General features: G+C 47.3%; 1 protein-coding gene across 1 annotated transcript; it reads left to right on the plus strand.

Moving 5' to 3' along the window:
* The first annotated feature begins 15,847 nt into the window (after window positions 1–15,847).
* On the plus strand, window positions 15,848–34,541 carry C20H16orf78 (chromosome 20 C16orf78 homolog). Its single transcript, XM_068991683.1, has 5 exons — window positions 15,848–15,997; window positions 19,972–20,085; window positions 20,631–20,766; window positions 29,717–29,969; window positions 34,394–34,541. Exons 1-5 carry the CDS (start codon window positions 15,848–15,850, stop codon window positions 34,539–34,541), a joined length of 801 nt encoding a protein of 266 aa, XP_068847784.1.
* Window positions 34,542–71,854: the final 37,313 nt, after the last annotated feature.

Consider the following 71,854-nt stretch of genomic DNA (forward strand, 5'->3'; position numbering starts at 1 on the left):
GTCACAGCTACTTGCAGTCCTGTGGGGTCACCCTGATGGGCAGGGTCAGAATCGGGAGCTGGGGAACTCGGCCCAGGAGCATGACAGAGGTGGTAAGGTGCAGCCTCGGGAGCAGCAGCCCAGGGCCCTCGGGGAAATGCAGCTTCTGGAGGGGCTCCCCCAGTTCCACTTACTGAGACCGCAGCCTGCCTTTCTCTCTTTTTTTGACTGCACCAGGTCTTAGTTGCGGCACGCTGAATCTTTCTAGTTGCGGCAATTACTACTATTAGTTACGGCAACGTGGGGTCTAGTTCCCTGACCAGGGATCTACCTGGGGCCCCCTGCATTGGGAGTGCAGAATCTTAGCCGCTGGACCACCAGGGAAGCCCCACCCCTGCCCTCCCAGCCCCAAGGCCTCCGGGCTTCCAAAGTCCCCAGGCTTCTCCTAGGGGAGGTCGGGGAGGGGGTTGCCTGGTACACTGGAGCCAAAGCCACTTCACTTTCAAGGCCTTCATTTCCTCACCGTGAGGAAGTGGCCCTCTGCTGCTAAGAGGGCCTGTTGATATTTCCCATGTGCTTATTGTGTTAGAAACCTTTCACACGAATTAATCCTCGCCACAACTCTGGGAAGCAGGTATGGTTATTAACCCCAGATTTTACAGGTAAGGAAACTGAGGCAGAAAGGTTGAAAACAACGTCCAGTCACACAGGCAGTAAATGACAGCCATTCCTGAACCATTGTGCCACACTGCCCTGAAATGGACAGGGGCGTCCATTTCCCCCTTCCCTGAGCTAGCCCAGGACTCTGCCCGACCCCTGTGACCGACCCCCTCCCCGACATCCCACCTCACTGGTTCCAAGATCCTGACAGCACCCCCTACCGCTTCTCCAGCCCCACCCGCACCCCATCCCTTGCAGTGATGTTTCCATCTTCACTCTCCCGCCCAGGCTCCCTTTGCCACTTTCTCCTGGGAGCTTTAAGCAGGAGAGACAACTGGGAATCTGCTCTTCAGATTCCTTGGGACTTCTACACTGGGGCCACCCAAGCCTCCTGCCGCCTCGCCGCCCTAGGCCAGACATTTGGAGCTTCAGTTGATTCCCGCAGAGAAGTCACCACATCATCGCCAGCTGCCACCATGCTGTGATTAGTTAATCACTAAGTGCATGGGGCTTTTAATTAACTGCCAGCCCTGCACGGGCAGCTGTTCCACAAACCACATCTGATCATGGCTCCCTGCCTCCCGCCCCCATCTGGGCTGGTGGAACACTTCAATCACGCAATTGCTGCTTGGATATTTTGATGCTGCAGGCATGGCAGCTGCCAGTACTTCAGCCCTGATGGAAGCATCAGCCACAAGAAAGAGAAAAGAAAGCAGCTATTAGTTGGGGGGCCACTGGGTGTGTAAGGCTGAGCGGAAGTCTGCACAAGATCTGTGAGTGTACAGACAGGGCTGGGACGTTTATCTACAGAGTAGAAGTCATTCAACTCGTACAAATGTAAGGAAGAAAGAAATCTGTAGGTGCCACATAACCAGAGTGTACTTCAGGCATGGCTGGATCCAGGAGCTGTTGTTCAGTCGCTAAATTGTGTCCTACTGTTTGTGAGCCCATGGATGGCACCATGCCAGGCTTCCCCAACTCCCAGAGTTTGCTCAAACTCATGTCCATTGAGTCAGTGATGCCATCCAACCATCTCATCCTCTGTCGTCCCCTTCTCCTCCTACCGTCAATCTTACCCAGGGAATCCAGGAATACAAATGAAATTACCAGAGCAGATGGGGGCTGAACCATCAGAGGAACAGTACTTGGATCCTAGATGGGTCAGTTGAGCACAGGGAGTTCATATGAGACAACTTTTCCAGATAAGGACTTCCCTTGCTTCTTGCTGATTCATTTATCTTCTCCCATCTCTGGACCTCAAGATAACTCTGGGCAGACATCTATTATAGCCTTATCACATTTGATTTTAACTATTTGGTCACATATCTGTGTTGTCCAAGAGACTAAGATTTCCCTATTACAGTGCTATTGATTTGGGGACAGAAAGTTTTTGTTGTGGGGGTATTCTGCACCTTCCCTGGTGGCTCAGACAGTAAGGCGTCTGCCTGCAATGCACGAGACCTGGGTTAGATCCCTGGGTCAGGAAGATCCCCTGGAGAAGGAAATGGCAACCCACTCCAGTATTCTTGCCTGGAAAATTCCATGGACGGAGGAGCCTGGTGGGCTACAGTCCATGGGGTGGCAAAGATTCGGACCTACCTGAGCGACTTCACTTTCACTTTCTGTGCCTTACAGGACGTTTAGCAGCAGCACTTCTGGCCTCCAGCCACTAGATGCAGTAGCACCCCTTCCCCCAGTTGTCACAACCAAAACAACGTCTCCAGACATGGCTGAACGTCTGTTGCAGGGGCAGGAGCCGCCCCTCTGAAAGTCCCTGGGATCGAAGATGAGACAAAGGAAGTGTCCAGTGCAGGGTCTGAGACCTCATGGGATTCCCACGATACTTGGAGGGCAGAAGCAAGGGTAGGGGGAAGAAGAAAGTGATCGCGCACAGAACAGCTGGTGTGGGCTCCACACGTGACAGAGGGCAGTCATGTGCTAGTGTGGGCACCACTGCATGCAAGGGCTGAATGTCTGTGCAGGGTGATGAAGGAACCCTTGGGGCACACCAAAACCCCACACTCGGAATCAGATGTAAGTGGGAACTAAGAAACTGAGCAGAAGGCAAGAAAACTCAGACCCCGAGAGGGAGGGGCCCAGGTGGGGACCAGCCCAATGTTCACCCTGTGCCCCCACATAGCTGCTTATGTGCAGCAAAATACCAGCAGACGGCCCTTTTCTGTCCAGGCACTGCTGTAAGGCCTGACCTAGTAATTCCTCAGGGAAACCTATGAAACACATCACACCATTTTATCCCGTTTCACAGGTGAGGAAAGAGGCACTGAGGGTTTTGTGGAGGTGGTGGTGGTTTGTTTACTTGCTGAAGATGCCAAGTGGCAGAGGCAGGATTCGAATCCCACTAGTCTGGCCTCTGAGTCCACTCTCCTGCCTGGAATGTTCCACTGACCTTACCAGAGGGCAGAACAGCCGTCCAGGCTGTCCTCAGCATTTGTGGGGCTGCAGTGGAGGAGACAGCTCTGGGAGTGACATGGAGAAAACACTTGCAGAAAGCTCTTCAAAGAGGGACCAGGGTTTGCACCCTGAGAACCTCCCCAAGCTCGGCTACCTGGAGAGGGTGTTGTATTCCAAGGCTGAGGGCTTGTTTAAATTCTTGACCCTCCAGTGCCCAGCAGTGGGACCACTGGGTCCCTCCATTAACCCCAGGTTCCTCATCTACCCAATGAGAGTCACACCCACCTCCCTGGAAAACAGGAGGGACCCAGGCTTCCCTGCCCACCAATGGTGGGACCTTCACAAGAGACTTCAACTCTTCGATCATGGGGATGGTGGGAGGACCTCATGGACCCTCAAAACAATCAAGGGTTTTGAAAAGTTGCAGAAACTTGGGGCATAAGATAGTGTCATAGTTATAGCCTCATAATTAAGAGTACAGACCCTACAGGGGAGTCCACCATGTGCCAGCTGTGTATCCTTGGGCAACTTGCTGAACCTCTCTGGTCTATGTTTTCTCTTCTGTAAAATACAGCCCATCGTCGTTCCTATTCCTGTCTCCGGTATCATGAGGGGATAATAATACCTCTGTGGCTGGTTTAGTGGGAGAGTGAAATGAAAAACTACCTGTGAACCTGGAGATAGTGCCTGGCACATGAGATAACAGTGCTCAGGAACCCATGTCAGCCCTAGGATCACATCTGAGCTGTTCCCCTGGGGCTAGTGGGCCCTCATCCTACCCCCAGCACATGTATCAGAGAGTTAAGTGGCCAAATAGCTGTTTCTCAGAGCAGGTGTCAGCCTAGCCTCCCTTCCCACCCCTGGGCATGCACACTCCACATCCAGGGCTCTTTGAAGATCTGGCTGCTGCAGGATTGCTTCCTGAACAGCGGAGGGGAATGCAGCTAGCTCTCATAGCATGCTCCACCTTCCTGAAGCCCCACAGGCTCCTGCCACTCCCCTGGGAGTACAGGAGTCATTCTTCTCTGTATTATGATAATAATAGCTGAGCTGGGACAGCAGAGGGAGGTTGGAACTCACCACAGACAGGCCCGGGGTAGGGAGCAGGACCAGTTTATCCTAACCAGGCTGAAACTGTCCCCATCTGGAATAAGCTGCCCATCATCTGGAATCAGCTGCCTCCTGCCCACCCGCTGGGCCAGGCCTCCAGGCTGGCTTTCCTTGAGAGGTGGGGGGTAGAGAGGAATGAGCCCTGAGCTGTCCTTCTGGGCAGCAGGACAAGCTCCCAGAGCCCAGGCCAAGCCCCTCTTCCTTGCTGATTCTTGCCTCGGTGCCCCCGTGGAGGAGGAAGGTAGGGAGACCAAGGCCTGGCTATTTCCCTTGCATTGGGCCCCTTTGTCTTGCCCTTAAGGGTCTTGCCCATTGTTCTTGGGATCAGTGTTCCTACACCACTCCCTCCTTTGGCTATCATAGGCCCATGTATTTGTCCACTGCATATATGTGGCTATCACCTATTAAGCACCTACTGTATGCCTGGAAGTAAGCACTTTACTCAGATAGTTCATCGAATGCTCACAGTTGCTGGAGTAGGAATTATAATTGGCTTTATTTATAGAAGAGAAAACTTAGACCAGAGAGGTTAAGCTATTCACCGAAGTATATACAGCTTGCACATGATGGATTCTCCTACAGAGTCTATACTCTTAATTATGATGCTATAATATGCCACTAGCTTATGACCAAACTTTCTGCAAATTTTCAAAACCCTTGATTGTGCCATGAGCTCCTCCCAACATCCCCATGATCAAAGTGAGGTTGAGGTTAATGCCATTTTATAGATAAGGAAACCAGGGTCTATGGAGAATCAGCCTTCCTGTGGCCATGCACTCAGGAAGCCTCAGAAAAGAGAAGGGACATAGTCAACCCCCTGACAGCCAGCCCAGCCTCTCTGGGAATCCCTTGCCACAGGGGTCTCCTGTGCCCTCCTAGTCCCCTGGGGGAACACAAGACCTGAGTCTCAGAGAATATGCTACTTGTTCCCAGCCCCTCAACCCTTCCCCTCTCTTCTCCCAGACAGAGCAGCGGAATTTGGAGGTGTCATTACCAATAAGATCTGGAAGAACCCTTAGCCTTGGTCAGCCCAGGAAGCCCTTGGGGATCAACCTGTTACTTAATACAGACCTGGAAGGAGGGTGGGCTTGAGAGTGTGATCAGACAGGTGTGACCCCAGCCCTACCACACAACAGTCAGACAGCCTAGGGCCCAGGCCACTTCAAATCTTGGGCTCTACACCTATGGAATCAGATAAGAATCCTTACTTATCCAGATCAAGGATGTGTGTGTGCATGTGTGCTAAGTTGCTTCAGTCATGTCCAACTTTGTGACCCCTACAGACCATAGCCCACAGGCTCCTCTGTCCACGCAGGATTCTCCAGGCAAGAATACTGGAGTGGGTTGCCATGCCCTCCTCCAGGGGAACTTCCTGACTCAGGGATCAAACCTGCATCGCCAGTGCCTGCTGCATTACAGGCAGATTCTTCACCACTGAGCCAATAGGAGGAAACACATTTGTTTTTTGTGACTTTGTAAAATGTTTATTTAGAATTACTGCATAGGGGGTCTGGGGTCACAAACTCATGTGTCATCAGGAGACAAATGGATCAGGTAGGTGGGTGAAGTTGGCCAGGTAGAAGCTGTGGCAATAGATGGCACATACCTCCATCTCAAGGGGAAAAGATGCCAGCCCAGTTGTACCAGATCACCATTTATTAAACAAATCAGAAATCTGATTTTTTTTTAATGAAATGCCCTGATTTCTAAAACACTTTGCAGACTGAATAACATACCTCTGTGGACCAAATGTCACTTGCACCGGTTTGTAACTCCTAATGGGAGTTCTAGTTGCTAGAAAAGCATAGAGGCCAAACAGCAAGCCCAAGGTCACATAGTCAACCAGGCAGAGCCAGGCAAGCCTCAGCCCAGCCCTCTGGCTCCCCAACCAGTCCGCTCTCCCCAGTTCCATGCTGCGTGGCGGTTTCCAGCACCCTCCGAGCCATCCAGCCCGAAGTCTGTGCCCCTGGGAAGCAGTGAACTCCTGGGAGCCCTGCAGAGCAAAGGAAGGACACTCTCAGGACAAAGGACACTGCAGGGTTCTGAGTATGTACATCATAGCACATCCATCCTGAGGCCTAATTGAGACATTTGCTTGGAGTGTCCTCAAAAACTAGGGCAGATGCGGCGCTCTGAGAGTCAGAGCCACCCGCCGCGGACACCCCGCCGAGACCGGGGACTGATGGCTGTTCTCTGGAACTTGGACCAACCAGGGAAGCCGGTTCTCACTAACAAGATTATATATTTTTTAAGTGGCCCTTGTGTATTGCAAGGAGCTGCTGCTGCTGCTGCTAAGTCGCTTCAGTCGTGTCCGTCCTAAAATGCCAGAAAGGAAGACACAGTATTAAAAAAAAAAAAAAAAAAAAAAGACCATCAGCTCATTTCTGCAGGAATCGTTCAGCACCAGGTTAAAAACTCCCTGTGGATTTCACCCCCAGGCATCCCCTAGTCTCCTTGACTCTTGCGGTAGGTATGGGGGTGGGGGGCTACGTGAGCCCTGTTCTCAGACTCCTTTCTCCTGGAACTCCACAGTGCTCTCACAGTGCTGGGGGTCAGACGAACTGGGTTCCGGTCCTGGATGGACATATTCCCAGCTCAGCAGATGTGAGCAAGTTGCCCTCCCACCCCCCTCAATTTCATCCTCTGTCCTCTGCGCTGACACCGCACCCAGCTGTGGTGAAGCTCCAGTGAAGCAGAGGCTACAAACGGGTATCCATCCCCAGGCGTGAGCGAGGCCACGTGGGTTTTGCCCAATCAGCATTTCTTTTTAAGTTTGTCTCCGACTAATTTCACATAAACATCTGGATTTCTGGCTTCTCTTGAAAAATCAGAAGATCTGGCCACACAGGGTTGACCTTCCCATGTGGTCACAACGGGCTACAGCTGAGTGACAGCTTGCCTGTTCCCCTGACGCCACCCACTCCTGACTTCCGGTACCCCTGACGCCACCCACTCCTGACTTCCGGTACCCAGCCAGCTTCACTCCTTTATGTTACCTCCTTCACACTTGAATTTGAGACCTCTGATTTAATGCAACAGATATGAAAAGTCTTTGGGGGAAGTCTACGGATTCTGGGCTTCATTATTATTAATGGAATTTTTGGATCCCACTGTTTGGCTTTGACCTTGGGCAGGTCTCTCGGGCTCTCTGGGCTCTGGTCGGCTCCAAATCTGTGAAACGAGAGCGAGCACTAGAAGGCTCCAGGAGCGTTTCCAGCTTTGACCCTCGGACTGCCTCCAGGAGCTGGTCTTGCAAACTTTTCTCTTCAACAGCAGTCCAAGAGCCTCTTGACTACTTAGGTTCTGCCATTATATTTGTTAAAGGGAAGGAGACAGGGAAAGAGGGGAGAAGCTGTTCGAGCTTCCCGGGGTACCAGTCACTGAGTCTCTGTCTCTCTTAACCCACCCACCGCCTACTGTTCATAAGACAGAGCCAGGCTCTGAAGCCAGCAGGAGTGAGCTTAGAGGCTGGCCAGCCCAGGGGCAGGACTGGATGACAGAAAACATATAAAAACACTGTCTCCCCCTGACTATACTTTCTCTCTCTCTTTTTTTTTTTTTTTTTTCACCACTGTTCCTAACATCTTTTATTAAAGATGAACATCATGCCAATGGTTGGGGGTGGAGGTGCAATGGCAGGGCATTATTCTCCACTTCACCCCCAAATTCCCAAGTTTCACTTCTTTCTGCCAACCCTCAACTCAATCCCAGGTCCAATCTAGGCTTGGCACTTGGGCTTGCCAGCAACAGTGCTCTATTGGATGCTATCTCCACATATGCAAGGTGTCTTCCTGGCTTTCTCCAGCTCAGCCTGCCCACTCTCCTCCCTACCTGCTCCTATTTCTGTTCATATCACCTGGCCCATCGGAAGCAGTCCAGAGTGGTTGGTTGAATGAAACAAAAGCAGCACATCCTGGTGCCTTCATTCCCTTATTGTTCAGTTGCTCAGTCACGTCTGACTCTTTGCAACCCCATGGACTGCAGCACGCCAGGCTTCCCTGTCCTTCGCTATCTCCCGGAGTTTGCTCAAATTCATGAGCATTGAATTAGTGATGCCATCCAACCATCTCATCCTCTGTCCGTCCCTTCTCCTCCTGCCCTCAATCCTTCCCAGCATCAGGGTCTTTTTCAATGAGTCAGCTCGTCATATCAGATGGCAAAGTATTGGAACTTCAGCTTCAGCATTAGTCTTTTCAGTGAATATTCAGGGTTGATTTCCATTAGGATTGACTGGTTTGATCTCCTTTCTGTCCAAGGGCCTCTCAGGAGTCTTCGCCAGCACCACAGTTCAAAAGCATCAATTTTTCAGCACTCAGCCTTCTTTGTGGTCCAATTCTCACATCCATGTACGACTACTGGAAAAACCATCATTTCGACAATATAGACCTTTGTTGGCAAAATGATGTCTCTGCTTTTTAATACACTGTCTAGATTTGTCATAACTTTTCTTCCAAGGAGCAAGAGTCTTTTAATTTCATGGCTGCAGTCACCATCCGCAGTGATTTTGGAGCCCAATAAGATAAAGGTCTGTCACTGTTTCCATTTTTTCCCCATCTAGTTTTCATGAAGTGATGGGACTAGATGCCATGATCTTAGTTTTTTGAATGTTGAGTTTTAAACCAGCTTTTTCACTCTCCTCTTTCACCTTCATCAAGAGGCTCTTTAGTTCCTCTTCGCTTTCGGCCATTAGGGTGGTGTCATCTGCATATCTGACGTTATTGATATTTCTCCCCGCAATCTTGATTCTAACTTGAGCCTCATCCAGCCCCAGCATTTCGTATGATGTACTCTGCATATAAGTTAAACAAGCAGGGTGAAAATATACAGACTTGACGTATTCCTTTCCCAGTTGCTCCAAACTAATTCTCCACTTGCTTCCCCAGGCCTTCGTTCTTTAGACACACAGATTAATTTTCTCCCTGTACACCTCTATGCTTTGGTGGGTGCAGTTCCCTCCAGCTGGAGTGTGTAATCCTTGTTGTCAAAGTCCTCTGCCCCCTTCAAGACCTACTTACCTCCAATACTACTTTGGTGGTTTCTTCTCTGATCCCCTCAACAGACTTTACCATGCCCTCTCTTGGACACCCACAACACTATTAACCATCTCCTCTGCTTTAGCTATTTGTATCACATAAAAGATTTTGATAACAAGTAACAAAAGACACAACTCAGGCTGAGTTACACTATGAAAAGCTTAAAATACTGGTTTAATTTTTCAGTGAGTCTCGTGGCTCTGCCCTGCTCTTTGAATGAGGTTCATTTCAATGGTAGCGTCCCTCCCTCATCAGCCCAACATGACCACCGCCATTGCAGGCTTCACGGTCGAAATCTCCCACGATTCACCGGAAGTAGGCTTCCTCACATGTCTGTCCCTATTCCATGCTGATTGGGCCTCTCTTGTGCCAGTCACTGTAGGCTGGGGAATGCTGCATGTTGATTGGCTTAGACCAACCTGGTTCCCTCCCTCAAGTTGGAGCAATGTTTACTCACCCAAACCACAATGGGGAACAATGAAGGAAGCTTGGGGAGACACAACAGTGCCCACAGGGCTTTGTAAATGTCTCCCCAAGGAAACAATAATCTCTGTGAGCGCAGGGGCTGACTCTGCTTCATCTGGGGGTCCCTCCTTACTCAGAGCCCAGCATGGTGCTTGGCGCCAGAGACACAAGGTTAAATATTCCTTGATTTGAACACCCTTCTGACCCATAAGATGATACTCTGGGGACTGGGGCCTGTCCCCTGGCCTCCAAAAACGACAGTGATGGCTGTCAGATGACTGACAGCACTAATATTTAGGTTCACAAGAGTAGAGTTCTGCGACCCCAATTTCAGCCTCAGAATTGGGCTTCTAGAAACATGTGGCCACCGACCTCTACTGAAGATTTGAGGAAGAGAAACCTGGGATAAAGAGGCTTGAGATTAGTCCCCAGGTATTGTCCATTCACTTGCTCACTCACCTGCTCACTGTATTGTTGCCTATTTATCATTGCCTCCTCAGCCCATAGCCCCTGCTGAAAGGGGACAGGCGGCGTGACTGTAGTGTGGGTGCAGTTCCCTCCAGGTGGAGTGTATAATCCTTGTTGTAAAGTCCTCTGCATCCTTCAAGACCTACTTAGCTCCAATACGACTTTGGTGGTGTCTTCTACGATCCCACTCCTGCCTGTCTCCACCCATCATGACCATTCTTGATCGATTGCAATTAATTATTTCATTGGTTTTCAGCGGAGTTGTACTATTCCTTAAGAGGTATTTGGAAAATTGGGGGGTTGTCTTCTCTTTTAGTTGTGAAAGTGAAAGTCGCTCAGTCATGTCCGACTCTTTGCCATCCCATGGACTACATAGTCCATGGAATTCTCCAGGGCCAGGATATGGAGTGGGTAGCCTTTCCCTTCTCCAGGGGATCTTCCCAACCCAGGGATCGAACCCAGGTCTCCCACATTGCAGGCAGATTCTTTACCAGCTTTTAGTTGTGAGAATGCATTAAAATACTGAAATACATCCAAAGAAGAATTATATCTTTTAAATTTTTCTCTTTTTTTGGTTTGGAAGATCTTAGTAATTTTTAGCAGTGTGTATCTGCAAATAGGTTAAGTTGTATATGAATTTTATTGCAAGATAGCAAAGCCCTTACAAAATGTGTGACATAAGGGTGCATTGGCAGAGCACTTCTGCCTCTGGCTGAGTGAGGAGATGGTAAAGCCTCTCCCCAAAAAGCAATTATATAAAGTTGGGCAAAATTGATTAAAACAACCATGTAGTACTCTGGATATCAACCAAAGGCACATAACAATTGGAGCAACATCTGTGCTTGGAAACTGGAAATTTGGGCAGCAACAGTGAGGGTCTATATCATTTTAGCCTGAGTCTTCTATTCCCTTCCTCCCAACTCAGCCAGAACGGAGTTTCCACCAGGGTGGGGCAGTTTCGCCGGTTTGGTTAAAGGGGGCTCAGTGGATTTTGATCAGTAAATAGCACTCACTCTTGGCAACCTTATCGGTTTAAGGGAAAATCTCCAAGTCAGAGAAACATGAAAACCAACAGTTCCACTGGACTAAGTTTCCAATCGTGATTGGACATATATATTTCTGGCTAAAGCTGCATGCATGTGCCTCGGAAACTAGAAGAGGCCAATCAAGCCACAAGCTCATGGCCAACCCTGAGGCTGTGCATGTGTGTAAAAGAGACAGGAGATAGCCCAGCAGAAAGTAAAGGACAGGGAACATGTGAAAATGGCCTGAATGTTGACTGTGCTCCTGAGATAGGCTGCTTCTAAAAAGGTTTCCCAATAACCCTTGCCTCTAAAATTAGTGTCCTCTCTTTGGGCATAGTCTGAACATAGTGACTTGCTTCTAATAAATAGAACATGGGAGAAGTGATGGATGTCACTTCCAAGGCTAGGCTATAAAAGACTGGCTTCTCTCTTGCTCTCCTTCTCTCTTTAGTTCTTCTCCCTTGCTGTTCTGATGAAGCAGGCTGCCATGTTATACAATTCCTTATGGAAAAGCACATGTCACAGGGAAATGAGGGTGGCCTTCTGCCAACAGCCAGCAAAGAAAGAACCCAGTTCAGTGGACTGCAAGAAACCCAGTCCTGCCAACAACCAAATGAGGAGCTTTGAAGCAGCTCCATTCCCAGTCAAGGCTTCTGGGCCAAGGAACCTGGTCAACACCTTGATTTAGCTTGAGTCAAAGGACCCAGCTAAAGTGTACCCGGACTTCTGACCCACAAAAGCATACAATAGTAATGTTTTTGTTTTAAGCCATTAAACTTTGGGTTGATTTGTTATGTAACAACATGGTAGCTGACACAGCTCCCCTACCCAGACACAGACTAATCAACAGAGGACAGAAAGTTGGCATTTTGAGCACAATCTCTGTCCAGTCAGATATGCAGATACAGACACAGAGAGAATGTTTTGGAAGCTCGACTTAAGTATAAAAGCAAGAATATAAAAATTTTAATCAGAACTTCAGCAGCTTCACACCATAGAGAAAACAGGACATCAGACAAGAATTGCCTGATTCATAGAGCCTGGAGAAGTTATTTTAAAAATAACCAAATGAAAAAGTAGCAACAATAAACTTGGGGCGAGGGTAGAGGTGAATCAGAATCCAAAGTTGCTATTATATTTCTTAATGTCCAATTTTCAACAAAAAATTACAAGTTATACCAAAAAAAAAGGTAAGTGTGAACTGTATTCAGAAAAGCAACTGTCATTATAAGCTGTCTCTGAGTGTTCCCAGATGTTGAAAGACTTTAAATACTTATTAAAATATGGTCAAATAACAAAAGTAAAACATGTCTTAAATTTTAAAATATGATAATAATGAATCAACAAAGAGGGATTCTAAATAATAAGACAGAAATCGTTTTTAAAGTGAAATTCTGGACTTGAAAAGTACAGCTGAAATGAAAATTACACTAGAAAGACTCAACAACAGATTATACATGGCAGAGGAAAGAAGGTTGATAGATAGATAGAAATTATCCAGTCTGAAGAACAGAGAAAAGAATGACTGAAGAAACATGAGCAACGCTTTAGAGACCAAGAGGACAACATTAAGCATGGGCGTCTAGAAGCAGAGAAATGGACAGAAAAATATAATGGAAAAAAATGGCCAACATCTCCCAGAATTTAATGAAAGAACATTAAATACATATCCAAAAATTCAACAAATCCCACGTAGAATAAATATAAAGAGATTCACACTTAGACTCATCATAGCAAACTTTTGAAAGGCAAAAACAGAAAAATCAGCAAGAGAAAAATGGCATACGTAGGGGAGCAACCACCTGACTAACAGCTGACTTCCCATAGTAAACAACAGGAAGCAGAAGACGACAAGATGATGCATCAAAGTGCTGAGTAAACTGTTAACCAAGAAGTCTGCTGCTGCTAAGTCGCTTCAGTCGTGTCCGACTCTGTGCCACCCCATAGATGGCAGCCCACCAGGCTCCCCCGTCCCTGGGATTCTCCAGGCAAGAACACCGGAGTGGGTTGCCATTTCCTTCTCCAGTGCAGGAAAGTGAAAAGTGAAAGTGAAGTCGCTCAGTCGTGTCTGACTCTTTGCGACCCCATGGACTGCAGCCCACCAGGCACCTCCGTCCCTGGGATTCTCCAGGCAAGAACACTGGAGTGGGTTGCCGTTTCCTTCTCCAATGCAGGAAAGTGGAAAGTGAAAGTGAAGTCACTCAGTCGTGTCCGACTCTTTGCGACCCCATGGACTGCAGCCCACCAAGCTCCTCTGTCCATGGGATTTTCCAGGTGAGAGTACTGGAGTGGGGTGCCATCCAAGAAGTCTATCATCCAGCAAATCTTTTTTTCAGAAATGAAGAGAAAAATACAGATATCTCCACATACACGAAGACTAACAATTTTGCTAAAATTCTGCAAATATAAAGCAAATGAATCCAGATACAAAAGATTACATGTATATGATTTTGTATAGATAAAATTCCAACAGACAGAACAAATGTGAAATTAAAAGTCAGAGTAGTGTTTACCCTTGGAGGGAGGGCGTGACTAGCAGGGGACATAGAGGGGAAATTCTGGAGCACTAGTTATTTATGATTCTGGCACATTTCTGCATGTAGTTTAAATCAATAAAATTTACTAAAACAAAGAAGGACGCTTGGTCATGTCACTGCCTCCCCCCTGTCTGAATCCCTTTCCTTTTCCCTTTGCTTCCCTTTCCTTTCCAGACTCAGCAAAACAGTGGCCTCCAAGGAGCTGCCTGGTGTGGCCTCTGCCTGCCGCCCCAGCAGCATTCCTCACTACCTTGTAATCTAGTGTGGGAGGAAAGGGACAGGCCGAGCTGCCTCCCTCTTGAAAAAGCAGGAAACTCCATCTCGCACTTTCAGGGACCTTTGGACTATATGCCTAGTAGCCATGGGGATAACATACCTACAGCTGAACTGACCTCCCAGACTGATAAACACCAGATTTCATACCAAGATTTCCCAGTGCCAAAAAGAGTGTGATAATCCCCTGTGAAGTCAATCACCTTTGTAATCTTTATGGCACCCAGTGGTGTAGGCTACGACATATAACCAGCTGACCCTTCTGATTATGAATTGTGGCTGTAACCAGACTGTATCTCCCTTTAACACTTTCCAGGCTAGGTTTAAGGAATTGGGGGATGTGGGCTTGAGCAGTACACGAAAGGTATGTAAGGTTTTCACAAAAGTCAGCCGGGGTCCTTGGCTAAGAGGAGACTCTGCCTTGGGCCTGCTGGTGTAATAAACTGCACTCCACTATTGGCATTGTCCTTCTGAATGAATTTGTTTCCCAGAATGCATGGCTACAACACTAGCTACCTTGGCCTTCTGCTATTACACAAGTGTTCCCTGCTTCTATCCTGCCCCAGGGCCTTTGCACATGCTCGACCTCCTGGTCCAGAGACCCCCATTAAGACCAGTTTACCCTTTAACTTCAGCCACTCCCCAAGTGTGATCCACCCACTAACCCATCCGAGTCTAGTTCTTTTGTTTAGTTCTTAGAATTATGTTTCTTTCCTTCAGAGTACTCCTCTTCATTTGTCCTGATGGATTCACAGAGTAATTATTGAACTGCTGTCTTTCCCACTAGCCCATATGTTTTAGGAGTCCTGATGATGTTTTTATCTTGCCTTATATCCCCTGCACCATGCTGGCATATAGCAGGCATCTGATATCTAGTCAATGAATATAAAAGTAATTAAGCCTATACAAATCCTCATTCTAATTAGAGCACATTGTGGAAAGCCTACCAAACTAAAAAATTTAGATTTTTGTATAAGCTGCAGCGAGCCGCTGAAGGTTTCTGAGGAGATAGGTGGGTTGACCATTGTTTTAGGAAGATCTCTATGGAAATGGAGGTGGAGAGCCCATACTAGAGGCTGTGGCAGAATCCAGGAGATGGACAGTGGCTGAAGAGGTGAGGGAGGAAACAGAACAGGCTCTATCTTGAAAGCAGGACTCCATCTCGGGCCGGATTGTGGACTTTGAGCTATATGTCCAGTATTTATGGAAACAACATACCAACTGGAAAACCAGGCCCCCAGAAGAAGAGCCCCAGGGTTCTCCATCGCCTAAAAGAATACCCTAATTATCTGTGTAACCAAATAGAATCATACATTCTATTATGCTTACTGGGGTATGACCACAGGCCTATTGATAATTGTCCACTGTTAACTACCTAGGCTTAACGCATACAATCACGGGTGAACTTTGATTGTATCTTTCTTTTTCCTTTGTTCAGGCTAGTTTCAGGGGACCTTTTACACTTAGGGTATATAAGGTTTTCTCAAAAACTGGCCAGGGTCCTTGGCTAAGAGGAGACTCTACCTTGGGCCTGCCGGTGTAATAAACTGCACTCCACTATCTGCACTGACCTTCTGAGTGAGCTTGTTTCCCAGAACCCGTGGCTACAACAGAGGGGACAGGATCCACGTGGGGAAGCCTGCCCCACTCTGACCCCTGCCGAAAGCCTGACAATGACCTCACAATCAGCCTCTGGACCTCCTGCCCCTGGAGGCCAGGATCCCCGGCTCTGCCCCAACACTGCCCTTTATGCTTGCATATATGTTCATGTCTAGAGGGAAACACCGCACCATCTGAGTCATCCAGGACCAGCGACCAGAGGCAGAGGGCTCAACAAAGTGGAAGTGGGCCACCTTCCTGCCCACGGCAGGGCCAGGGCTCCACGATGACAGAAAAGTCAGAGGACCTGAAGAACTCCCTGCCCACAGAGAGGAAGCTCGTGTGGAGGACGGCCGAGGAGAGGCGGATGTCAGACCTGACTCGAGTGTTGGAGTGGCTGGAACGGAGGCAGGGGAAGAAGAAGCAAGCTCTCCAGGTATGTACTGTCCCAGAAACCCTACAAGGAAGGCTTCGCTCAAGGCGACTGAAGCCTGATGTAATGGGGCGAGGGCGGGTTTGCAGCACGGGGGTGAGCCAGTAGGAGAGCGCTGGAGGGCGTGGGGGAGATTGTCCACAGGGTCAGGCCATCCTTGTTTGCGAAGGAGCCCCATGTAGTTAAGCTCCCACCCTGCCACAGAGACTGGGAGGTGGGGATGCTGTCTTTCTTGATGTTCGCATTTCAAAGGATGGCTCTCTGCATGCTTGTGCGCAGTCATGTCTGACTCTGCGAACCTGGACTGCAACCCACCAGGCTCCTCTATCCATGGAAACTTCCAGGCAAGAACACCGGGGTGGGTTGCCATGCCCTCCTTCAGGGGATCTTCCTGACCCAGCATCTGGAGAAAAACATTCCTGGATCGTAAACCTGGGCAAGAGGCTGAAAGAGGATTTATATCTCAAAGGGGCAGAAAAGGAATTTACAAGTGTAAATTTTCTAAAGAAATTGTTCTAGGAAAGGGGAGGTCAAGGGTCTACCGTCAGGAACACTCCTGTCTAGTTTCACTGAGGTTTCACTTAATGAGAGACATTAAAGCTGTCTCTGTCCGCTTTTCAGAAGGGCTGAGGGACAATTGCTTCTAGGGTCTTGCTGCTGTGTCCTTCCCATTGTCCCCAGGCACTTCCAGCCTCGTGATAGCCCCAGGGTCAAAGGGCGTCTTCCACCTCCACTGTCCTCTCTGCAACTCCTGATAACACAAAAAACCTCAGACGCTCAGTTGAGTCCGACTCTTTGGGACCCCATCGACCATAAGCCCGCCAGGCTCCTCTGTTCATGGGATTCTCTAGGCAAGAATACTGGTGTGGGTTGCCATTCCCTCCTCCAGGGGATTTTCCTTATCCAGGGATCAAACCTGTGTCTCTTCCATCTCCTGCATTGGCAGGTAGGTTCCTTACCACTAGCGCCACCTGGGAACCTCTTCCTTTCTATCCTTCATCAGAACTTAGTTTATCCATTTGGGCTGCTACAATCACGTGCCATAAACCAGGTGGCTTAGAAACAACAGAAATTTCTTTCTTCCCAACTGAGAGGTTGGGAAGTCCCAGATCAAGGTGCCAGCAGATTTGATATCTGATGAAGGCTTGCTTTGTGGTTCATAGATGGCTGCTTCTTGCTATGTTCTTGTAAAGAGGAAGAGACAGGAGTGCTCTCCAGGGCCTCTTATCTAAAGTCCTAATCCCATTTATGAGGGTTCCACCCTCATAACCTCAATACCTCTCGAAGGCCCCACCTCCCCAACATTATCACATTAGGAATTAGGATTTCAATACGTGAATTTAGGGGGAGGGGGGCACACGAAACAGTCTGCAACACTAGTTTTCTCTCTTTCTCCAGGAACAACCAGTTTTGCCCCAGTTTCCCTCAGGAGTTCCCCTTTGGTCCCTTCATCTACAGAAGGTCAAGCCATACCCTTGGAAAGTGGTCTCTTCAGCAGAGGAGGCCACCTGATCTTGACTCCCCTGGCCCCCAGAGAAAAAATGGGTGAAAATGGCATTACTGACAACAGTGATATATTTCACTAAGCATTTGCTGCGTGCCAGGCCCTGTGCTTGGCATTGCAGTGAGTTGTCTGGTCAACTGCTCCTAGCAAGGCTACAAGGTAGACATTGATCTTACCCACCAGCTGAAGGATAAGGAAGCTGAAAGGAAGAGAGGAGCTCACGGAGCTAGTGAGGGTCTCAGCCAGACACGCCCAGTTCCCCAGCTCATGGGCTGTCAGGCCCCCCCCCCACACCTTTGCCACCACCTGTCCTTTCCTGCTTCTCCCAGCTCATCGGCCCCTGCCTTTCATGGGAGCTTCTGTTCTGGTTATGTGTTTATTTATCATTATAGTCATTTACTGAGGGTGGCTCCAATAATAAAGAATCTGCCCGTGATGTAGGAGACCCAGGTTCGATCCCTGGGTTGGAAAGATCCCCTGGAGAAGGGAATGGCAATCCACTCCAATATTCTTGCCTGGGGAATCCCATGGACAGAGGAGCCTGGCAGGCTACAGTCCATGGGGTCACAGAGTCAGACTCGACTGAGCAACTAACACACAGTCAGAGCAATTTGGAGGGCTAGTTTCATCAGATACATGGAAACACATCTGACGAACATATTTTACTCTAAGGAGTTAGTGATTTACCTACCCTACCAATTACCCCTCATTTTGGGGGGGAGGTGTTAGGGCTTGACTGCTGGGCTTCTCAGAACTCAGTTACAGGAATCTTACTCACTCCTTTGATGAATATACTTGATCCCATCTCTTCCTGCTAAGTTTACATTCTAATAATGTTTTCACAGCTGTAGCTTCTATGTGGCTTTTCTTGTAAATAATTTTGGACCCAGAAAGGGAACAAATTTACTTTCAAAATACAATTAAATCTTCAAGCATCATTACCCTTTCCAGAAGCATTTGGATTTTGAAAGAAGCTCCTGAGAGAGAGGGTGATGTTTCCATGGCAGGTCTCGGATGGCAGGTGGCAGGGGGCCCTTTAGTGAAGACAGCTGGAGGAGGGCTCTCTGTGCCCCTGTCTCCCTTCCCCTGGCAGTCCAGGCTTTTCCCCCACTTCAGCACTATAACCTCTGGGTTATAGTCTACCCAGAGGGCTGTGCCCCTTGTGAACATTTGTCATAAAAGAAGACCCCTGAGATTTAAGGTCTCGGGCACAGGGGCCACCAAGTCAGTTTCTGTGACAGTTTCCTGATTGGTCTGTGGTACCAAATCAGTTCCACTCAGCTTCCTTCAAAAGAGGGGACTGTAGCTACTCGGGCAGCTGTTGAAGAGAGGTTGAAGGTTGAGAGGGGAAGGAGGGAAGTGGGCCACTCTCAGCGTAACTAGACTTAGTTTCTCTCTGATCAACTGGGAGTATTAGCCCTGGCCCCAGCTTGCACCCCTTCCCCCATTAAGCCCCACAAAATCTTGAAGGTAGCTAGCACCCACTTCTTAGACGGTCTTTGGACAGTTTCCTTCCACACACCCAGACTGGCTTATCAAAACCCTCCTTCCATTCAGAGTGCTGCTAACAATCAGGGAGCGCTAAGCACTTCCCCACAGTAATTCATTATTTCCCACCATAACCCTATGAAGTAGCTTCTGCTACCATCCCCATCCTCAGATAAGGGAACTAAACTGCCCGGAGAGCCGTCCCTTGCTCAAAGTCACTCGGCCAGACAGCCATAGAGCAGGATTGCAAGCCAGGCCATCAGCCCTGGAGACCAGTCTTGGCCATCTCTGCACAACCCTCAGAACCCGCAGCATACCCCAAGAGGAGATCCAGTCAGTTCAGTTTCCCTGCTATGCTCCAGCACCCCAAGTCTACCCATTAAGGATGGGCCTGGATGCACCTTTGTGGGCCCCTCCCCTCCTGGGCAGTGATGAGACTTACTAATGAAACTGACTCTTTTACTGGCTTCTCCCGGCAGCTGGGAGAGCCAAGCATACATGCCTCGAATGGACTTGTTGCACTTACCTGGCCTTCCATTCCCACCAGGCAGACTGGAGCATCCGGGGAAAGAGAAAGCCAGGAGGAGTTGCGATGACAGCTCGGGGAGGACAAGATGGGATGGGGGTGGGGGGAAGAGAGGAGGGAGCACCCTGGCTGGGCTCGATGACTGGAGGTCACGTAAGGAAGTGGCAGCTAGCAAGGCCGTTTGAGGGCTGGAAGGAATTCCTCCCAGACTGGAGAGTGGGGCCCTCCTGTGGAGGGTGACAGGGAGCTAGTGATGGACCCTGAAGTGGAGAGGAACAGCCACGCCTGGCGCTGGAATTGGGATGAGGTCACCAGGTGTGTCTGGAGGCAGAGGGGCCACAAGGGGAACAGTAGGACAAGAGTAGGTGCTCAGCCTGGGTGGTCCTTCCCCTCCGTGGTGTGCAGGACTGGTCTGTGCCCACTGAGGTGGCCACAGGGCTTTTCTCCCTGTTGTTTCAGAAGAACAAACCCAAGGTGGTGATAGGCTTGGCAGAACCTGCGAAGGAAGGAAAGAAAACCAAAAGTGCCCTAAAACATCAGGGAGCCCGCCGCAAGAGCCAAGGGAACCAACAGGTGGCGTTCTCTGAGCAGGTGACATCACCCCGCCTACCCCAGCCCCTTCACAGGAAGGAGGGGGTGCCCACTCTGCTCTTGCACGGAATTGGCTACTTTTTCTTTTACATGTGGGGCTCTAAAATTCATCCCTGCCACACAGTAGCACCCACACAGGTCACCCACCCCCTCCAGCCAGCCAGCTCCCACCCAACACACTGCGCAATCCCAGTGGGAAGACCTGCACCCCTGCGGTAGGGCTTGTTCTTCCTGAGTACCACCTCCCTCCCCTAAACCACTCAGGAATGCCACTGGGCAGAGGGGACAACCAGCGACGGCTGTGGTCTCCAGGGTCCCTCACAAGCTCTGGGGACAGAAGAAAGAAGTTGGTGAGCAGACACCAGTGTGCGTTCCTGTCCCAGGAACCCAGCACCTAGAGTCAGCCTCTCCTTGGGTCCCCCTCATCTGCCCTTCAGCCAACCCTTGAACTCACTCGCTGGGGGATGAAGGAAGCAGAGCCAGAACCCATTCTCTAGCCTATAACATCTCTCCAGATCTCCTCCCAGGCCTCAGGGCAAAACTCCTCCAGGGAGGACGAAACCTCTGCCCTGTACCGAAGGCTCTACAGAGTGGAAGCAAAGGGAAAACGCCTCAGCAGCCTGACCCCGAGCACCAACCCCAAGGACACACCCAGGAAATCTGGTAAGGGAAGAACCTCGGTGGGGGGATGCCAGAATTGTCCTCGCCATTGCCCTCCTATCAGAGGGGCCCAGAGATGGCACCATCTTTAAGGCAGCACCATCTCTGTCAACCCCACCTCTGTGGATGCAGGAACCCCCATGTCTAGGGATCATAGCATCAGGGGATGTGACCTGGACAGGAGACAAGTGGGTGTCAAGCCTCAGCTGGCACCCGGGAGGAGGGGGCATTTCTTCTCAGGAAGTTAGTATCATGTCCCCAGGGTTCCTGAAGTCATTTTTGTGACATCATCCTCATGCCCAAATGATCAAACTAGTTTAGATACTGTGACAGTGTCAAGGCGCTACAGAAGGTACCACAGCTGCTGGCCTGAAAGCTGCCAGCTGATGCTAGTACCCAAGAAAAAGAAGTGGGCTTGGGCTATGCCAGATACTTATTGCCAAGACTGACTGTGTTTGAGTCCCAGCCCCACTGATGGGTAACAAACTCAGAGTTGTATAATCCCAAGCAAGCCACTCCATCCGTGGGGGTCTAGTTTTCACATCCGCAAAATGCAACAATTACACAACCAGCCTCACAGTATACTGTAGTATTTTAGCAAGTCAAGGCACAGACCACACTCCGCCAGATGCAGAGTCGGTGCTCAATAGATGTTAGCAAAGGGCTGCGTGCGCGCTCGGTTGCTCAGTCATGGCCGACTCTGTGACTCCGTGGACTATAGCCCTCCAGGCTCCTCGGTCCATGGGATTCTCCAGTCAAGAATACTGGAGTGGGTTGCTATTTCCTACTCCAAGGAATCTTCCCAATCCAGGGATCAAACCGCCATCTCCTGCACCTCCTTCATTGCAGGCAAATTCTTTACCACTGAGCCACCTGGGAAGCATATGGAACTTCTCTGTAAACATTTTGCTAACATTCTCAGGTGGGCTGTGTTGGAATAACAAATTCATTTATTGTACCTGGCCTCTTGGGATGGAGGTGTATGATTAAAAAAAAAAATTCTGGAGGGGATTTCCAATTAGCTCAAAGGAAGAGGGGCAAGAGCCTTGGAGTAGGGGTTGCCAGTTCTCCTGTGTTGTCCCACACTCTGCTCAACAAAAAGTTCATTTCTTTTTCATTTAATGTACCAAAGCCACTGTAACAAAACTGCGGTTACTTGCCAGTTAGAATTAAATATGATTGGCTCTAAATGCAACATGAGATCCAGGACTGAATCCTAGGCTAGTTATTCAGTAAAAAAAATTGGTGAAATCCAGGAAAAAAAACTCTGTAACATGCCCATGTTAATCTCTCATTCCTGGCTTATGTAAGATGTTAACATTATGGGGAGGACGTATAGGAGCTGTCTGTAAGAGTTGTCTTTGCAATTCTTCTCTTCTATAAATCTAAAAGTATTCCAAAATAAAAAGTTTATTTATTTTTTTTAATTTTTATTTTTACTTTATTTTACTTTACAATACTGTATTGGTTTTGCCATACCTTGACATGAATCCACCATGGGTGTACATGAGCTCCCAAACATGAACCCCCCTCCCGCCTCCCACCCCACATCATCCCTCCGGATCATCCCCGTGCACCAGCCCCAAGCATCCTGCATCCTGCATCCTGCATCGAACATAGACTGGCGATTCGTTTCTTACATGATAGTATACATGTTTCAATGCCATTCTCCCAAATCATCCCACCCTCTCCCTCTCCCTCAGAGTCCAAAAGTCCACTCTACACATCTGTGTCTCTTTTGCTGTCTTACATACAGGGTCATCATTACCATCTTTCTAAATTCCATATATATGTGTTAGTATACTGTATTGGTGTTTTTCTTTCTGGCTTACTTCACTCTGTATAATCGGCTCCAGTTTCATCCATCTCATTAGAACTGATTCAAATGTATTCTTTTTAATGGCTGAGTAATACTCCATTGTGTATATGTACCACAGCTTTCTTATCCATTCATCTGCTGATGGACATCTAGGTTGCTTCCATGTCCTGGCTATTATAAACAGTGGAAGGAGTTCAACTTATGCCCTATGGGAAGCCCCACCCCTTCCCCAAGGTTCCTGTCGTTCTCCATGTCCTGGTCCTGCTGGGAGGCTGAGCATCTGTGGATCTCACTTCCAGGACTATTTCCTTCTCCCTGCTCTCTGCCAACCCAGACAGGGAACACATCCCTTCTCCCCAGACCTCTCACATGAAGCCATTGCGTGTCAGCAAACTTTACTGAAGGTTTGTGGCAACGAAGGTAAATAATTACATCACAGACTTACACAGCAAACATATTAGAAGTCTGTTATGATGTTCTTCAAAGTCCTTTGTCCCCTGCCATCAGATTTCCCAGACGGCTCCATTTCCTGCAGGGCTGGTTTCCAGATGTTTTGCTCAACTCCAGGACTAGGACTAGGGTCAGACAAGCTAGGCACCCAGGACACAAAATTTAAGAAGGTGGTCTCTCTCAGCCGCCCACCTTGCCCTTTCATGAGCCTGAGAGCACACACCTCCTTGAGTTTCGCCCCCTGAGTGCCTGGTTCGTCTCACTCTAGTCCTGCTTCTGCCCAGCTCTCCGTCTTCCCTTATTTCCTCTCCCTTCTCTATCCTCCGCCTTCCCCGACCCACACATTCCCATTGCCTTCTTACCTCAAGGGATCACTTTGTGCCACTGTCTCATTCCACACTCAATGTAGTCTGTGAAAAACCGAATTTTTTTCAATGTAGTCTGAAAAAAAAGATATTTTCCTAAACAAAGGCAGTTCCTTCCCTAAGAGAAACTCTCACACAAGCCGCTTAGTTTTTTCCGTCTCGCTGCACAAGGGCGCCAGCAGGGCAGGCTGGCTCGCCAGCCCTTTGATACTCTGCACTGCCTCCTGCGTCGATCTGCCCAGCTCCGTCCCCCACAAAGCCGCCCTGTTGGAGAGCAGGCGGCCCTCTCCAAATGTAATACAACCAATGGCCACTGGGGGTCAGCCGGAGCTCACGCAGACAAGTGGGCGGTTGTTCATAGGCATCCACCTGGGCATCCACGCGTGGCACCAGGACTGAGTCAGGGCTGAGTCTGGACACAGAAAGAGGAACGTACTGTGAAAGCTGTCAGGAGGCCTGAAACGAGTGAGCAGGATCTGGATTGGGAGTCAAGATCGAGACAAAGCAGCCTCTAGGAAGGGTGTAGAAGCAGTTAAGGGCTATGGCAAAAGTCTAAGAAGGATAAGTGTGGATCAAGAAAAAGCATTCTTTTTAAAAAAAATTTTTAAAAACTTTTTACTTTATATTGGAGTATAGCGGATTAACAATGTTGTGATAGTTTCAGGTGGACAGCAAATACATCTATGGGGATACAGGATACGTGTACAGGGGCTCAGCCATACAAATACACGTATCCATTCTTTCCCAAACTCCCCTCCCACCCCGGCTACCACATAACACTGAGCAGAGCTCCTTGTGTTGTACAGTAGGTCCTTGTTAGACTTCCATTTAAAAAATAGCAGTGTGTACCTATTGATCCCAAACAAGGAGAAATATTCTAGCCAGAACATCTCTTACTAACCTCCCTCAACCCCACTCAGCGCCCAAATAACTGGCGTCATTTTCAAGAACCAGCTGTTTTAGGGGTCTTGGCCACCAATTCTGTGTGGTTTCCTCTCCTGCACATCCTGTTATCAACTTAGAGAAGCCTGTGTGGATTTCTGCAGCTCTCCATTCTACTCTGCCCTGTAGACTCTAGCTGAATTGTCTATTCTGTCTCCTCAACTCAGGGAAAACTGTCTAGGTTTTCTCTACCCATGCTGCAACCCTAAAGCATCTTCCAGCCATCAGCTGGGGTTCTCGTGGGACTCACCCCTTCTGTTTCATTTTCTAAAGGATCACTGCCCTGTATGGCCAACGTCTGAAAAATGCCATTTCACCTATCAGGCCCCAGTGTTTAACTGCTTGAGATGGACAGGTAAATCTAGCTCCTGTTGCCACACCTTGGCTGAAAGCAGAGATCTCATATTGGCCTTTCCAAAACACAGCCCTAATTGAGTGCAGTCACAAGACATGGAAAACGTTTATGAAGTTGGATCTGAATTCTTAAAAGGTGACTGTGGCTAAGGGCCACTAAAAGATGCTGGGAAAGCATTGGGAACACACTTGCAAAGTAAATCTTGACAAAGTCTGAGTATCTAGGCTAAGAAAATGGAATTCATTTGGCTTTCTCTTCTTGCCCACCTATGCTCAGGGCATTCTGTCAATGCCAGGCAAGGGTGTATTCCTAATGCAGAGGGTTGGGGTGCAGTTAACCCCTTCTGTCTCTAGGTGATTATAGAGTCAACCCCTAGAGTCCCAAACACAGCTCACCAGAAATCTAACGTATTCATTCAGCAATGAACTCAGAAATATGGGACATTTTGTCCAAGAGGGTAGCCAGGACAGGCTCCCAGAAAAAGGCATTGATAACCTGGGTTCACGTTTTCCTGGCATCTTGGTCACATGACTTAATCTCTCTGATCTTCCACTTTCTTATTTGATCAATGGGCATGATATGGTTATGAGACTGCAGTGCCCCCTCCCTAGAAAGCCTTTAGAAAACTGCTTGAAACATGAGTTACTCAATAAGTGTTAGCCAATGTGTATAATTCTCATTACCATTCATTTTAGTACTCATCTTCCCTGCATGAGACCTACTTTGATCCAGAAAAGGCTCAGATGTCTCAAGAAAGTCCATGGCCCTTTCTCCAAGGGATTTCCATTTGTGTCAATGAAGATGTGTACCTCATGATTCTCCTGGAACATGGTATCAATTTCCACCATGCACAAACGGACTGCTGATGCCACCTGACCCCACCACTCTCTCAGGGGCCAGCTGTCAGCTTAGAGAGCTGTACTGGACACAAAGATCCCAGTTCAGCCATGGACTCATTGTGAGGCCTTGGGCAAGTCAGAGCCTCTCTCTAGGCTGTTGTCCCTCCATTTATGTTATAGAATGTCTAGACTTTCCTAGATGTATTCTGGTAAATTTTCTGCATTTTATTCATGAATTCTTGCAAGTTTATAGGAAAAACAACTTGCTTACAAAAAAAAAAGTCAAATTAGCATCAATCTAGAAATGATACTTATAGACTACTGATTATTACAGTCTCACAATCTTATTCTTAGTCCATACATAAGTTATTGTTAGGGTGAATGAAAGATATTTGCAAAGTCAGAAATATTTAGGGAGTTTCTCAGCCATTTATTCATTTATCTAAAGAAAATGCTCTAGAAGAGAGCAGAGGCATCAAATTAGGAAATAGTTTAAAAATAAAAATCTTGATATGCACTTAAAATCATATTTTTTAGAAAGAATGAAAAAGGATAGGCAAAGAGATATGCAAACAGATGAAGTGGATTTAATGCTAAAAGAAACAACAGGCTGAAAGAGAGAGATTTTAAAATGTTAGAGAGAGTAAACCATAAACCTACACACACCAAAAATAGAGTTAAATAAACATTTAGATATGCAAAGTAAGTCTGACAAAAATAGTTACAGTAGGAGATTGCAATATACCTCTTTCAAGACAGATCAAATAGCTAATTTTAGGAAGTGCCTAGAAGAATTTAACAATGCCATTAACAAACCACAACTTTATATTTGAATAGAGAATACACATTTTTATGTGGCCAAAGCATATTCACCAAAAGGAAACTTTAACATTCAAGATAGTAAAGATTTTAGGGCCAGTTAGTCAATAATTAGAAATAAAATTTAAAAAGATAATCTCAACAAACATTAAGAACCACACTTCCAAAATACCATGATTTAAAGACAAAAACTAATGGAAATAAGACTGTTTCATACCAAAATCTATGGGATGAAGGCAAAATCTATGCCTAGGAGAAATTTTACAGCAAAAGCTGAAAGCAATGGTTTTTATCTTATATAAAACAAATAAAAAAGTAATACCTTTATTAATTCAATGACATAGAAGAAATAATTAATATGAAAAAGAGAATTCATCCATTCAATACCAACTAAGATGAATGAAATACAAAGTTAAAGGTAGCTAAAAAGATAAACCAAAGCTAGCTTTTTAAAAAAACATGTGACAAATAGTGTGTATATCATAAGCCTTGTCAAAAGAAGAGTCAAAAATATACAAGATTTTATATGAGAAAAGGTGCATAAGCAAAGGTAAGAAATACATTAAGTGAATTATAATAGAGTGTTGGGGAAGACTTGAGAGTCCCTTGGACATCAAGGAGATCCAACCAGTCCATCCTAAAGGAAATCGGTCCTGAATATTCATTGGAACGGCTGATGCTGAAGCTGAAACTACAGTACTTTGACCACCTGATGCAAAACTGACTCATCTGAAAAGACCCTGATGCTGGGAAAGATTGAAGGCTGGAGAAGGGGTCGACAGAGGATGAGCTGGCTGGATGGCATAACCAGTGCAATGGACATGAGTTTGCGTGAACTCCAGGAGTTGGTGATGGACAGGGAGGCCTGGCGTGCTGCAGTCCATGGGGTCGCAAAGAGCTGGACATGAGTGAGTGGCTGAACTGAACTGAACTGAACTAAAACCCAACATAAATGAATAACTTCTTCTTATACTATAAACTATTAAATGGACATAATAAAGAGTGGAAAAGTTGACCAGGGCAATTCCTGAGGTAAAAATTGGAAGATAGTAGACACCTTCCCACTAAAAAGTCACAAGGACAAATGGTTTCACACCAAGTTCTACCTAACATTAAAAATCAAATAATCCCAATGTTACTTCAGCTATTTCAGGCTACATAGATATAGACATTTCTATTTTCTAATTTTCCTTGTTATGATCTTTAGATTAAGGTCTGTAATTTAAAAGTACACGTTTCATTTTCAAATGCATAGTTTTTAAAGTATTTCTAATATTAATTTATCATTTTGATATTAATTTCTCACTTATATTCTTTCTTCTCTGCAATCACCCTCTGTGTTTTTTCAGTCTTTTAACTTTATTGAGGCTTCCAATGGCTAAGGTAAATGTCACATTGCACTTGAAAATATGTGGGTTATTTTTGAATATCTTTTGATATTGATGTCTAACATAATTCCACAGTGATAAGAGAACAGATTCTGTATGATTCAGAATCAGTCATTCAGATCATGAAATTTTTGCCCCTTGTTTTATGTCCCTGGATATGTTCCAGTTTATAGCCTCCTGATTTATAGTCTTTGGGAACTTGAATAGAATTTGTAACCTGTTGTTGTGTGAAAACTGTATAAATCTTAATTGTGTTGAATTGGTTCATAGCGCTTTTCAGGTCTACTATATCCATCTACTTTTTTGTCTGTTCACTCTATTAATTTTTGAGAGCTTGATAGTGAAACTTCAACTAAAAGTCTTAATTTATCTACTTAAAAAGAGAATTGTAATATATAGTGGAACCATATGTAACTTTGTTCTGTATTTTCCAAGTCTCCTATAAATGTGTTACTGTACTTTCATAACTTAAAAATTAAAAAATAAGAAAATATAGGTATTTCTGCATTAATTTGACAAGCCACCATGCTGATGATGCAGGGAACCCAAAGCTGGTGCTCTGTGACAGTGTCGAGGGGTGGGATGAGGAGGGAGGTGGGAGGGAAGTATGGGTGGGGGAAAGCATATGTACACCTGTGGCTGTTTCATGGTGCTGTATGGTGGAAACCATCACAATATTGTAGAGTAATTATCCTCTAATTAAACATTAAATTAAAAAATATATATATATTAGGCAAAAAGCAGGCCGACCTCACATAATATGGATGCAAAGTTATTTTTTAAATGTTAGCAAATAGACTTAATGTTTGAAAATATGGCAAATATATCCATCTATGAAATGAATAATAAGCCATGACCAAGTAGGATTTATTATAGCAGCTTGCACATGGTTAGGATATCAAGGTATCTAATAACATGATTTATCAGTAAATTAAAGGAAAGCTATATGATCGTATCAGTAGATGATAGAAAGGCAATAAACAGACAACAAATTATCGCTAATAAAACCTTATGTAGACTAGGAGTAAAACTCCTGAATATTACAAAGCATTCTAAAAATTCTGGCATACATCCTTCTAAATGATGGAATGTTCAATCTCTTTATTAAAATCAGAAACGAAATGAAGCATGACTCCCTTCATCATTATTGACACTGTTTTGGAGAGTGTCAAATGCAGCGTGTCAAGAAGAGTACATAATTTTTATAAATATTAAGCAGAATATGTTTTCACTTTTCTCCTGATATGACCGTCTTTCTGCAAAACTCAAGAAATTCTAGGCCCGAAATGATACTGTATGGTGTGGTTGTTTGTGTACTAGAAAAAACAAAATTTTAACAGTAACCTTTTCTCTATACCAGTCTCACCAGTTAGAAATGGGAAGGAAATACTCTACTCGTTCAAGCAAAAGTCTGTAAAATACAGAAGAGCATATTTAACAAGCAAATAATTAAGGCTGCCAAGCTCTAGTCCCACCAGTACTTCACTCAGTACAAACTCCATATCTGGGTGACATCAGACCCTCACCATTTCATTTAATATATGTGCGCCTTTGTGCACACTGTTCCTCCTGCCTGCAATACTTTTCTTCCTTTTTATCATGTGATAAACTGTTTGTCCTTTAAAATCCCAGTTCAAAGTTGATCTGCTCTGACACCTTCTAAACCCCCTTTAGGCTAAAGTTCACTTTAGGTGAATTTTCTCTAGGGAAGGAGAGAAGATTGAGAGAAGGAAATGAATGAAAGGCGAAAAAGGGTGAGAGTTGAGAAGAATGAGAGACAAGGAGAAAGTGAGGAGGATAAGATGAATAGGGATTAAACAAATGCTGAATGAGAACTAACCAAGGTCTTGGAGAGACGTTAGATCCCGTAAGGTTTGAAGCCCATGCAGCCTTCCAGGTCCCATCCCCTTCCTGTCCACCTTACCAGCAGCCAGACCAGGACCTAACTCTCCCTGGTGACATCTGTCTAATTTCAGACTTAGACATCAAAGATGCGGTCGCTCAAGAGTCCACTCAGCGCCCAGTGCCATACCGTCGACAAAGCGTCGTGGAACCCGTATTACAGGACACTGCCTTTGCCCAGCGGAAGTTAACCGTCTTGAGAGAGTGGGGGGGCAGGATGCCTGATGCCTCTTATGAGCGTAAGCTGAAAAGCCTCATGGACAAGGGCACGGAGCCCAAGATGGAGATGATGAAGATGTTGAAGCCAGAAGAGGTGCTGAGCTGCCGGTAAGCAGCCCTGCGCGGGTGGGGCTGGGTGTGTCCTGTGAGACCAGGCTCTTCTCACGACGGTCTGTGGTTCAGACACCTGGGCTGAGCCCCGAGCAAGGGAGGGTGGCTGCAGCATGTGCGGGCTCTGCTTTGAGTCCCAAAGAGCTGAAGCCGTTAGGTCCACTAACGAACACGACATTTAGGTGCTGGCGTTTTGATGCCCTGCCTTAGGACACGTACACAACTTTCACCAAATTTCTGTTTGACAGAAGAAACCATGACTGTTATTCACAAAGGAAAGAATGAGTTGTTTGTGGCCTTGTTTTCTTCTTTTTTTTTATATGTATATATATATATATATATTTTTTTTTTTTTTTTACTTTACAATACTGTATTGGTTTTGCCATACCTTGACATGAATCCACCACAGGTGTACATGAGTTCCCAACCCTGAACCCCCCTCCCACCTCCCTCCCCATATCATCTCTGTGGGTCATCCCAGTGCACCAGCCCCAAGCATCCTGAATCCTGTATCAAACGTAGACTAGCGATTCGTTTCTTACATGATAGTATACCTGTTTCAATGCCATTCTCCCACAGAGTCCAAAAGTCCGTTCTATACATCTGTGTCTCTTTTGCTGTCTCACATACAGGGTTATCATTACCATCGTTCTAAATTCCATATATATGTGTTAGTATACTGTATTGGTGTTTTTCTTTCTGGCTTACTTCACTCTGTATAATTGGCTCCAGTTTCATCCACCTCATTAGAACTGATTCAAATGTATTCTTTATAATGGCTGAGTAATACTCCATTGTGTATATGTACCCCAGCTTTCTTATCCATTCATCTGCTGATGGACATCTAGGTTGCTTCCATGTCCTGGCTATTATAAACAGTGCTGCGATGAACATTGGGGTACACGTGTCTCTTTCAATTCTGGTTTCCTCAGTGTGTATGCCCAGCAGTGGGATTGCTGGGTCATAAGGCAGTTCTATTTCCAGTTTTTTAAGGAATCTCCACACTGTTCTCCATAGTGGCTGTACTAGTTTGCATTCCCACCAGCAGTGTAAGAGGGTTCCCTTTTCTCCCCACCCTCTCCAGCATTTATTGCTTGTAGACTTTTGAATCGCAGCCATTCTGACTGGTGTGAAATGGTACCTCATTGTGGTCTTGATTTGCATTTCTCTGATAATGAGTGATATTGAGCATCTTTTCATGTGTTTGTTAGCCATCCGGATGTCTTCTTTGGAGAAATGTCTATTTAGTTCTTTGGCCTATTTTTTGATTGGGTCATTTATTTTTCTGGAATTGAGCTACAGGAGTTGCTTGTATATTTTTGAGATTAGTTGTTTGTCAGTTGCTTCATTTGCTATTATTTTCTCCCATTCCGAATGCTGTCTTTTCACCTTGCTTATAGTTTTCTTTGTGTGCAGAAGCTTTTAATTTTAATTAGATCCCATTTGTTTATTTTTGCTTTTATTTCCAATATTCTGGGAGGTGGGTCATAGAGGATCCTGCTGTGATTTATGTAGGAGAGTGTTTTGCCTATGTTCTCCTCTAGGAGTTTTATAGTTTCTAGTCTTACATTTAGATCTTTAATCCATTTTGAGTTTATTTTTGTGAATGGTGTTAGAAAGTGTTCTAGTTTCATTCTTTTACAAGGGGTTGACCAGTTTTCCCAGCACCACTTGTTAAAGAGAGTATCTTTAATCCATTGTATATTCTTGCCTCCTTTGTCAAAGATAAGGTGTCCATAGGTGTGTGGATTTATCTCTGGGCTTTCTATTTTGTTCCATTGATCTATATTTCTGTCTTTGTGCCAGTACCATACTGTCTTGATGACTGTGGCTTTGTAGTAGAGCCTGAAGTCAGGCAGGTTGATTCCTCCAGTTCCAGTCTTCTTTCTCAAGATTGCTTTGGCTATTCGAGGTTTTCTGTATTTCCATACAAATTATGAAATTATTTGTTCTAGCTCTGTGAAAAATACAGCTGGTAGCTTGATAGGGATTGCATTGAATCTGTAGATTGTGTGGCCTTGTTTTAACAGGAAACTCCCCTAAGTTCCTTTACACTGTGGTGTTGAATCGCTGGGACAGTAGCCACCATTCCCAGGGGCTACCTGGTGTATGTTTGGGGTTTCAGACTCTAAAGTGACCATAAACAAAGTCTGAAACCATTTGGCATGTATGCTCTTACCAAGGGGTCTCCCTTCTTGCTGTTCTCTGTCCTAGTTACGAGACCTACTGGTTTTCAGTAACACCAAACATCAGGGCTTCTGCCCCCAATCTGAGCATCCCTCCCCAGCCTGATGTTACTCTTTACTGTAAAGATGTATCTGACACAGTTCAGAAACTTCAGTAGAGGAGGATACAGGACAACAGAATAAGGTAGTCGTCTTTGTAGAGTTCACAGCAGCAAACTCACCTGCACGTTTCAGACACCTGGCATCCACAGGCCCCATCACACAGTCCTGCTCTGCTGGCTGACGGGTTGGGGGGGGTGGATGGGTGGAATGGCTAACTGGCTGAAAGATGGGCAGCCAGCCTTGTTGACTAGAGGGGGTTTCTGGCTCCTGCCACTTCCACAGCTGAATGAGTTGGCCATGGCTTTCAGACTGATAGCGTGGTTTTAATTGACTCTGGCCAAAGACAGTCTTCCTGGGTTCCATGGTGGGGAGAAAAGAGACTTGGACAGCGTAGGGGGAGAGAATATTTGGAGATGGCAAAAAACAAGCCATTAGAAAAACATCCAAACAAAGGATGAAACTGTCCTTTGTTATCTTAGTGAGGGCGCACGGGTAGATGTGTGTGAAACCCTCCCCCCAGGGGCTGGGCTGGTCAGGGAGGGATGGGGTGGACTGTGGCTGGAGCCATCAGGGAAAGGCAGGACTGGCGGGAGCTGACTGTGAGAACAAGGAAGCTCTGGGCAGATCTTGAAAAAGAAGGGAAGTTCATTGGTGGCCTCCTGATTAGGATTCCAGGCTTTCACTGCTGAGGGCCTGGGCTCAATCCCTAGTCAGGAAACTAAGATCCTGTGGGCTGTGGGTACAGTCAAAAAGAAAAAAGAGGAAAGAGAAGGGAGACCATTTCCCATGGATAGAAACCCCAGTTTCTACAATATACAACTCCTTCCCCACCATGTGTAGCAAAGTAAGCAACCAGAAGGTGGCCTGAAAGCAGCCTGAGTCGGGGGCCTCCCTCCTTATACTAAAGCTGAGAGCAAGGCCAAGGTTGATGGTGGGATAAGGGGCATGACGGCAGAGACACTCTCTAAACTGCATGGCAGAGATGGCATCAGTCCTGTTCTTCAGTTACAAGTCAGAACGGTGGGGCTTTAGCTAATATTTTTAAATGATGTTTTAATTTTAATTGTTTGAATACTATTAAAAAATACTCACCTCTATTTCTACAACTTTCTCAGCCTTTATTTCCACTGTCCTGTATTTCCCCCAGCCCTTGGCCTCACTCAGATTGTACACACAAGGCAGTGATGAGAGAAAACACCTAACAATTTGCATTCAAGTTTTTCCTCCCCACTTGGCATAACGTCACAGCCATATTGCACCTTCTTCTCGCAAATGAAATTTTAACATTAAGAAGATTTCTTGAATTGAATATTCCATTGTTTGCTTGACCATTCCTCTACTGATGGAATTTACTATTTTCTTATTGTCAATAACCCCCCAAATAAATACTTTTATTGATATAGATTTTCTTCCAGTGACTTCTCTTCTTGGGATAAGTTGAGGACCAGAGTGGAATTACTGAATCAAAAATAATGAAATTTTTTGGGTGGAGAGGCAACTTGTTTGGCCTAAATGTTGCCCAATTTATTTCCAAAAGAGTTATGCTATTTTTCTAGATTCCATATATATGTGTTAATATACGATATTTGTTTTTCTCTTCTAGAAAAAATGTTACTTATGAACCTATTTGCAGGCCAGGAATAGAGACACAGTGAGCTTGTGGACACAGTGAGGGAAGGAGAGGTTGGGACAGTTTGAGAGAGTAGCATTTACACATATACACGATCACATGTAAACTAGATAGCTAGTGGGAAGCTGCTCTAGAACACAGGGAGCTCAGTTCAGCACTCTGTGATGACCTAGGTGGGTGGGATGGGGTGGCTGGGCGGGAGGGAGGCTCAAGAGGGAGTAGGTATGGATATATTTATGGCTGATCCATGTTGTACAGCAGAAACCAACACAACATTGTAAAGCAATTATTCTTCGATTAAAAACAAATTTTAAAGAGTTATGCCAGTAAAAACTCCCACCAAGTCTTTTATGAGACCTCTGTCAGCTCCAGAAATGTCTGGAGAGCTAGTGCTTTCAGAGGTCCCCACACTGACACTGCTTAAATCTAAGCTCTTCTCAATAAAGTTTGGAGCTGCGGTGACTCCACCCTCAACTGACCTCTTTGGCCTTGTCTTTGCACAGATACCTGAGGTTATCCAAGAACAACATTCGAACCTTGCTCAAGCTGTGCAAGGATGCGGGAATGAACGTGGACATCCACCCCCACATGATCGAAGGAGAGATAGACGCTAAAAAGGTGTTCAACCAAAACATCAGTGTAGCCCTCTGAAGAGCCCCTCTCCCTGGCCGCCTCGAGCTCCCCCTGCTGTTGGGTCCTCAACCGCCAGATGCCACCCTCTGGTACACCGCACCTGGCACTTCAGACCTGGGGCACCCCCTTTAGACAGTAGCAATTAGGAAACAAGGATAGACTGCTTGGATCATTGTGTTGATGTGATATTTTGTCCTTGTCATCCAAGTCAGAACCAACGCAGGAGAAACTATGGGTTTTCTCCCCACCTCCCAAAGAACACTCCCTAGAAAAGAAATCTTAGAAGTGAGAAATGGGAGTCCAAAGTCTCCAGTCTCTGTACAGAAAAAGTCTTAATGACCCAGATAAAATGATGGTGTGAGCACTCACGTAGAGCCAGAAATCCTGGAGTGTGCAGTCAAGCGGGCCTTAGGAAGCATCACTATGAACAAAGCTAGTGGAGGTGATGGAATTCCAGCTGAGCTGTTTCAAATCCTAAAAGATGATGCTGTTAAAGTGCTGCACTATATGCAAGCAAATTTGGAAAACTCAACAGTGCCTACAAGACTGGAAAAGGTCAGTTTTCATTCTAATCTCAAAGAAAGGGAATGCCAAAGAATGTTCAAACTACCATACGACTGCGCTCATTTTACATACTAGCAAAGTAATACTCAAAATTCTCCAAGCTAGGCTTTAACAATACATGAACCAAGAACTTCCAGATGTTCAAGCTGGGTTTAGAAAAGGCAGAAGAACTAGAGATCAAATTGCCAACATCCACTGGATCATAGAAAAAGCAAGAGAATTCCAGAAAAACATCTGTTTAATTGACTATGCTAAAGCCTTTGACTGTGTGGATCACACAAACTGTGGAAAATTCTTAAAGACATGGGAATAGCAGACCACCTTACCTGCCTTCTGAGAAACCTGTATGCAGGTCGAAAAGCAATAGTTAGAACTGGAACAATGGACTGTTTTGAATTGGGAAAGGAGTACATCAAGGTTGTATATATTCACCCTGCCTATTTAACTTATATGCAGAGTACATCATGAGAAATGCTGGGCTGGATGAATCACAAGCTGGAATCAAGATTGCCAGGAGAAATATCAATAACCCCAGATATGCAGATGATACCACCCTGATGGCAGGAAGTGAAGAGAAACTAAAGAGCCTCTTAATGAAGGTAAAAGAGGAGAGTGAACAAGTTGGCTTAAAACTCAACATTCAAAAAACTAAGATCATGGCATCTGGTCCTGTGACTTCATGGCAAATAGAAGGACTGATGCTAAAGCTCCAATACTTTTGCCACCTGATGTGAAGAGCTGACTCATTGGAAAAGACCCTGATGCTGGGAAAGATTGAAGGCAGGAAGAGAAGGGGGTGATAGAGAATGAGGTCGTTGGATGACATCAACGATTCAATGGACATGAGTTTGAGCAAACTCTGGGAGATAGTGAAGGGCGGGGAAGCCTGGCATGCTGCAGTCCATGAAGTCGCAAAGAATCAGGCACAACTTAGTGGCTGAACAACAGCAAGAGTCTCCAGAGGGATTTCGGGGGGAGAACCTGGTAAGGGGCTGTCAGGGACACACACACTCCAGGTCTTGTCCAACCATCCCCACCACCTCTCCTGGGGGACATGACTGTGGGAAGCTGGTCCTCCGGTGTGCAGGGTGGAGAGTCGATTGGGAGAAAGGAAGAGGGAGGAGTCTGTTCAGATAGACATGGGTTACTCCAAGAAGTCACCGAGGGCAAGGCTGGCTCAAAGTCACACAGGAAAGAAGCAGCAGGGCTGGGGTGGAAGACTGTCCTCGCCTCAACTCCCGTTCTCCTGTGATGGAGCCTCTGGCAAATCCTGCAGGACGATTCAGAGCCACTTCCTTCCCACCGTGGAGCAAATGCCAGTTGACATCCCTGCAAGCATTTCGAGTAAGGTCAAATTCCAACGGCCACACTGACTAGCTGTGTGACTTTGGCAAATTACCTTCCCTTTCTGGGCCTTTGTTTCCTCATCTATCAAATGGGGCTAATGATAGAACCTGCTGAGGGAGGCTCCTGAGAAGAGGAAACGGGAGTTTACGTGTGAAGCAAAAGCACAGACAATGACATACAGAGCTCAGCAAGCATGTGCTGTTCCCACAGCTCCTGAGGTGGACGAGGAGCAGCTTCAGCCCTCCCAGCCCTGGCTTCCTCAGAAGGTGTCCTGAAAACGGGGCCGATTGGTGTTGAGTCTAGGATGGTGATTCCAAGCCCCTGGACTTTGTGGTATGTCCAAAAATTAAATGGTCTCTCAGCCCCCAGGGGCTATTTGTGCACCCCAGAGGGTGACATGTGGCCGTGCTCCAGACGGGCCTCACTAGCCAAGCCCCACTTTACTTTCTGCTTCCATATTCAAAAAGGGCTTGGATCCCACCACACCCCTACACCGTGTTTTTTATTTATTTAAAATATGGATATACTTTAAAAATACTTATTTGTTTACTTATTTATTTGATTGTGCTGGGTCTTAGTTGCACCATGCAGAATCTTTCAATGGCAGCATGTGGGATCCTTTCTTTTTTCCTTTTTTAGTTGCAGTACATGGTATTTTTCAGCTGCAGTATGCACACTCTCTGTTGCAGCATGTGGGATCTAGTTCCCCGACCAGGGATTGAACTCACATCCCCTGTCCCCTGCTCGGGGAGTGCAGAGCCTTAGCCACTGGGCCAACAGGGAAGTCTCCACCATATGCTTTTTAAATCTCCGTGCCCCACTTCACAACTACAAAGCAACCCCTCAGAAGTGAGTGGCTCTCTCCGCTGAGAGTCATTGCCCTTGAGAATCAGATTAAAGTTGGAGGCTTCTGATTCTCCTGCCTGCCGCCATGCACCCACTCAAGTCCCCACTAAGGGACTTCCTAAGGGAAGGCAGAGACCCTTAGGCTTGCAGGCAGGTCAGAAACACGTGCACAGAGCACTGCGCCCTGGCAAAAATGTCAAGAAACCAGTTGTAAATGATTAGGTAATAGTTTCTCTCCAGTAAGTACCTGTTCTTGGGGAGAACCAGCTCTTCAAAAATGGGAAAGAAAGGTATTTCCTGAGCATTACTGAGTATCAGGCACTTTATCAGTGTTGTTTCATTCAAAATCAAAGCCCACAACCATCTTCAGAGACATCCACTTTGTGCTGCCGACTCAGTGGTCTGCATGAAGCACTGCCAACTGTTTTCCTGCATCAAGCATTCTGGCCTCCAGGAAGTCCTTCTGCCTGTCTAATCTGCCTCTCTCTTGCTGCAGTGTGAGCCTGTTTTCTCTCCTTTGGGCCACAGTGGAAAGAGAGGAGAAGCTGGTCTTCATATTCTGATAAATATTCATATTCTGGAGGATGTGTGCTGAGGAACAAATGAACAGATGAAAGGCCCTGGGAAGTTAAATGTCAGATGCATCAATAAAAGCAGCCTGTGATACGACAATGACCATTTTTTCCAGCTCTCTGTCATACAGTTCCATTTAATTATTTCTCCAGTTTCCTTTCCATAGCCCTCTTAACGCTCATTGATGAAGATGGGTCTAGCCCTGTTTTCTAACAAGATGCCAAAGACCGAGTTCCTTTCTGGAACTCAGGAAGGACTGACTCTAAGATGGCTATGGATTGCATTCATTCATTCACTTTCTCTCCCTTCACCAACTGTGTTATATGGCAAGCTTTCTGTATTCCCCTTGTGGTCCACTGAGATTGCTGGGCCCTTTTCTGCAGGGCTGGAGCTGTATATCAGCTTTTTGTCCATGACTCACTAGGAGGCCCAGATGCAGGGGGGTGCTCAGGGAGGGGCAAGCCCAGCCTTTCTGGTGTCACAAAGGAGCCAGGGGAGGTGCCACCCTTCCGACTTCTAATCTGGAGCTCTCTCACCTGACGGAGTGGTCAGTGATTCACAGCAGCACATTTGTGATTCCAACACTCCAGTAACTATCTCCACTGCATCACCCAGCTCCTCAAATCCACCAGGGTCCACATTCTCCCTGAAGCTTCAAAGGTTTGGACAGACCACCCAGGAAAGAGCAGAACTTTAGCTCACCTGCTTCATCGGCCTCTGATCATTTCACATATTTACAGAGTCCCACCAGGTCCTATGGGTGGATCAGGAACTCAGGCATTAAGAAGGGCAGGTCCTGCCAGCCTGGAGTATACAGCCCTGAAGGCAGGAGTAGCCAGTCAGTCAGCGCAGGGCACTGAGCATGTGGAGTGCCTAGGGAGACCTGGAGGAAGAGGGCCCCACCATGGCTGGGAGTGGGACACAGGAAAGCTTCTCTTCTTTTCCTTTCTTTCTTTTTTAAAATGCGATTTTCTGTATCAGGCCTTAGTTGCAACATATACGAGCTTAGCTGTCCCATGTGGGATCTAGTTCCTTGACCTGGGATCAAACTCAGAGTCTCTATGTTGGAAGTGCGGAGTCTTAGCCACTGGACCACCAGGGAAATCCATCCCTCCTTTTCTTTTTAAATTGAAGTAGAGTTGACAGATCTAGACAGTGTATTAAAAAGCAGAAACATTACTTTGCCACCAAAGATCCGTATAGTCAAAGCTATGTTTTTCCAGTAGTCATGTATGGATGTGAGAGCTGGACCATAAAGAAGGCTGAATGCTGAAGAATTGACGCTTTTGAACTGTGTTGGAGAAGACTCTTGAGAGTCCCTTGGACAGCAAGGAGACCAAATCAGTCAATCCTAAAAGAAATCAATCCTGAATTTAGAAGAACTAAAATTAGAAGGACTGATACTGAAACTAAAGCTCTAATACTTTGGCCACCTGATGCAAAGAGCTGACACATTAGAAAAGACCCCAATACTGGGAAGGATTGAAGGTGGGAGGAGAACGGGATGACAGAGGACTAGATGGTTGGATGGCATCACTCTGGGAGATGGTGAAGGACAGGGAAGCGTGGTGTGCTGCAGTCCACGGAGTCACAGAGAGTCAGACATGACTAAGGGACTGAACAACAATAAATAGTTGATTTACAATGTTGTGTTAATTTCTGCTGTACAGCAAGAATTATATGTACATATATACATCTTTAGTACTCTTTTCCATTACATTTTATCACAGGATGTTGAATATAGTTCCCTGTGTTATACAGTAGGACTTTATTTTTTATTCACTCTATATATTATAATTTGCATCTGCTAACACCGAAATTTTTAAGAAAAGCTCCTTGAAGGGTGAAACTTCTAATGCAATGATGACGAACAAGTATTTTTGTCTGGGAAGGAAGGGCAGGCCAAAGGAACAGTGTGTACAGAAAGCTCTGAGGTCAGGGGCAGCGTGATGGAATAACTGCAGGTAGTCTGTCTGCGTGGTGCAGAGAACTGACAAGAACAGTAGCAGGAAATCCTATGCTTACAAAGGATTTGTAAGCTATGCCACAAAGGGGTTTTTTTTTTCCCCTCTTGGGCTTGTTCATTTAGCAAATATTTCTTGAGCACTTACTATTTGCCAGGAACTATAACTACTGGTAATAGAGCATTAAACAGAAAAAGACACCATTCCTGCTTTCCTGTTGCCTCGTGCTCATGTTTATCACTCAGTCATGTCTAACTCTTTGTGACCCCATGGACTGTAGACCGCCAGGAATTCTCCAGGCAAGACTACTGGAGCGGGTAGCCATTCCCTCCTCCAGGGGATCTTCCCAACCCAGGGATTGAGCCAGGGTCTCCTGTGCTGCAGGCAGATTCTTTACCATCTGAGCCACCAGGGAAGCGAGTGTTCTAGTTAAAGGAGTTACTATGTCCCTCAACACATTTCAGCAACTGATGAGAAAATAAAAAGGGTGCAATGGAAGTAAAGAACTGGGCAAAGGATGGGGAGGAAGGATATCTTTAGCTAGACTGGCCTCTCCAAGGAAATATTTGAGTTAATACATGGCTGTGGAGGAGGCAGCCATGTGCAGATATAGGAGGGTCTGCTCCAGCAGAGGGGACAGCAAGACCAAAGGCACATTGATGGGACTGAGAGAATGGTCACTGTGACTGAAGGAGAATGAGGAAGGAGAGGAGGGAATCAGTCAAGCCGTAACGAGCCGAGTCTGAAGTCTAGAGTTTGGAGTTCATTCAATTGCAACAAGAAATCACTGGAGGGTGATAGAGGAGAGATCACTCTGGTTTCTGAGAGGAGAAAACATTGTGAGAGGGGAAGGGAGAGCCTGGTGACTAGTTAAGGAGGTGTATCAGTTAGCTACGGCTGCATAACAAATTACTCAAAACGTGGTTTAGAGCAAAGGTCTCCAATCTCCAGTATCTAATGCCTGATGCTTTGAGGTAGAACTGATGTAATAACAGTAATAGAGATAAAACACACAATAAATGTGAAGTGCTCGAATCATCCCCAGACCATCTCCCACCCTCACTCAATCTGTGGGGGAAAAAAATTGTCTTCCATGAAACTGGTCCCTGGGGCCAAAAAGGTTGGGGGCTGCTGACTTAAAGAATGTAATTCTTGATGAGTTGACTGGCCAGTTGAACCATTCTGATCTGGGCCAGGCTTGGCCTATCTAGGCTGGGCTCATGTGTTGGTGGGTTAGCTAGTGATTTCACTGAGGATTGGCTGGTCTACAGTGCCCTTGACTGGGATGTCTAGTTCCTGCTCTGTGCACATCATCCTCTAACAGGCTAGCCTGGGCTTGTGCAGACAGAGCCGAAACGAAACCAACGCTCAGTTTTGGATGTGACTGGTGATGGAAGTAAAGTGTGATAATGTAAAGTAAAGTGACGGTGGTGTCAGTGTTCCAGGAAGTGCACAAAGTCTCCCGAGATCTAGGTTCAAAACTGGCACGCTCACCATACCATCACCTCACGTAGTTCTCAGTGGCCAAAGCAAGTTCCAAGGTCAGCTCAGAGCTCACGGTGGAGAAGGAGACTCTGCCTGTTGAAGGAGGGCACTGCAAAGTCCCATTCCCAAGGGTCTGCACAGAGAGGGGAATAAAGGATTATAGCCACTTTTTTGCAATCAACCTACCACAGGAAGCTGTCATGTAGTTCAAGAAAGAGCAGTTGCAGTCTTAAAATACTGTCATCATGGTGGGAGCAAAGAACTGAGAACCTAAATACACTTCGGAGGCAGAGTTGACAGAATTTGTCACTGAGTTAGATGCAGGCATGAGGGAGAGGAGTCAAGGATGACCCCTGGCCAATGGTTCAATGGTTCTATGATGACCTACAAGGCTTTCTAGAACTAACTAAAAAAGATGTCCTTTTCATTATAGGGGGCTGCAATGAAAAGTAGGAAGTCAAGACATACCTGGAGTAATAGGCGAATTTGGCCTTAGCGTACAACATGAAGCAGGGCAAAGGCTAACAGAGTTTTGCCAAGAGAACACACTGGTTATAGCAAATCCCCTCTTCCAACAACATAAGAGATGACTCTACACATGGAGATCACCAGATGGTCAACACAAAAATCAGATTGATTATATTCTTCCCAGCAGAAGATGGAGAAGTTCTATGCAAACACAAGACCAGGGCCTGACTGTGGCTCAGATCATGAACTCCTTATTGCAAAATTCAGACTCAAATTGGAGAAAGTAGGAAAAACCACTAGACCATTCAGGTATGACCTAAATCAAACCCCTTATGATTGATTATACAGTAGAAGTGACAAATAGATTCAAGGGGTTAGATCTGATTGACAGAGTGCCTGAAGAACTATGGACAGAGATTCATGACATTGTACAGGAAGCAGTGATCAAGACAATCCCCAAGAAGAAGAAATGCAAAAAGGCAAAATGGTTGAAGAGGCCTTACAAATAGCTGAGAAAAAAGAGAGGCTAAAGGCAAAGGAGAAAAGGAAAGATATACCCATTTGAATGCAGAGTTCCAAAGAAATGAAAGGAAAGATAAGAAAGCCTTTCTCAGTGATCTATGCAAAGAAATACAGGAAAACAATAAAAAGGGAAAGACTAGAGATCTCTTCTAGAAAATTAGAGATCCCAAGGGAAACTGTCATGCAAAGATGGGCACAATAAAGGACAGAAATGGTATGGAACAGAAGCAGAAGATATTAAGAAGAAGTGGCAAGAATACACAGAAGAACTATACAAAAAAGATCTTCATGACCCAGTTAACCATGACGGTGTGATCACTCACCTAGAGCCAAATATCCTGGGGTCCGAAGTGAAGTGGGCATTAGGAAGCATTACTACAAACAAAGCTAGTGAAGGTGATGGAATTCCAGCTGAGCTATTTCAAGTCCTAAAAGATGATGCTGTGAAAGTGCTGCACTCAATATGCCAGCACATTTGGAAAACTCAGCAGTGGCCACAGGACTGGAAAAGGTTAGTTTTCATTCCAATCCCAAAGAAAGGCACTGCCAAAGAGTGCTCAAACTACCGCAAAATTGCACTCATCTCACACGCTAGCAAAGTAATGCTCAAAATTCTCTAAGCAAGTATTCAACAGCACATGAACCAAGAACCTCCAGATGTTCAAGCTGGATTTTAAAAAGGCAGATAAACCAGAGATCAAGTTACCAACATCCATTGGATCATAGAAAAAGCAAGAGAGTTCCAGAAAAACATCTATTTCTGCTTTATTGACTGCGTCAAAGTCTTTGACCGTGTGGATCACAACAAAATGTTGAAAATTCTTCAAGAGATGGGAATATCAGACCATCTGACCTGCATCCTGAGAAATCTGTATGCAGGTCAAGAAGCAACTGTTAGTACTGGACATGGAACAATGGACTGGTTGCAAATGGTGTAAGGAGCATGTCAAGGCTGTATATTGTTACCCTGCTTATTTAACTTATATGTAGAGTTCATCATGTGAAATGCTGGGCCGGATGAAGCACAAGCTGGAATCAAGATTTCCAGGAGAAATATCTATAACCTCAGATATGCAGATAATACCACCCTTATGGCAGAAAGTGAAGAGGAACTGAAGAGCCTTTTAATGAAAGTGAAAGAGGAGAGAGAAAAAGCTGGTTTAAAGCTCTATATTCAAAACACTAAGATCATGGCATCCGGTCCCATCATTTCATGGCAAATAGATGGGGGAACAATGGACATTAATAGACTTTATTTTCTTGGGCTCCAAAATCACTGGAGATGGTGACTGTAGCCATGAAATTAAAAGACGCTTGCTCTTTGGATGATAAGCTATGACAAAACTAGACAGCATATTAAAAAGCAAACATTACTTTGCTTGCAAAAGTCCGTCTAGTCAAAGTTATGGTTTTTTCCAGTAGTCACGTATGGATGTGAGAGAAAGCTGAGCACCAAAGAACTGATGCTTTTGAACTGTGGTGTTGGAGAAGACTCTTGAGAGTTCCTTGAACTGCAAGGAGATCAAACCAATCCATCCTAAAGGGAATCAGTCCTTAATATTCATTGCAAGGACTAATGCTAAAGCTGAAGCTCTAATACTTTGACCACCCGATGTGAAAAACTGACTTATTGGAAAAGACCCTGATGCTGGGAAAGATTGAAGGCAGGAAGAGAAAGGGATGACAGAGGATAAGATGGTTGGATGGCATCACCAACTCGATGGGCACAAGTCTGAGCAATCTCTGGGAGGTGGTGATACACAGGGAAGCCTTGCGTGCTGCAGTCCATGGGGTCGCAAAGAGTGGGACACAACTGAGCGACTGAACTGAACTGACAGGTGTTCACCAGGAGAGTGATGTGATGATGGACAGGTGGGCAGAGCCAGCCCAGAAACAGGCTGCATTTGTTTCCTAGGGTTGCTGTAAGAAGACCACAGAGTGGCTGGCTGAGAACAACTGACCTTTGTTTTCTCAGAGTTTTGGAGGATGAAAGTTCCAGATCAAGGTGTCAGCAGGGCCGGTTTCCTTCTGTAGCCTCTGGAGAAGGGCCTTTCCCCTCCTCCTCCAGCCTCTGGTGGTCCCAGGTGTTCCTGAGCACGTGGAAGCATCACTCCAATCTCTGTCCTCATCTTCACATGCCTGTCTTCTCTGTATGTCTCTGTTCTTCCTAGAAGGACACCAACCAGATTAAATCAGGGCCCAGCTATGGCCTCATCTTTTCCGATTATATCTGCAAAGACCTTGTTTCTGAATGGGTAACATTCCTAGGTTCCAGGGGGTTGGGACGTCAACATATCCTTTTGGGGACACAATGCAACCCATGACACAGAGAGACCAAAATGAGGAGTTAGAGGCCTAGAGAGGGGTGGGGTGTTCAGCTAGAGCCCCCTGAGCTCATGAGAGAGCTGTGATACCCACACCCCGACCTCTCCCTGACCCAGCCTTCCCACCACACCCTGCTGCCCACACTGCCCATCATGGCCCAGAGGACGTCCCAGAGCTTGGGCCCCAGGTTGGTGGGCTCAGGACCAGAGATACTACTCTCTGAGATACTCAGAGAGCCAGGGCCTCCAAGAGATGGTCCCCCACCACCACACCCCCAGGCCCTGGTTGCTGGATTTTCTTATCAACATGCAACCCCTTTGAACAAAGTAAAGTAATCTTAGCAGGAGGGCAGCTCCAGCCCCTGCTGAGAGGAAGGCCACATCCTCAAGGGGCTGATTGGTGCTCCTAGCCCCTCAGGTGGGGAGTCCTTATGGGAACCCCACGTCTCAGACCCCAGGTGCCCCTGCATGGCTGGGTGTAGGCTTCCCTGGGGTCCAGCATGGATGAGGAAATGGGAAGAGACTTTGCCTCACCCCAGCTTCTAGGGACCCATGAGTGTTCCTCTGGGGGTTCAGGAACCTTACAGGGAGCACTGAGTCAGGTTCCTGACTTTCTGGTCAAATAAGCCCCAGTCAACCCCAAGATAACAAAGAAAAGGTAATGCTTGTCAGCAGGCTCAAGCCAGACGATCCCACCTGCTGCACGCTGTATTCTAACAGTTTATAAACTCTGAAATGACCTCATGCACGGGACCATGACACAGTATTTTCTGAAAGAAACAGGCATATACACCAGGAACTGATTCACACAGGTACCATCCCCTGGTTTATGACAAAGGTGACATTGCCGTGCAGTGGGGATCTTTTCCATAAATCAGACTGGTCAATTAGATATCCATATGGAAGATATTGACCCTCCGCCTCCCACCAGATGCAAAAATCAGTTCCAGATGGGTGCAGATTGTGAAAGCTTTTAGAAGAACCAGAAGACAATCTCCATGACCTTGGCATAGGCAAAAAAAAAAAAAAAAAAAAAAATTAATACAACACAATAAGCCCTAATAGTAAGAGAAGATATTAATAAATTATATTACAGTAAAAGCCAGGATTTCTGCTCATTAGAAGACATCACTGAGAGTGGAAAGGCAAGTGACCCAAGTGGGAGAAAATATTTCTAAAAATGTGCTCATATCCAGATGACATGGGTTAAGTCCTATATTTCAGTAAGAAAAATGGAGACAACTCAACAGAAAAGTAGCCAAAAGACAATTTACCGAAGAGATTAGTCAAGTGGCCAGTAAACATAAGAAATCTCATTAGTCATCAGGACTGCGAATGAAAAAGACTAGGCATCACGCGTTCTAGAGTCTGTGTGCCACAGCTGCTGAGGCTGCATGCTCTAGAGCCCCTGCTCTGCGACGAGAGAAGCCCGTGCACCACAACCAGAAAAGGTTCAAGGGTTGCAACAAAGAGCCCGCGTGCCACAATAAAGGCCCAGGGCAGCCAAACCAATAACAATGATAATGACTTAAAAAAATAAAAATGCTAAGCAGTACCACTAACACCAACCAGAATGGCTAAACACAGGACAATACCAAGGGCAGGGGAGAATGCGAAGCAAGCTATACTCACACCGCCACTGGGATGGGAACTTGGCACAACCACTTTGGAAAACTGGCAGTGTCTACGAAAGTCGAGTGCACACCTTCCCCACGCTGCACTGTTTTCATTCCTATATATAGTGAACTGGCTCAGTCGTGTCCAGCTCTTTGTGACCCCATGGACTGTAGACTGCCTGGCTCCTCCGTCCATGGGATTTTCCAGGCAAGAACACTGGAGTGGGTTCCATTTCCTTCTCCAGTTTCCATTCCTAGACACGTACATAATAGAACTGTATGCCTAGCTGCAACAAAAATCTGTGGTAGAATGTCCATAGCAGCTTTATTCAAAAGAGCCAAATTCTCAAATCAGCCCAAATATCCATCAACAGTGAGAAAGCTAACTTGTGGTATATTCATATAATGGAATACTGTACAGAAGATGGGTGCATGATCCACACACAATATTGTGCAAAAATAGCAAGACAGAAAAAGGAACAGCTGTCTAATTCCAAGTATACAGCAGTCAGTCCAGCAAAGGAATCTAGAATCTCCAGCATTAGGAGTCAGATGGTGGCAGGACGGGCTGGAAGGGGTGCCTTGAGCATTTGTTACACAAGTGTTCACTGGTGAAAATTCACTGAGCTGTACCTTTGGTATCTGTGTCCATTATGCTCAGTTCAGTTCAGTTCAGTTCAGCCACTAAGTCGTGTCCAGCTCTTTGCGACTGTGGCATGCCAGGCCTCCCTGTCCATCACCAACTCCTGGAGCTTAGCCAAACTCATGTCCATTGAGTCGGTGATGCCATCCAACCATCTCATCCTCTGTCGTCCGCTTCTCCTCCTGCCCTCAGTCTTTCGCAACATCAGGGTCTTTTCCGATAAGTCAGCTCTTCGCATCAGGTGGCAAAGTATTGGAGTTTCAGCTTCAACATCAGTCCTTCCAATGAACACTCGGGACTGATCTCCTTTAGGATGGACTGGTCTGATCTTGCAGTCCAAGGGACTCTCAAGAGTCTTCTCGAACCCCAGTTCAAAAGCATCAATTCTTCGGTGCTCAGCTTTATAGTCCAACTCTCACATCCATACATGACTACTGGAAAAACCATAGCCTTGACTAGACGGACCTTTGTTGGCAAAGTAATGTGTCTGATTTTTAATATGCTGTCTAGGTTGGTCATAACTTATGCTGGTATATTGTATTTTATTGAAAGTCCCTTTAAGAAAAGGTATACTAAATGTTTTTGTGAGAGTTCTAGTTTTATTTGCTAAAAACAATAGAAGCCTCAAAATAGACACAGTTCAGCTTCTCTTCACCTGCAAGGTGAAAGTGGCAGGGGTTCAAACTTCCAGTCATGAGATACATAAGTCTCCGGGATCAGTGTATAGCATGGTGACTATGGTTGATGATGGGGTACTGTGTATTTGGGAGTTGATCTTGAAAATTCTCATCACAAGAAAAGTTTATGTTGTACATCTAAAACTAATATAACAGTGTGTGTCAATTATATCTCAATTTTGAAAATTTAAAAACAGAAATCAAGGAGAGCCTGAAAAGTGATCAGTTCATGTGCCCTCCCCTCCCGTCCTCTCTCGCCCCCTCCACAGAGGCAGTTCCCTCTCAGCCCCACCAGGTGGGGCTCGATCACAGCGGAAGACGCGCATCTGCTCAAGTGTGACCGGCTGCGGATAGAGCCCTCAGCCCAGACGAGGGCCGCTGGACCGTGTCTCCAGCTTGAGCCCAGAGTGGGCGGGTGAAGCCCAGCTGCTCTCACACCAGCTGAGAGCCCCTGGGCATGTCACTTCTCTGAAGCTGCCATTCTTCCCTGCCCCCCAGGTGAAGGCAAGGAAATGCAATTTAAAGCAGCAATGAGGGATTACTCTATACCTAATGAGACAAGAAAATACTACTTATACTTAGCCACGGAATGCCAAGGATGGTCCAGTTATGGAAATGAAAGAAGCCTCAAACCTTGACGTAGGTAGTAGATCATTGCCACCCGTCCTGGTGAAGTTACACCCAGACGTTGCAGTGACCAGCAATTCTGGACCCGGGTGTACGTCCCCAAATTCTCTCACTGGAGACACGCTGGAGGATGTTCACTCAGTGTTGATAGGGTAGCTGGGCACTAGAGGCCTTCCACACAAGGGATGGTGGATGGCAAAATGTGGTGGGGGGAAAGGTGGGAAATGGGATGAGACGTGACACACTAACCATCGTATAAACTAGAGATATATATATATATAAACAGTGCACTGTAAGAACATGTATCAGTGCATTGGGACAGCTGGAATGGGGTTAGGAAGGAAAGAGGGAGCGGGGAGGGGAGGAGGCAGAAAGCAAGAAAGGAGGGAAGGAAAGAAAGGGAGGAAGAGAAAATGTGGCTGAGAATACCAGGTTTCTAGGCTTGTCGTGGAAAGAAGCTTGGGGGAGTTTCCATAAGTCTCTAGCACATAGTGATGCCTGCTGTGTGCTAAGTCACTTTAGCCATGTCCAACTCTGTGTGACCTGCTGGGCTTCTCTGTAACCCTCCAAGCTTCTCTGTCCACGGGATTCTCCAGGCAAGAATGCTGGAGTGGGTTGCCACGCCCTCCTTCAGGGGATCTTCCCAAGCCAGGGATCAAACCCGTACCTCTCACATCTCCTGCACTGGCAGGCAGGTTCTTTATCACTAATGCCAGCTAGGAAGCAGAGCACTTAGTGGGCGGCCCACTAATTTATTTTCTACCTGTGCCTTTATACCTTAATACTTACTGAGCACCTACTGTGTGTCGGGCAGCGTACCAGACCCTGTAATACAGGAATAAATTTTTAAAAAGGAAAGTTCCCTCCACCATGGAGCTGACATTCTAGTAGCTTTGAGTCTTATTCCACAAACAGAGGTGCAAAAAAAAATGGAACATTTTCCTCAGTTACTATGAATTCATTTTGTGGATTAAGTTTTGTGCCTCTGCCTTGCTGGTCTGGTGGGAAATTCCATTTCAGTCATGGGTGGGGCTTCCTCTCTCACACCCCCAGGAGCCCAGACATTACCTAGAGCAGTACAGGTGCAGACTGGGGGCAATCTACACTAGTCACTGCTGAGTTATAGGGGTCACAGCCCACAACGCCTCCAGGTGCCCTGCAGGTGGGCAGCTGCACTGGCTCTGCCCCGAGCGGGCTCCAGGATTTCCGCTGGGAGGCCCCACGGCCACGGTCCTGCCTCCTGAGATGGGCCGCACTGCTGGCTCTCCCAGAAGGGGCTTGGCACCTCCAAGCTGCTGACAGCAACTAAGGTACCTGTGCAGCTTGGCCGTGCTGGCCGTCAAGGCTGGGCTGGCCCTCTTTTCCTGCCTGTGCTTTCTTGTCACCCCAGAACTCACCTCAAAGAGCCCAGGCTTCCAGGCCAAGGCAGGCGGGCCACTGAATTGCAGACACCTGCTGCTCCCGGCCTGGGCACAGGTGACCCAGAGCTTGTCTCCTCCAGGAAGGTGTGGAGGGAGAAATGCGGAGAGCCGAGCACACAGAATTCTCAGGCTTTTAACTTCTCCAAGAGCGCAAACAAAACACAAATTAAACTCACCATAGATAGCCCTGAGAGCATTCACATGTCCGGGTTTTTGTTTATCCGACACACAGTGGTTGAACTCTTACTGAATGGTGTGTGATCTCAGCATGGTGGGCAGGGGTTGATGACTGCAAGGTAGCTGTGCCAGTCCAGGTTACTTGATTGCCAGTAACCAACTCTGGCACACTCACAAAAAGCATGTGTGTATGTGGGGGTGGGTGATATCAAGTGGTTTCTAGGATCACCCTAACCACTTCCTGATCTGGTATCTCTGTCTGACAGACAGATTTCAGGGAGAGGGTCTGATTGTCCTCTCCAAGGTCAGGTCCGCATCCCTTGGTCCAGGGAAGATGGAACATCCTCACAGACGGTTCCACCAAGTCCACACACAGCGGAGAAGGGGGAAGGTATTTCCCCCAGGGGATCTGGGGGCCTTGCTGCCACTAAGTCACTTCAGTTGCGTCCGACTCTGTGCGACCCCATAGACGGCAGCCCATCAGGGTCCCATGTCCCCGGGATTCTCCAGGCAAGAACACTGGAGTGGGTTGCCATTTCCTACTCCAATGCATGAAAGTGAAGTTGCTCAGTTGTCTCCGACTCTCCGAGACCCCATGGACTGCAGCCTACCAGGCTCCTCCGTCCATGGGATTTTCCAGGCAAGAGTACTGGAGTGGGCTGCCATTGCCTTCTCCTCTGGGGGCCTTATCAGTCATCTATTGCTGGGGAGGGTTTTCCTCCAACAATAATTAACATGGATTGTCTCACCGTTTCTGTGGGTCAGCAATCAGGGAACAGCGTGGCTGGCATGGCTCCTGAGGTTGCAGTCAAGCTGTGAGTCAGCTGAGGTCATCTGAAGGCGTGGCCGGGGCTGAGCACCTGCTGCCCAGGTGGCTCACGTGGGTGGCTGGTGAGTGCTGGTGGTGGGGAGGAGGCCCCAGTTCCTCTCCACGCTGGTCTCTCTCCCTAGAGCCGCTCATCTATCCTGATGACATGGTGCCAACTACCTCTGAGCAAGGCAGGAGCATCCTGCCCTTGATGCTTCCACCTCTGAAGCCACACACACCATCAGTAACGCAACATCTGTTGGTCACACAGCTCTGCCTTATTCACTGTGGGAGGGGACCACCCATGGTCGGGAGTCGAGAGACACAGAGGACATCACGGGGACTGGTTGCTGCAAGCACCGCACTAGGAGGTAAGATAAGCAGAAAGAACAGATGCTCACACAAGGATGATGGCCTTGGAGCTCACTGTCTAGAGGCAGAAGGTAAGACGTCAGAGCTGATTAGTAACTACTCAGCTGAGGGCACCCCCCACCCCTAATGGAAGAGGAATGAAGAGGGTAGGAACCCAAAGAGGCAGCAAGTAACCTCGGCTGGAGGAGTCACAGGAGGCTCTCTGAGGAGGTGACATGTGAATTGGATCTCGAGCATAAGTAGAAGCTCACCGGGCAGAGATGGGAGGAAGGGCAGGCCAGGCAAAAGCAGGAGGGTGGAGTCAGCTCTGCTGAAGAGAAAGCCTTTGAAACGACCCAAGGGCTGCCTGCTTCCAGCCTGCCTGGGCTTTCTGCTTGGTTTCTCTGCTGGAAGGACACACTTACCCCCAGCTAACTGGTCCCCCAGGGGGAGAGATCATGGGCCTGCCATTCCGGAAGAAAGACTGGACTCCTGATGGCCACTGCCCTCCACCCCAGCTGAGGCGGCTGGGGTTGCGGGCAGCCAGTCGGGGCCCTACCAATCCACAGGGCCATCCCCTATCCCCCACTCCACTTGCCAGAAACACACGCAAATTCCCACAGGCTGCAGGGCCAGGGGACCTGCTTTGCCTAAGGCACCCGCCTCCCCCAGGATGCATTCAGCAGGCTTCAGTGGTCAGAGCAGGGTGAGTCTGCAGAGAAATGGGCTCCAGGGGGGTAGGACTCACATCTCCAGGGCGGAGGGGGCCATCTGGCCCCAGCCATAGAAGCAACAAAGTGGGGTTCACAGCACCCTTCTCACCACCCCCACCTTGGTAGAAGGGAGATGGAGGAAGAGGAAGAGAGGAAATTAGGATCCAGGCAGAATGGCACTACCACATCCTCAATAATCAAGGGCTAGAGTCAAGTCCATGCTTCGTGCCAGCAGAGCCCAGTCCTTGGGAGCCGAGGGCCCCACCCCACAGGGTCCCAGGAGTTGCAGGGGGTCTCACCACGGACCCAAGTGGGAGGGTAGGGCTGCAACTCTGCTCCCTGCCCCCAGGACACATCTCCTGAGCCCACACTGACCACCAGCCCACTAGGTCCAAAGTAAACCAACGCTCAGGTTCAAGATCAAATCCCCGTGGTTACCAAGCCCAAAGGAACAGGATTTGTCCCAGATCTGCAGGAAACCCCTAAGATGGCAGGTTTAGGCCTTAACAGCTTAAACTCTTAACCAGTCTGAGCCCTGGCCTGGAGAAAGGCAGGACTGGCCAAGTACACCTGGCTAGGAAGTTGCAGAGGTGGGATTCATCCCAAGTTTTTTGACAAGGGGGCGCTTCCCAAGTGGCGCAATCGGTAAAAAATCCACCTGCCAATGCAAGATTTCAATGCCTGGGTTGGAAAGAAATCCCCTGGAGAAGGAAATGACAACCCATTTCAGAATTCTTGCCTGGGAAATCCATGGACAGAGGTACCTGGTGGGCTACACTCCATGGGATCACAAAGAGTCGGGCATGACTGAGCGCATGCGCACACACACACATTTTAATGAGGAAGCCTGGGTTCTCTCTTTAATAAATCATTCATGGCCTAAAGTATTCAGTCAACTTGCCGCAAACATTTACTCGGCTGTTCCTATGTGACAAAGATTGCTCAGCTGTGAGATTCTGTGGTGAGCAAAACCAGACATAATCCCACTGCATGGAGCTTAGGTTGTTAGTTGGGGAAACAGGCATTAAGTAAGTTAAAAATACATAATGGCTAAGTGTGACAAGCATTGTAAAGAATGGGTTTATTCATAGAAAACAATTGGGGAAGGGATTACCTCCTTTGGAGGGTGATCAGAGAAGATGCTTCTGAGAAGGTGCTTTTAAATCCTGCTTAAGTATAGCAGAAATGAGATTGAAAGTGAAACTGCAAGTTGCTCAGTTGGGTCTGACTGACTCTTTGCAACCCCATGGACTGTAATCTGCCAGGCTTCTCTGTTCAAGGAATTATACAGGCAAGAATACTGGAGTGGGTACCCTATCCCTTCTCCAGCAAATCTTCCCGACCCAGGAATCGAACTGGGATCTCCTGCATTGCAGGTGGATTCTTTGCCAGCTGAGCTACCAGAGAAGCCCATAAATGAGATTAAATGAAATTAATTAAGACTGATTAATAATGTCTGTCATGGCCACTGAATTAGGAGGTGATAGCAGGCATGCCAGAAACTTGTACCTGGTTTATGCCCTCACCTAGAATCCTTATTACCCAGAAAACTGGATGTAATTCCAATTCTCCTAAAGCTCACCATGAGGCAGAGTGGATGAACATTTGCAGAAGAAGCCATGATACAAGGTAGCTCACTAGTTTCATTAACAGAAAAATCAAGGAAGTGAGATAGATACAGAGGGGGAGTGATCGATTACCACTAGGGTGACGTTAGTGAGGCTTTGAAGGACATGGCACTTGGGAGAAGGGCCTCATTTCACAGAGGAGACAGCACTTGGCATCAGAGAACATCGGAGCCTCTCTGGCCTCAGTCTGATTGCCTCCACATTCATAACAAGCCCTGCTTCTGTCCATACGTTCTCAGAGTACCGGCCTCACCAGAGACCCTCAGTGAGAACTGACCTTCCGTCAGTTCACTACCCTGAGCATCCTATCAAGAGGTCCATCAGGACAACTCAGGGCTTTCGATGTCCTCCACAGCTGCACAGCTGGCTCACATTGAGAAGCAATTTTAGGTCCATCAGAGTACTCCTGGAGCAGCCTTCACCTACCCTTCCCTGCATTTTTCACAACTGTAGTCAAGCCTGTCTTTGGTAAATCCTAAGAGAATGGGGAACAGTGTTTGGCATTAGCCACCAGTGCCTGGCACATTGTGGGCCACTTAACAATTCTTTACCGATGGAGTGAACTGTCATAGAACAGAAAGAGTTGAGACAACGTTGAGCAGCTGAGAGTTTTAGCCTGGCCCCAGGGATCATCAGTCCTCGGGGACAGCAGTTGGCAGAGGGTGGCAGCTCCTTTTGAGTCCTGTTCCCCAGCCTCAAGAATGGAAGAGCCCCAGGAGAAGGTGGTGAGGCTGCATTCTCCTGCCCACAACCTGGCCACTTCTCACAGTTTACAAGAGGCCAGCACTTCTTGAGCCCACTCTGTATGTCCTATGCCTTGTGCTGCCACCTATGGGGCCAAATCCTTAACCCAAGGAAGCTGACAGTCCTTTGGGGAGAGTAGACTAGAATGACAGTCAGTGAGGTGGGTCGAATGCATTTGGAATCAGTGTGTGAGAACTCACCAAGGAGTTCAGTGAGGATGGGCTAGTCTCAGGAGGCTCTTGGGAGTCAGGTCTGCCAGGACGTGTAGACTTTGGACATCCAGGGAGAGAAGAGACTGCTCAGAGAAGGGGGCCTCCCATGGAAGAGGCAAGAATGAAGTGGGATGGGCGAGGACGTGGGTGTGATGGGAGTAGAGGTCATGGTAGGTGTGGGGACTGGGGAATAACACAGAGTGCACCCAACTCACTTCATGGAGGACCAGCCTGGGATTTGGAAGTCGAGCCTGTGCACAGTGGAAAGCTACCATGATCTTCCAGACAAGGAGTCCAGAGCCAGTCATCTGGGGCTTCAGGAGTGATGGGCAGACGGATCCATGCCTCCTTGGAGGCCAGATTTTGTAGACAATGGAAGAAAGAACCCAAGGAGTCAGCAATGGATGACTCCTCCAGACCTTGGTTTTCAGACATGCCTCTTCAAACGAGCTGGTTGCCTTATTAGTTCCCCAAACAGTACGTCTTCCATAGATCAAGACTCCAGTGGAAATACAATGGCCACAAAAGTGGGGGCTTTTGTCTCTTGGTTTTCTGGGCCTCCCACTCACCCCCTCCTTCCAAAATCTATTCTCCATTACTGGGCAGACAAAGACCGTCCCAAGATGCCTGCGTCTCTGTTGCGGCTAACATCTGTCCTCTCTCACCCGCGCCTGCCCATCTGCGCTTCCACGAGATCTTTCATCCGATCCCCAGTGTAAGGATTCAAAGTAAGGAGGTTCGTGTTGTCAAAGGAGCCTTGATCTGAATGCCTTCCCCCCACTTTCTCCTTAAATGAGTTGTTAACAGGAACCCAAGTGTCTGTTGAACCTAAAATACTTAAAAAAAATAAAATAAAATAACATTTCAAGGTAACTTACGGTGCGCACTTTAAGAGGCGAGGGCTCAGCGTGTCCCCGACAGCTTCCTCCTTGAAGCTCCGGTCTTCAGGGCTGTGGGAGGGATCCAATCAGACAGGCCGCCGCTGAGGGCCAGGGGAGGAGGGCTGCGGTGGTTTTATTTCAGATTCGAGCTAAGACCATGAAATGGAAGGCAGGGAGGAAAAGTGAGTGAGCGAGTGTGTGTGTGTGCCTGTGTGTGTGTGTGTGTCTGTGCACACGGCCAGAATAATGAATCGCACTAATTCATAGAATTCCATTTTGGTCATCACACACGGCTCCCTTTTCTCTTGAAGGCCACTTTGAAAAATCCCGTTTTCATAAGTCATTTACTTCCCCTAGGAGGGCAGGCCTTCTAAAAATATTCCCTATTTCTTACACCTCGGAAGCAAATTATTTATGCTAAAGCAGCTTCGTTATCCTGGCCCCACTGGGCCAGCGTGGAAATGGAGGTGACTTCAAGAAGGTACCATTGTCAACAGCGAAGTCCTCAGAGGGGTGTGTCCCCGACGAGGCTAGGAGAGGTTTTCCACCAGACCCGTGGGGCTGAAAGAGCATTTGCGGGTCAGTAAGGAGAAAGTCTGCCTCGTTGTTCCATAAATATTTAGATACCCACACAGAGCTAGGCACCAGGCAAACCACAGTGAACAAACGGATGGGTCCCAAGCACGTCTCAGAGAGGGAGAGAGATGCTTGCTGAATGCATGTTAATGAAACGTTGAGAGCATGAGAGTAAAGTGAGGGGATGCCTCTGAAGGGTGAACTTGACATTGTACAGAGCAGGTTGTCTGTGTCATTGGAAGCAACATCTAAATGATAGCAAGCGGTGAGCCATGCAAAGATCTAGGAGTTGTGTTTTGCATGGAGGGGAACCGCTAACACGCAAGGCCTGGAGTGGATGAGCAGGAGGGCAGCGAGGTCAGCGTGGCCAGTGAGGCGGGAGCGAGCGAACGGCGCAGGGAGTGGGCCCAGGTGAGGGCTGCAGAGGCAGATGCGCTTCCACAGGGCCTGGAGGTCAGCACCAAGCCAGCGAAGCTTTGCGCCACGGTTTCCTCCTCACACTGACCCCGTCCCCGGATTTACTGAGAACTCCAGCCCTGCAAGGTAAGTGAGTCCCACTAAATGGGGGATGCTGGGAATGTGCCCGGAACTGGCCCTCCCTGCCCCCCATCTCAACGCCCTGTCTCTGCTAGGAAAATGCAATTAAAAATCAGTCTGTCCCACAGAGTGAAGTAAGTCAGAAAGAGAACAGCAAATACCATATAATAACACAGATATGCCAAATCAGGGGGAAAATGGTGCGAATGAATGTGTTTGCAGGACAGGCATAGAGACGCAGACATAGGGAGTAGGTATGTGGAGATGGGGTGGAGGGGGGGATGAACTGGAAGATTGGGATGGGCATAGACACTACCGTGTGCAAAAGAGGCAGCTCATAGGGAGCCGCTGTGTAGCACCGGGAGCTCAGCTCTGCGCTCTGTGATGACCTAGACGGGTGGGATGGGGTCGGGGCATGGGAGGTCCAAGCGGGAGGGCAGCTGCGTAAACATACAGCCGAGTCACGTTGCCTTATGGCAGAAGCTAACACAGCACTGTAATGCAATTATGCAAACTCCAGCTTAAAAAAAGAAGAAGAATCACCTCTGAGAAGTCAGGGAGGAAGCGAGTCACTGGGGATGGGATGTGGAGGTGGAACCTGTCACTAGTCTGCAACAGGGGAGCTCGTCTCCCCGCTCTAGTCTGTCCCAGGCCCTGTCATGATCCAGCGGGGAGGGGGAAAGAAGCAAGGCGAGGACGGCTCCCTGGAGAAGCCTCTCCATTCTTTGAGCGTCCATAAGGCAATTAAGTCTTAACGTTCGCAGACCTGAAGTCTTTCATGGGCTGTGCCAATTGGTGCGTCCCCGTCTCCGTAACGAGGAGGGCCTTCTGCCCACCAGGCACACGCTCCCAGCAGCTGGTCCCGGCCCGGCAGACAGACAGAGGCTTTCCTGTGAGGTGCACAGCCCTGGGCTCCGCGCTCCGGGCTCCGGGTAGGGAGAGGGCCAAGGCCTGGCTTAACAAGGGGGTGGCTCTGACGCACAGCCAGGGTGGGGGCCGTGGAGCCCCGGCCTGGGCCCAGGATGAAAGGCCGGCTGTGAACAGCCTCATTACCAGTGAGCCCCAGATTAAGCCTTTATTACGGGCCTAATTGGAGAGTTAATTATTAGGTGCTATTGTGCACTGGGGAGAAGCCGGGATGGTTCACCCAGACGTTGGGCCTTTACTCAAGGTCTCCCTGGTTACCTGGCAGCCCAGGCCAGGCGTCAAGCCAGGTGAGGAGGTTTTACCTAGAGGTCGGGGACACAAGGGGAGCAAAGCAGCATCCCACATCTCCGTGAGACCCCTTGGGTGCTGGGAAGATGCAGGGGAGAGACCATCAGAGCTAACAAGAGTGAAAGACTAGTTCAAGGTGAGCTGAGGGTGAGGAGGACAGGCCCCTGCTTCAAAGTGGGGGATGGGGAAGCCACAGGAGGCCTCAGGGGAACAGACGGGAGTCGGGGTGAGGGGCTGTGTGCCCCAGTGGAGGGAACGGTACGTGCAAAGGCCCGGAAATGGGGCTACAGGGGCGATCGTGCCAGGCACAAGGAGGCGACACCGGAACGAGCCAGGCTCGTGGAGAGAGATGGGCTGGGAACAGGGAGTTGGGCAGGAAGTTCTTGGAAGAGTGGCCCCAGGTGAGGGCCCAGGAAAGGGAGAGAGCGTGACGGGGCTGCTTTGGTGCTGCTGAGGCTGGAGACACGCAACTCAACTCCTTCCTTGCCAATCTCTCCCCACCTCCAGCTCTATCAGGTGCCAAGAGAGCCATCCATACAAGCAAGGATGGAGGACCCATGTTCCTCTAAAACCCACGTTTGCTCGGGCACAAGCCTGAGGGCCGGCAGAGAGCCAGATCTACAGAGAGGACAGGCTTAACTTTAGCTCTCAGGCACCTGCTTGGAGGAGGTGATGGTGAACGAGAATGATGGTAAGACTTTTGCACAGTGACCCAAAGATAACAGCCAACCTCCTGCCCCCCAGACCCTGAGTTTTCAGGAACCACAGGGACTGACCGGACTTCTTATGGGGCTCGAAGCTGTGTATTTCAAGGCGGGAGTGAGTGACTCAGGAGTCAGCATTGGCTGGGGATGATGAGGACCGACCTTGAGGACTTCGAGGACCCTCCCAGTCCTTAAGTCCCAGGATGCCCCCGAGTCTGTGAGTCAAAGGGTCGGGGAGGGGGTGGTAGATATCACTGCCCCTCCCCAACCAGGGGGACTGCCCTGCTAAGGGAGGGGGCCCAAGCCCAGGTCCTAGGACCCTGAGATTTTACACCGCGATTTTGGTGGTGATATTTGACCCATTACTCTCCCAGGACTCCTGGACTGGAGGCCCACTCCTTGTTAAATAAGGATACAGTGGCCAGCACAGAGGCCACACACCCTGCTACCCCCATTACAAGCATTCACCCTCCATTCCAGTTTACCAGTAAGAACCAGGCTCAGAAAGCGGCATGGGTTGATGACAGTCCAGTGGTGAAGCTGTCTGATGCCAAATGCTAGGCTTTAGCCTCCTGGTTAAGTCACAAAAGATGGCACTTGGTGTCTGGTGGCACATGTGGTCCCTTTGTACTAGGACACCGATGGGCATGTTCCCAGAGCCAGCAGGGAGCTGGGCCCCCACTCAATGGTCTCCTCCTGCAGCGCCATGGCCTGGCCATGCTGCAGACCCCCTCTGTGGGCCCACGCTTTCATCACACCCACCCGACACCCCAAGCCGGCAGGGCCCTGGCTGGGCGTCATTGTTCCTAACAAGTTAATTGTAATGGTGGCAGGCATCTCTCCCAGGCCCGCCCAGCCCCCATTAAAGCATTCCCGTAATGAAACGGGACCATGAATGGAAACTTGCAGGTGGTTAAATGAGGTTTCTTGCCTCTGCAAGGCAGTGGGGAGGGGAAGGCTGTTGTTTGAGGAAACACTTTGATGTGAAGCTCATTTTCTCACAGAGAAGATGCTTATGAGTGAAGCCAGCGCCAGGGCACATGGATGCTCAGAGCCTCGCTCTCCCCAGCAGGTGGAGGCAACAGGCAGAGACAGGCACGAAGCACCGCCAGGGCAGGTGCGGCCAGCGTGCTCTCCCCCTTCCTAGAAGCCCCCCTAGACACCCTCTGGAGTGAGGCTCACTGCTTGCCTTTCCTCAGCTCAAAAACGTGCAATGGCTCCCCATGGCCCCCTCAAATGGGTGTTCAAACTTCCAATGATGTTGGAGCCGTTAGGTTTGCAAGTGATGAAAACAAGAACCCAGAGTGGCTAACCTAAAAGAGCAATGAGCCAGCTTTTATTAAGGGACAAGCCCACGGCCAGTTTGCCTTCAGACACAGCTTGATCCAGGAGCTTAATGGTATGCCTAGGATCCAAACAATCTTCTCCCATCTCTCAGCTCTCCTGCTTTTGCAGGGTTTGTTCTCTAATAGGTTCTCCTGTCAGATGGCAAGGGGACTATAGCTGCTCCAGAGGTTCCCCTGCTGGCTTGGAGCCCAGGAGGAGGGAGACCCAGCGCTGCACCCTGGTCACTCAAACACACCCTGGATTGTCTCTGAGGGTTGGCTTGGGTCCCACCAGGTTAGAGGACAATGGAGGCTCTAAGTGTTAGACCTGGAAGCCGAGCTAGGAACTTCTAGGCTAGCACTCATCCTGGGACACCCCCAGTCCTCACAGTCCTACCTGCTATCTCTGGAGCCCAGGAGGATGCATCAGCAGATGTTCAGCCACAAACCAGTTTATGCTTTCAGCCAAGGCTGCTGCACCTTGCTGTTATTGCTGTTTAGACTCTTTTGTGACCCCATGGGCTATAGACCACCAGGCTCCTCTGTCCATGGGATTTCCCAGGCAAGAATACTGGCGTGGGTTGCCCTTTCCTTCTCCAGGGGATCTTTCCAACCTAGGGATCAAACCTGAGTCTCCTGCACTGGTAGGCAGATTCTTTACTCCTGAGCCACCTGGGAAGCCCCACGATACTTTAGGAAAATATTATTTTCCAGAGAGTGAGGCAGGTGTTCTTTTATCTGTCATGATCAGTCCTCCTTCCCCTCAAGAGTGTGGTTCGGGTCCAAGGCAAGGTGACTTTTATGCTTTCACCTTTCCAAGCCCCTCCAGGGTGAACCCCACCCCCGCAGGCATCGAGTCTCCCCTGTAACCAGCCCAGAGGAAAGAGAACAAGTGTTTGATCCCTCGGATTCTTTGATCAAGTCTCTTCTTAAATTTTTTAAAATTTAATTTTTATTTTATATTGGGGATATAGGGCTTGCCTGGTGGCTCAGCCAGTAAAGAATCCACCTGCAATGTGGGAGACCTAGGTTCAGTCCCTGGGTTGGGAAGATCCCCCGGAGAAGGAAATGGCTGCTCACTCCCATATTGTGGCCTGGAGAATTCCGTGGGCTGTATCGTCCAGGGGGTCGCAAAGAGGTGGACATGACTGAGAGACTTTCACTTTCATAATTGATTTATCTACAGTCAAGTCTTCATTCTACCAGGAAAAGTATTTCACTCCAGCAACCTCTGCTTCCCCATTTCTAAAATGGGGATAATACAAATATCTAAGTTATAGCATTGTCATAGAGTTCAATAAGATCACACAGATGAAGCACCTAGCCTAGTGCCAGTGCGGACTAAGCAATCAAAGAGTAGCCCTTCTGCAGAGGGAAGTCCCTGCTGTGCATCTCAGCAGGGCCATGGTGGTCATCATGACAAGGGAGGGTTGGCCAGATGGGGTTGGGAGATGAGCAGCTGGGGAGCAATGCCCCAGCATCCTTCCCCTTCTCCTGATAACTGCTCCCAATTTTATCAGTAAAAACCAACCCTCTGCCACTCCAGGGGAATAGTGGGCAATAGGTGAAACAAACTGGATCACTTGAGAAATATTTGTGAAGTTCTGCCCCCCACCCCAAGCCAACAATAATGAATAGCTAAGAATACACAGAAGAACTGTACAGAAAAGATCTTCATGACCCGGATAATCACGATGGTGTGATCACTAATCTAGAGCCAGACATCCTGGAATGTGAAGTCAAGTGGGCCTTAGAAAGCATCACTACGAACAAAGCTAGAAGAGGTGATGGCATTCCGGTTGAGCTATTTCAAATCCTGAAAGATGATGCTGTGAAAGTGCTGCACTCAATATGCCAGCACATTTGGAAAACTCAGCAGTGGCCACAGGACTGGAAAAGGTCCGTTTTCATTCCAATCCCAAAGAAAGGCAATGCCAAAGAATGCTCAAACTACCGCACAATTGTACTCATCTCACATGCTGGTAAAGTAATGCTCAAAATTCTCCAAGACAGGCTTCAGCAATACGTGAACTGTGAACTTCCTGATGTTCAAGCTTGTTTTAGAAAAGGCAGAGGAACCAGAGATCAAATTGCCAACATCCGCTGGATCATGGAAAAAGCAAGAGAGTTCCAGAAAAACATCTATTTCTGCTTTATTGACTATGCCAAAGCCTTTGACTGTGTGGATCAAATAAACTGTGGAAAATTCTGAAAGAGGTGGGAATACCAGACCACCTGACCTACCTCTTGAGAAATCTGTATACAGGTCAGGAAGGAACAGTTAGAACTGGACATGGAACAACAGACTGATTCCAAATAGGAAAAGGAGTACGTCAAGGCTGTATATTGTCACCCTGCTTATTTAGCTTCTGTGCAGAGTACATCATGAGAAACACTGGGCTGGAAGAATCACAAGCTGGAATCAAGATTTCTGAGAGAAATATCAATAACCTCAGATATGCAGATGACACCACCCTTATGGCAGAAAGTGAAGAGGAACTAAAAAGCCTCTTGATGAAAGTGAAAGAGGAGAGTGAAAAAGCTGGCTTAAAGCTCAACGTTCAGAAAACAAAGATCATGGCATCCAGTCCCATCACTTCATGGGAAATAGATGGGGAAACAGTGGAAACAGTGTCAGACTTTATTTTTTTGGGCTCCAAAATCACTGCAGATGGTGACTGCAGCCATGAAATTAAAAGATGCTTACTCCTTGGAAGAAAAGTTATGACCAACCTAGATAGCATATTCAAAAGCAGAGACATTACTTTGCCAACAAAGGTCTGTCTAGTCAAGGCTATGGTTTTTCCAGTAGTCATGTATGGATGTGAGAGCTGGACTGTGAAGAAGGCTGAGTGCCGAAGAATTGATGCTTTTGAACTGCGGTGTTGGAGAAGACTCTTGAGAGTCCCTTGGACTGCAAGGAGATCCAACCAGTCCATTCTGAAGGAGATCAGCCCTGGGATTTCTTTGGAAGGAATGATGCTAAAGCTGAAACTCCAATACTTTGGCCACCTCATGCGAAGAGTTGACTCATTGGAAAAGACCCTGATGCTGGGAGGGATTGGGGGCAGGAGGAGAAGGGGATGACAGAGGATGAGATGGCTGGATGGCATCACTGACTAAATGGACGTGAGTCTGAGTGAACTCCGGGAGTTGGTGATGGACAGGGAGGCCTGGCGTGCTGCAGTTCATGGTGTTGCAAAGAGTCGGACACGACTGAGCGACTGAACTGAACTGAACTGTCTGTTGATCACTGAGGAAGACTTGCTTATCTCTCCTTGCTATTCTTTGGAGCTCTGCATTCAAATGGGTGTATCTTTCCTTTTCTCCTTTTCCTTTCACTTTTCTTCTTTTCTCAGCTATTTGTAAGGCCTCCTCAGACAACCATTTTGCCTTTTTGCATTTCTTTTTCTTGGGGATGGTCTTGATCTCTGCCTCCTATACAATGTCATGAACCTCCATCCATAGGTCTTCAGGAACTCTGTCTATCACATTTAATCCCTTGAATCTATTTGTCACTTCCACTAATCATAAAGGATTTGATTTAGGTCATACCTGAATGGTCTAATGGTTTTCCCTGCTTTCTTCAATTTAAGTCTGAATTTGGCAAGAAGGAGTTCATGATCTGAGCCATAGTCAACTCCCAATCTTGTTTTTGCTGACTGTATAGAGCTTCTCCATCTTTGGCTGCAAAGAATATAATCAATCTGATTTCGGCGTTGACCGTCTGGTGACGTCCATGTGTAGAGTCTTCTCTTGTGTTGGTGGAAGAGGGTGTTTGCTCTGGCCAGGCATTATGTGTGGCATGGTACCCACGTTGCCTCCCTTAAGCACTGTGCCTGATTAAGAGGAGGCCATCAATTTTTTTTAAAACCTTTTTATTTTGTGTTGGGGTATAGCCGACTAACAGTGTTATGATAGTTTCAAGAGAACAGAGAAGGGACTCAGCCGTGCCTATACAGGTATTCATTCTTCCCCAAGCTCCTCTTCCATCCAGACTGTCACATGACATTGAGCAGAGTTCCATGTGCTCAAGGTACAGTAGAGCCGTGTTGCTTATTCATTTTGAATATAGCCGTGTGTACATGTCCATCCCATACTCCCTAACTGTACCTTCCCCCTGGTAACCATAAGTTCATTATCTAAGTTGGTGAGTCTCTTTCTGTTTTGTAAGTAAGCTCATTTGTATCATTTCTTTTTTGATCCCACATATAAAGAATGTCATAAGGTAGTTCTCCTTCTCTGTCTGACTTACTTCACTCAGTATGACAATCTCTGGATCCATCCATGTTGCTGCAAATTACATTATTCCATTCTTTTTAATGACTGAGTAATAGCCCATCGTATATATGGACCATGTCTTCTTTATCCATTCCTTTGTTGATGGACGTTTTGGTTGCTTCCAAGTCTTGGCTATGCTAAGTCGGTGCTGCAATGGTGGCTGAGAGGTTAAAGCATCTGCCTGCAATGCAGGAGACCAGGGTTCGATCCCTGGGTCGGGAAGATACCCTGGATCAGGAAGTGGCGACCCACTCCAGTATTCTCGCCTAGAGAATCCCATGGAGGGAGGAGCCTGGTAGGCTACAGTCCATGCAGTGGCAAAGAGTCAGACACGACTGAGCTACTTCACTTTCACTTGTATCCTTTTGGATTGTGTTTTCCTCTAGATATATGCTCAAGAGTGGGATTACAGGGTCATATGGTAGCTCTATATTTAGTTTTTAAAGGAACCTCCATGTACTTAGTCGCTCAGTCATGTACAACTCTTTGCAACCCCATGGACTGTAGCCTGCCAGGCTCCTCCATCCATGGGATTCTCCAGGCAAGGATATTGAAGTGTGTTTCCATGCCCTCCTCCAAAGGAGGCTCCATACTGTTCTCCATAGAGGCCATACCATCAGCAGTGTAGAAGGGTTCCCCAATGGGGACTATCATTAGCCTCATTTTCCAGACTAGAAAACAGGCTCAGAAAGAGAAGTGGCTGGCCCAAGGCTGCAGAGCTAACAGGGTGAGCTGACGTCCCCACCCAGCACTGTTGCCCTCCAGCCATCAGTGTTCTGTGCAAAAAGCCACAAAGCGGAGCAGGCCCTTAGCCAGGTGGGCTGTGCAGCCGCCCCCCTCCCCCCCCTACCTCCAGGAGCACTAATTGAACCTTTATAGCTCTGACCTGCAGGACACTCCAGGCGATAGACTCAGTCCTATCTGACCGGTGTTCCTGGCCCCACTGAAAGCCACTGGGACTCCCTCTGCCCTTCTGACTACAAAAACGACATGCCATCCTCCCCAGGGCACCTGGCTCCCTGAGTGGACAGAGAGAACCTGGACTGCATGGGTTCCAGACATCCATGACTCAGCATTGCATAAGTGTGTGGCTCCGTGGCGCCCCTGCCCTCCCTGCCCAGGCCAGGGCTCCTTTAGCTCACCCCATGCCTCTTAGAGCCCCAGTGCCATGGAGCGGGTGTGGTGTGGCTGCTGGACAAGCGTCCTGAAAGCTTCACTGAGCCCTCCACCTTCCAAGTCTGTTCAACCCGGCTCAGCCGCGACACATCCTTTGGGAGCCATGGAGGGTGAACTGGCCATGGGCACAAGATACACTCACCCTGCCTGCCCAGGCCCTGGTATGAGTGTGGCAGACAGGGGGCTGCTTTTCAAGAGCATCAGCAACAATGGTATCTGTCATCCCCCTCCAAGTCCAGGCTGCTCCAGTCCCCAGTGCACTTTCTTACCTGCTTCTTCATTACTTTTATGGACAATTTTACAAGCTAATAGTAGTAAGTGCCTGTCCTGTGCTAGGAAGTGGACTAAGGGCATTTTATACACTATTCGCTCCCTCACCCCTGAGGTCAACAAGCATGTTTAACTCTTCATTATGGAAATGTTCAACAGCCTCTCCCCACCAAGGAGGGGAGAGTAATGTAATTAACCCACATTGTATTCATTTCCTAATTTGAACAGTTATCAACATTTGGCCATTTTTGTTTCATCAACTCCTATTTTTCCTTAAATTGGAATATTTTAAAGCAAATCCCAGGATGCCATGTTACCCATAAATACTTCGGCTTCTTTATTTCACTGTAACCTCAATGACACAATTACACTCAATCAAATTAACAATAATTTCTCGTCTAATAGCTAGTTCTTACTCAGTTATTCTCCAAAATGTCTTTTCCTGGTCAGCAAGTATTTTCAAGCACTAACTACACGTGAAGTGCATGTGGGCAGCAAGTAAGAAACGAGTCCTCACCCTCGTGGGAGGCACAGCACGGCTGGGCAAGCAGATCACACACTAGCGAATACATACACTCTGCCACGTATAGCAGTACAGACCGGAAGGAAAATAAAGCAGGGACAAGATGAGACACATTTATAGCAATACAGCCCAGGAAGGAAAATGAAGCAGGACAAGACGAGACACACGCATGGACAGTGTGCCAGGCAGAGGCACGGCAGGAGCATCGGTCCTGTGCATTCCGGGAAAATGTGGCCAGAAGGACTATGGGTGGAGCCAGGGAAAGTATAAGTGAGGAGACAGGGTCTTACCAGCTGCTGTGAGTTGCTGCATGAGATGGAAATCACCAAAAGGTGATTGAAATGAGAAGGGCATCCCTTCTATTTTCTGGAAAGCATGGTCTGGTCACAGGAGAGGATGTGCACTTGCGTTCATTCCTGAAAAAGCAAGTGTTAGTCGCTCAGTCATGTCTGACTCTTTGCAACCCCATGGACTATAGCCTGCCAGGCTCTTCTGTCCATGGAGTTCTCAAACACAGGCAACAAATGGCAATGATGTCCCCAGTCCCTGTGACTTTGTCACCAAGAGAAAGCACAGTTTTCCAATCATGCTGCCACAGTTGTTGCAGATACATCAGAAAAGCATTTTTGCTTATCACTGCTTCAAAAAGCATTGTTAGTTCCACCATATTACGTAATAGGCCAACAAAGGCACATCACTAGATAATTTTTAAAATATTTTCATGACTGGCTTTTAATATAATTGGCCACCTTTGCAAGGCCATATCTTCGACTTTACGCATTTAAAAGCATCATTCTGAGACTGCCAGTGGACCCCCTACCACAATAGAGGTTAAGAGCCCCACCTCCAATCGGTGAGTACAGTGCCTGATGCAGAACTGGAGTCTGAAGGGAAGGGGGAGGCTGGCGAGAATGCTGGGGTTGTGTGTGTGCCCTGTTCTAAATGTAACATCCCCCCAGGCATCACTGGCCGGTCCTCTGCTCACGAAGCCCTTGGTGCCCCACGCCTCCCCTGACTAAGCATGTGCAAGCTCCCCTTCCTCCCCTTCACTCTGGGCTTTCCCTTCTATTTCTATTCTGTTAAAATTATCTGAGGCTTCCTATGCTGTTAGCTGACCCATATCCTTTTAGGAAAGTGATGGAATCTTTTTTTTTTTTGAACCAAACTTGTAAAGAGGGAAAGGAATTTTTAACCTGATTTTACTCAGAAACTGACAGTCAGAACTTGGGAATTGACTTAGTAAAGATCTCACATCAAGTAAGGACTCTCTGGGGCCAGTGGTCCAGCGGGTGGAGTGGTTCTATGTACACCCAACTATGTCCCACGGGAAGCAGAATTCATCTGGCTGCAGCCAGGGTCTAATTCAACATTCTCACGAGGGTCGGGGGTCCCAGAACGTCTGAGATGGGACCAGCCAGCCATTGTCCTCTTCTCCACTTTCACCACCAATTAATCCTCTTGCCACTATCTGAAGATAAGGCAGACACCTGGCTAAAGAGAGAGAGAAAGTGTGTGTGTGTGTGTGTCTGTGTGTGTGCGCGCGTGCGTGTGTGCACAGTAAGATGCTGCTGTTTCTAAGTCATTTCCAACTCTTCAATTCAAAAAGCCATTGAGATTTGACATCACCTTTTCTACCATTCTGGGAGCTGCCATAGCTCTTGCCACACTTTGGCCTGGACCGCGATGGGCAGGGAGTCAGGCAATGAGGTTGACGGGCTGGACCAGAACAAGCAGAGTAAGACACCCTGAATCGCAGAAGCGCACAGTGGATGCTTAGGAGGAGAAGGGCAACCTTTACGAGGTGGCCTCTGAAAAGCTTTGACAGTTCTCTCTCTCTGAGCTCATGCTGGGGAAGTCTTCTATATTACCTAGATAATAATGTATTAAGAGAGATTTTGTATTTGGTGTATTTAATGAGCAAGCAACTCCCCAAAGACCTTTCAATAAAGCCAGTAAATTTAACAGGAGAAACGCATCAATTGACTTTGCTGTTCCAGTTAAGAGAGCTGCTGCTTTCCGCTTTTACAGACGGTGGCATGTAGTATGCTAAGAAAGCCCTGGAATCAATCTTCGAGAAGAGGGCTAAAAAGTGGGTGCAATTAAGCAGCTAACATTCAGGTTCCACCGCCCCAGCTAATGTAAAAGCAATGAAGTTGATGAGAAGCCCAAGTCAGACAGCTGCCCACTTACCATCCAAATGTCCCCACTCTGAAGGGTCTCTGAGAGCGAGGTTATTCATAAAGGAAGGCCAGAGGCAGAATCAAAGACTAAATACATTAAGGCATGCATGCCCCCAAACAAAGTGCTTGAGTGAAAATGACTTATGGAAAGCAATATTGTAGGTTTTGACAAGATGGGAGAGAAGATAAAATATTCATATTCATCCTCTCTTCAGTGAAATTGCCTGCACATAGAGATGGAGGTGGAGGTTGATCAGGACTCCTCAGTGGGGCAGAAGACATGGGTCTGGTCCTGTTTCTCTGTTATTGTTGTTATTCAGTTGCCAAGTACTGTCCCATCTGTTTGTGACCCCGTGGACTATAGCACACCAGGCTCCTCTGTCCTCCGCTATCTCCCAGAGTTTGCTCAGATTCACGTGCACTGAGTTGGTGATACTAACCGTTACACCCTCTGCTGCTCCCTTCTTTAGGCTTCACTGTTTCCCAGCGTCAGGATCTTTTCCAATGAGTTGGTTCTTCACAATACTTTGGTGGCCAAAGTATTAGAGCTTCCTCCTCAGCACTTATAATGAATATGCAAGGTTGATTTCCCTTAGGATTGACTGATTTGATCTCCCTGCTGTCCAAGGGACTCTCAGGAGTCTTCTCCAGCACCACAGTTCAAAAGCATCAGTTCTTTGGAGCTCAGCCTTCCTTATGGTCCAACTCTCACATCCATACATGACTACTGGAAAAACCATAGCTTTGACTCTATGGACCCTTGTCGGCTAAGTGATGTCTCTGCTTTTTAATACACTGTCTAGGTTGGCCATAGCTTTCCTTCCAAAGAGGAAGTCTCTTTTAATTTCATGGCTGTAGTCACCTTCTGCAGTGATTTCAGAGCCCAAGAAAATAAAATCTGTCATTGCTTCCACTTTTTTCCTCTTCTACTTGCCATGAAGTGATGGAACCAGATGCCACAATCTTAGTTTTTTGAATGTTGATTTTCAAGCTAGATTTTTCACTCTTCTCTTTCAGCCTCATCAAGAGGCTCTTTAGTTCCTCTCCACTTTCTTCCAAAAGAGTGCTATTTTCTGTGTATCTGAGGTTGTAAATATTTCTCCTGGCAATCTTGATTCCAGCTTGATTCATCCAGCTTAGCATTTCATATGATGTACTCTGCATATCAGTTAAATAGGCAGGGTGACAATATACAGTCTTGTCATACTCCTTTCCCAATTTTGAACCAGTCTATTGTTTCATGTTCAGATCTAACTGTTGCTTCTTGACCTGCATACAAGTTTCTCAGGGAACAAGTAAGGTTGTCTAGTATTCCCATCTCTTTAAGAATTTCCCACAGTTTGTTGTGATCCACACAGTCAAAGATTTTCGTATAGTCAATGAAGCAGAAGTAGATGTTTTCCTAGAACTCCCTTGCTTTTTCTATGATCCAGCAAATGTTGACAATTTGATCTCTGGTTCCTTCACCTTTTCTAAACCCAGATTGTACATAAGGAAGTTCTCAGTTCACATACTGCGGATGCCTAGCTTGAAGGATTTTGAGCATAACCTTGCTAACATGTGAAATGACTACAATTGTACAGTAGTTTGAACATTCTTTGGCATTGCCTTTCTGTGGTATTGGAATGAAAACTAACCTTTTCCAGTCCTGTAGCCATAGCTGAGATTTCCAAATTTGCTGGTATACTGAGCACAGCACTTTAACAGTATCATCTTTTAGGACTTGAAATAGCTCAGCTGGAATTCCATTGCTTCCACTAGCTTTGTTCATAGTAATGCTTCCTAAGGCCCACTTGATCTCACACTCCAGGATATCTGGCTTTAGGTGAGTGACCACATCATTGTGGTTATCCAGGTCAGTAAGATCTTTCTTGTAACAGTTCTTCTGTGTATTCCTGCCACCTCTCCTAAATCTGTTCTGCTTCTGTTAGGTCCTTACCATTTCTGTCCTTTATCACGCCCATCCTTGCATGAAATGTTCCCTTGATATCTCCAGTTTTCTTGAAGAGATCTCTAGTCCTTCCCATTCTATTGTTTTCCTCTATTTCTTTACATTGTTCAATTAAAAAGAACTTCTCTTCTTGCTCATAAGTAAAGTGGAGACTTAGTCAGCTGATTGCCACATCAGCTTCCAACACCCAACGGGAAGCTCTGGTGATTTGTGTGTGTGTAAGTGTGTGTCTTTAATTAATAAACTTCATTTTTAGAGCAATTTTAGGCTCCAAGCAAAACTAAGCAGAGTATAAAGTCCCCATACCCCCAGCACAACTTCTCCAAATGTCCATATCCCAGACCAGACTGGTATATTGGTTACAGTTGTTGAACCTAGAGCGACATATCTGTATCACCCAAAGCCCATCGCCTTGTGGACTGTTTGTAAGTGAAATTCACTTATTCTTTCTACAAACACTTACTAAGCACCTACTACATGCTGGGCTCCTGTTAAGGAGATATAAAAAATAAAAGCAAATAAAATGTACTTCTACCCTTAAGTAGTTCCTATCAAGTAGACATCCCGAGAGGAAAGACTCATGAACCCTAACACAAACCTACAGATATATTGCTCATCGCTAGGAATTTCAGTTGCACCCCACTCCAGTACTCTTGCCTGGAAAATCCCACGGACAGAGGAGCCTGGTAGGCTGCAGTCCATGGGGTTGCTAAGAGTCAGACACGACTGAGTGACTTCACTTTCACTCTTCACTTCCATGCATTGGAGAAGGAAATGGCAACCCACTCCAGTATTCTTGCCTGGAGAATCCCAGAGACAGAGGAGCCTAGTGGGCTGCTGTTTATGGAGTCGCACAGAGTCGGACATGACTGAAGTGACTTAGCAGCAGCAGCAGCAGCAGCAGCAGCAGGAATTTCAATTATATAGAGTGTATTACTTGGGTTTTTCTACATAACAAACCACCCCCAAACTTAGTGGCTTAAAATAATGATTTATTTAGCTCCACAATTCCATAATTTGGCACTCTGGGCTGGACTCAGCCAGGCGGGTCTTCTGATCTGGGCTGGGCTCCACTGTGTGTCTGTGGTCAGCTGCAGGTCAGCAGGGTGGAGGTTCCTGGAGGTGAACTGACTCTTGGCTGGGGCAATGAGGAGTAGGGGAGGGGCAGCTGGACTACAGGTCTTTCATCACCCAGCAGGCTAGCCCAGGCTCATGCACAGGTGTCTCTGGGTTCCAAGAGCAGGGAGACAGAAAGCGCTTTTCAAGCCCTTGTGTCAGGTTTGCACTTGTCCATTGACGACAGCGAGTTTCAGGGCCATTAGATTCAAGAGACAAAGAAAGACTCTCCTTGCAGGAGGAGCTATAGGATGGGCATGGATACGAAGTTTTAGATGGGTGTGAAGACGAAACAGGGAAGAATGACGGGCACCTTTATGATCTGCCACATATATGCGTCTGAGAGAAAACACAAACGCAGGAGAATCAATGAAATCCCTCTCTTTTGTTTAGCATTTCTTTCCAGCCACTACCCTTCTTTACACTGGAAACTTCTCAAGTTGTTGTATGGCAGAAACAACAATCGGCACAATATAGTAAAGCAATCATCCTCCAATTTAAAAATTAACTAAATAAAGGACACTTCTCACTCGCTGTCTTTGCCCTGGTTGCTTACCTGTCCTCACCATGGTACAGACACCACCCTACCCAGCCTGACTCAGTGAGAATGGTGGAGAGCCTCCTGTCACCAAATCCGGACAGTACTCTTGAGTCTTTATCACCCTGACTCTTTTGGCTGTGTTTTACATGATGGAGCTTTCATTTCTTCTTGAAACTCTCTATTTGTGGTCAAGTGTACTTGTGATTCAGGGTATCTGCGATTTCATTCTGGGGAGGATTATACTTCCTTGCCCTGTGGACCTTAGACTTGACCTGGGGCTGACTTTGGCCAATGAAATGTGAACAGGATTGATATCTGTCGCTTTGGAGTGAAAGATTCAGGAGG

The sequence above is a fragment of the Capricornis sumatraensis genome, chromosome 20, assembly GCF_032405125.1.
Source record: "Capricornis sumatraensis isolate serow.1 chromosome 20, serow.2, whole genome shotgun sequence".
Lineage (NCBI taxonomy): Eukaryota > Metazoa > Chordata > Mammalia > Artiodactyla > Bovidae > Capricornis > Capricornis sumatraensis.

What these genes read in the sequence shown, in the direction of transcription:
- C20H16orf78 (XM_068991683.1), top strand. Translation starts at nt 15,848, where the DNA reads ATGACAGAAAAGTCAGAGGACCTGAAGAACTCCCTGCCCACAGAGAGG. An exon ending in AGAGCCAAGGGAACCAACAG is followed by an intron (nt 20,086 to 20,630) that starts GTGGCGTTCTCT and finishes ATCTCCTCCCAG; the next exon opens with GCCTCAGGGCAAAACTCCTC. An exon ending in GAAGAGGTGCTGAGCTGCCG is followed by an intron (nt 29,970 to 34,393) that starts GTAAGCAGCCCT and finishes GTCTTTGCACAG; the next exon opens with ATACCTGAGGTTATCCAAGA.